Source organism: Crassostrea angulata, chromosome 1 (assembly GCF_025612915.1).
Source record: "Crassostrea angulata isolate pt1a10 chromosome 1, ASM2561291v2, whole genome shotgun sequence".
NCBI lineage: Eukaryota > Metazoa > Mollusca > Bivalvia > Ostreida > Ostreidae > Magallana > Magallana angulata.
The window spans coordinates 42,062,919-42,113,882 of record NC_069111.1 but is presented as its reverse complement, the minus strand read 5'-3'; the positions used below and the strand labels follow the sequence as shown (position 1 = coordinate 42,113,882).

The 50,964-nt window shown below is 32.8% G+C and overlaps 5 protein-coding genes across 5 annotated transcripts; 2 read left to right on the top strand and 3 right to left on the bottom strand.

Annotated features, from left to right (window-relative positions):
• Positions 1 to 3,973: 3,973 nt before the first annotated feature.
• Positions 3,974 to 15,715, top strand: LOC128190841 (ALX homeobox protein 1-like). Its single transcript, XM_052863057.1, has 4 exons — positions 3,974 to 4,701; positions 5,501 to 5,838; positions 14,708 to 14,842; positions 15,198 to 15,715. The coding sequence occupies exons 1-4, from the start codon at positions 4,503 to 4,505 to the stop codon at positions 15,486 to 15,488; spliced, it is 963 nt and encodes a 320-aa protein (XP_052719017.1). The 5' UTR covers positions 3,974 to 4,502; the 3' UTR covers positions 15,489 to 15,715.
• Positions 15,716 to 24,530: 8,815 nt separating this feature from the next.
• LOC128155149 (dolichyl-diphosphooligosaccharide--protein glycosyltransferase subunit STT3A) lies at positions 24,531 to 36,269 on the top strand. Its single transcript, XM_052816721.1, has 16 exons — positions 24,531 to 24,554; positions 24,974 to 25,111; positions 25,571 to 25,753; positions 25,917 to 26,062; positions 26,258 to 26,455; positions 26,579 to 26,689; positions 26,783 to 26,863; positions 32,680 to 32,836; positions 33,152 to 33,304; positions 33,520 to 33,602; positions 33,863 to 34,030; positions 34,382 to 34,570; positions 34,809 to 34,925; positions 35,138 to 35,240; positions 35,559 to 35,747; positions 35,862 to 36,269. Exons 2-16 carry the CDS (start codon positions 25,003 to 25,005, stop codon positions 36,005 to 36,007), a joined length of 2,133 nt encoding a protein of 710 aa, XP_052672681.1. The 5' UTR covers positions 24,531 to 24,554; positions 24,974 to 25,002; the 3' UTR covers positions 36,008 to 36,269.
• LOC128155154 (uncharacterized) lies at positions 28,257 to 31,237 on the bottom strand. The gene is made up of 2 exons (XM_052816734.1): positions 30,309 to 31,237; positions 28,257 to 29,827 (listed from the first exon to the last, which is right to left on the bottom strand). Exons 1-2 carry the CDS (start codon positions 31,055 to 31,057, stop codon positions 28,528 to 28,530), a joined length of 2,049 nt encoding a protein of 682 aa, XP_052672694.1. The 5' UTR covers positions 31,058 to 31,237; the 3' UTR covers positions 28,257 to 28,527.
• On the bottom strand, positions 36,040 to 39,445 carry LOC128155163 (mediator of RNA polymerase II transcription subunit 30-like). Its single transcript, XM_052816746.1, has 6 exons — positions 39,360 to 39,445; positions 38,927 to 39,154; positions 37,506 to 37,637; positions 36,896 to 37,048; positions 36,684 to 36,791; positions 36,040 to 36,571 (listed from the first exon to the last, which is right to left on the bottom strand). Exons 2-6 carry the CDS (start codon positions 39,131 to 39,133, stop codon positions 36,473 to 36,475), a joined length of 699 nt encoding a protein of 232 aa, XP_052672706.1. The 5' UTR covers positions 39,134 to 39,154; positions 39,360 to 39,445; the 3' UTR covers positions 36,040 to 36,472.
• Positions 39,446 to 41,714: 2,269 nt separating this feature from the next.
• On the bottom strand, positions 41,715 to 50,743 carry LOC128185380 (glycerol-3-phosphate dehydrogenase [NAD(+)], cytoplasmic-like). The gene is made up of 10 exons (XM_052854988.1): positions 50,597 to 50,743; positions 48,808 to 48,988; positions 47,702 to 47,842; positions 47,070 to 47,211; positions 46,761 to 46,873; positions 46,334 to 46,454; positions 45,789 to 45,898; positions 44,568 to 44,674; positions 43,977 to 44,069; positions 41,715 to 42,889 (listed from the first exon to the last, which is right to left on the bottom strand). Exons 1-10 carry the CDS (start codon positions 50,638 to 50,640, stop codon positions 42,868 to 42,870), a joined length of 1,074 nt encoding a protein of 357 aa, XP_052710948.1. The 5' UTR covers positions 50,641 to 50,743; the 3' UTR covers positions 41,715 to 42,867.
• Between the last annotated feature and the right edge of the window lie 221 nt (positions 50,744 to 50,964).

The window sequence follows — 50,964 nt, the reverse complement described above, 5'->3', positions numbered from 1 at the left end:
ACATACCAAGATACTTAAAAGTATTCACAACTTCTAGTTTTTGTTCATTGTATGACCAGCTTTCAAAATCTGATATTTTCCCACCATTTCTAAAAATGACAACCTTGGTTTTAGACACATTTACATTCAGATCCCATTCTATAGTATATTCCTTAAGTGTATTTAACATACTCTGTAACCCAGCAGGGGTTTCAGCAATCAATACCATGTCATCTGCAAACATTAGCAGGAAAATATTAATCATTTGTAGTTCAATGGATGGACAATTGTTTTTTATAAAGTTTATCTCAAAATCGTTAACATACAAAGCAAAAAGTAGTGGTGATAACACTTCACCTTGCATAAGACCCATGTCATTACTAAAGTAATCACTTAAAACACCACCATATTTGACACATGACTTCACATTATTATACAGTGATTGTATAACTTGTAATAATTTCCCTCGTATACCAACTTTATATATTTTATCCCATAACTTGCATCTGTTAATAGAGTCAAATGCCTTTTGAAAATCCACAAAACAACAATATAGACGTTTTTTGTTACATAGAGTTTTGTGAATAAGTGATTGTAAAACAAATATAGCATCTACTGTACTAAGTCCTGGTCGAAACCCAAACTGAGCATCAGTCAAGATATCGTATTTGTTATCCCATTCTAGGATTCTATTATTTAAAACACTTGTAAATAGTTTTCCAAAACAACTGACAATAGAGATACCCCTGTAGTTGTTTACATCATCAATGTCACCTTTTTTGTGTACTGGTACAATACAACTTTTTGTCCACAGATCAGGGAATAAACCTGACATTAGTATTTTGTTAAAAAGTTTATGTAACACAGGCATTAAAATATCATTACATCTTATAAATAACTCATTTACAATGTAGTCCTCACTACAACTTTTGTTACATTTTAGCTTTTTAATAGCCTTACTAATTTCATCATAGGTAATTTCTTTATCTAACTCTTCATATACGGCATTATAATTCACAAAGTCACAAGTACTTTCTGTGTCGTCAACGCTGTTATTTTCAATAAGACTTTTAAAATATGCTTGGAAGTCGTCATTCGTTAGGCTACATTTTCCAGACTTGCTTTTCCCCTTAGAGAATAAACTGTAAAAGTGTTTTGGGTTGTGTTTTCTCAAAAAATCAAACATGTCCCCCTCATATCGTTTGTAGTTATATTTTGATTTTTTCATGTATTTTTTGTATTTTTTCTTGGCGACTAAAAGTGTTTCTTTGTTTTCATATGATTTTTCATTATTGTATGTATGGAGTAGCCCTTTGAATTCTTTCAATAGTTTTTTACAAGTTTCGTCAAACCAGGGTTTGTCCTGTTTCATATTCCCACATGCGTTATTTCTATGTATGGTATGTTGTGCTTTAGATACTTTAACATCATTAGTAGTGTTATAATTATGCTACTAGTATTCTATTTAAATATTCGGAGAAATCAAATTTCACGTGAAAATGTATACGGTTATTATATGAATTTAGCCATCTTACAGAATAATCTATATAAGTTTTTGATAATAGTATCATAGATACTTTAAAGATAGGTACATTTACAGTAAATAGCCCAAAAAAAAGTTTAATTATATCATGGAATTGCATATTATCATGGAATAGTTGTGCGTTAAAAATGCCTGTAAACCAATATTAAGTTAATATTCTGCCTATTGTTATGCCAACTTGAGAAACATTTAGTTGCAAATGATAGGCTAACATTCAGTTTGTGAAAAATTAGCACGAGTCGATTTGGGTATAAATTCGTTTATAAACTGTCGAAAAAATTACCAGTTGCATGTATGGTACAAAAACTTTGCAAGAATATTTAACTTTTGTTTGAAAATTATTATACCTGGTATATATCTTTTGAATTTTAATTCTTACAATTTAAAGTTACTGCATATCCTTTAGTAAAGAACACATATTGAAATATCTACTGAACATTTTTTATTCCAATAACATTCTCATGAATGAGACGACTTCTAGAAACCTTTCTTTGAATTCCGAAATAATTCTGAAGCCTTTCCTGCGTTCTTCCCCTCATATGAATTTAATAAACAACAGTAGCAAAGCAAGTTTTTTTATTCACAATAACACATTTCGCTATCGAAACTTGCGTTGTATTCTTTTCATTCACAGAAATATTCCGTACTTTTGAACTTCTGGAATATTTCGGTCAAACCATTAAAGAAAACGGGAATTAAGATATTTGGTTGAAATTTATAACCATCTGAAATTGCATTAGACTGTCTCTCTGTATACCTACTTGTATATAACACACATTACGGAATATAAAACCCATAAAATGCAATATGGTTGGAACGTGTTACTCTGTGATCTCTGCTTTTATCGATTCACGCTAGTACAGAATACCCTTGCAAAACCACTCACACCTTGTAGCATAATCGCCTCGCATTAGAAGTTAGTTCACAGAATTAATGTTCATTTACATTTATTAAAAAAAGAAAGTTGATATGATGTGGAGTTATTATTGCGTTTCATACGCGGTTCCGATGTAATGTGCACATAACATGTTCGCTAGATTATGCAGTACCCTTTCCAGCCGCGCGCTCTCCACAAGAGCCAGTCAAAATTACTCCGCTTCGACGCTGGAGAGTTTTGATAAAAATGAAAATGCATATTAGATGTTGATTAAATTCAATTACTTTCACAGTTGGGTTTCGGGGTATAAGATTTGATACGGAATAGTTAGACTGTGTTTACTTCGAGTTTCAGGCCATGTGGTTTGTCGTTGCGAGCACTTTTCTTCTTTCTTTCTCAGTACTTCTGTTTTTGCTGTACTGTCTGGTATTTGGTGTTCCCTTTATTCTTTTGCTCGGAGAATGTAATGCATTTTAGTATACGACATGTCAAGCGCAAACTGTATAATGCTGTAGTCGGTGTCTCCGTGTTGATCATTGCATTATCTATGCCGAATATTTTGCTCAGAGAGAGAGAGAGAGAGAGAGAGAGAGAGAGAGAGAGAGAGAGAGAGAGAGAGAGAGAGTTTTTAAGTCCCTAAAACAAACTTATGTCATTATGCAATAAAATCAAATACTCACCTCACCCTTGACCCACCCCACCTCACGGAAAAAAATCATGCACACGACAGTTTAGTTGTCTGCGACATGTTGAACTCTATCCTATGAAATTTTGTTTCAACGTTTAATTTAATCACAGGTTGAAGAAAGATTTTAAATGAACTGTCTATCTTTTTCCAATGTAAGACGTTGTTCGCATTCATAACTAATGATGTTGTGAATATATATGCCAGTTGCAACCGATAATAAAAGAGAAATTTTCATTTTTGAAAATTACTTAATGTTTTGAAAGTTATTCGTTATAAACCAAACGGACAAATTTTGGTAACTATTAGTTTTATCATTTGTCATAAATTTATTTCCATTATTAAATAGCATTCTGTTTGATATCTGCTACTTGTACTTTAATATGCTGTAGAAAGAAATAATGAGATGGATTTAAAACAAGATCAAAAGTCTCTTAATAATGAGTTTGAATGTAAAAAAAAATATTACCATGAGAGCAAAGAACTAAAGTTTAATTCAGATTAATAAAATAAAAACTTTCGTAGATTTCAAAATAACATTATCAAAATCAACCATTTCCTTTAAACAGCGATCGCTCTGATGAGTCTTTGAATGAAAAAAAAATCTTGGCATCATTTCTTATCATTAAAGATTGAAAAATTCAATTACGTATATACTTTTCCAGCCATTGGCGTCGATTTGCTTTTAAGTGAATTGCATGGTGTCTTGCTTCTATCTGTGTATCATATAGATTAGATCATAAATAACGCAAGGTTAAAGTGGTTCCTCATTAGCACCTATAAGCATCTAATACAGTGACGGATTGCGCGAGAGTAAAGTGGCGTTTAGCCGAGGTTTAGGGTATGGTCAACGTGTAAAGCGCCTGGTTTCGCGGATTAGCCAATGTGGCATCGCAATATTGACATTACGTCACAAGCGCGCCAAAAAATTACCTTCTGCGGGGGAAGTATCAAGCAACTGCATTATATTTTATGCAAACATATTCACACATGTCGAAAGTGGTGGGTCGGTTTGTGGTCCTGACATAGCAGAATATCTTCGGGTAGGGATCTTTGCAGACGTGTCAAGGTTTTCATTCTGTTCTAGGCCCATACATAATTAAACAGAAGGGTGATATCCCGGGGAGCTAGCTTTGGAAGGCGCTCTTCGACTCCTCTCTGCTACATATATCTACTGTTGTACATTGCGACTGCCCCTCCTTACTCTGCTATATTTATACAACAGGCAACGATCCGAAAAATTTTGAGGTAAAGCTAACTCTGCGACTTGAAGACTGCAACTTTGAACTCATCTTGCTTGGATATCACCAACATAGAGAAGTGATTTGTCTGGAGTTAGATTCTTTGAAAATCCACACGGCTTATACCAAATTATTTTCTCTGCGAAATTCAGAAAATATAATTTTTTGTTTGCAAAAATGTCTATGTTTTCGGATTACGCGAGCATGACCGATGCCATGCGTGGTCCTGGGGGTTTGGACATGTTGGGAGGGACCATGCCCCGTCCCCCCGATCTTACCCTAGGACACAGGCCAGAATCCTACAACCAACACACAATAGAAGGAATTCTCGGAACCCGTGGTCGAGATGGCCTTTCGTTAGAGCGAATCAATAAAGGTTGGTTGATTAATTATTTGGTATACCATTTTATAGAAATAACCATTTATTTATTTCAGATTGTTTTGATCCACTATAATTTTCATGAGGAAAGATATTTGGAAAACTACTAGTTATTGAAATAATTTCTAATACAGATAAATATTAATATCCTCTTTGGAATAAGAATCCAAAAACTTTTAAATCACGCTAAAAAGTTGTTACATATTAATATGTTGAGCTGTGATATCTGGAAATGTCAGAATTGTGGTTTTCTTAACACCATCGTATTTCAAGTGTTCTTTATTTCAATGATCATAAATTATCTTTATCTTTGAAAGGTTAAGATGATCTTGTTAGTAAGCCATTCTATTCGCCACGATTGCCTGTTGATAGGAAATAATAAATTTGATTACTTTCAATCAAGATAAATTGCTATTTATTTATGTTAATAATCTTAGTAAGCCGCCATATAACTCAATTTTTTGATAACGATCAAAGTCTACTGCTCACGGATAACAACTATATTCACCACGGATGGTTTTTATTGAGTGTGAAATTTAGTAATTTCTTCTTTCTCCGAAGGAATTTCATTAGTTCCAAAGAGCTTCAAGCTGCAAAATTACTGCGAATTTGCAACGGATTTCTAAATATGAAATTGGAATTCTGATTGTTCTCCAAAAATGTCGCATGTAAATACTTAATTTATGGAATTTAAAAACACAGTATTGTTTTTCTACAAAGAGACCATATTTTTAATACAGTAATTTATTATTTTTAGTGTTTACTTTTATATTTTGTTTATTTTCTATTTCTTCAGACATGGAAAGAGAAATTAACAAATCTATCCACAATGGTTCGAACGAAAACGTTTCATCGAACATGGACAAGATGGATTCTCCTGGAAATAGCGGAAAGTCCGGACCAAACTCTCCCGAAAAATTTATCAAACAAGAATCAGAGGACAACGAAGGCGACGATGTCAAGAAAGATGACATGAGTGATGGAGACAAAAGCAAAAAGCGACGGAATCGAACGACGTTCACCAGTTTCCAGTTAGAAGAGATGGAGAGAGTTTTCCAGAAGACTCATTATCCGGATGTGTACGCCCGGGAACAACTGGCGCTCCGCTGTAACCTTACCGAGGCCAGAGTCCAGGTAAAGACGAACTACTTACTTTACATATAAAAAAATATATGTTACGCATAAAATATCGGTATACATCGATGATAGAGGTACAGTCATGTAGAACACATGCAGTAACGTATTGATATACATGTACTGCGTAATAGTGTGAGAATACATTTTATAACTTATTACTGTAGTTCGATGGTAGATGTCAAAAATTTACTGATATGATTATTTTAGTGGAGGAGATAGAATACCCGATGCATGCAAAAACTTGTTGGTATATTTGGATGGTTGAGGTAGAATTTTTTGGTGTATTTTGGTGACAGAGGTGAAACTTTGTGGCAGCATTGACGAAATGTCCCTAGAATTAATCTGAATTTCTTTATTATTAATAGTCCTTATGATTTTTCAGCAAAAATAATCTAGCTTTAATTTTCAAGCCTCACAATATTCACAAACTTTGAAAATACTTTTATGAAAATGGCTTATCTATCAATTATTTGAACCAACATTTTTAAAGAAGGGTTTTCACATTTCAGATTTTAAACTATTTTAATCAAAAGGTTATCACATTTAAGATTTTGAAATATTTCAAACGTATCAGATTTAAAATTTAAAAAGCACACAATCACCCTGTGAAACGGCTGACATATGCAGCCTGCACCCCACCCTCACCCCCCGCCGAAGAATTTTGTGGATTACTCGGCACGGGTGTTAGGGGTGTGGAAGACAAATACACGTGCCCGCATTATGCGGTGTATAATACCCGGATGTCGCGTGTGTCATGTAAACATGGGAGGGCGCTTAATTGTTTGTATTGACATCACCGCAAACATAAATTCGTATTTCACCGATTGGTTAATTACAATTTATGTTAATGAGGAATTGCAGTTATTTTGCTTAAGTCATGTATTGCATATTTTTTCTATTCGGTGGATTTTAAAAGAAGGTTTGAATATAATACAAAATTTAATATAAAAAAATCTCCATAATTCAAATAATTCTCCATTCTTATTTTTTAGCTATAAATGCATGTAATCTTGTGATAAGAGTGACAAATAAATCCTTTTTACGACTCTCAGAACATCTGAAGTGTGTGTGCGTGACCAGTGATACGATAATACGCACTGTTAAACGTTCTAATGCGTTTGTTTTTACCGAGATTGGTATGAAATATATGCTTTTCTGCAATCTAGTCATTTTATCAAAGAAATAAATCGAACAAAACAAGCAGTGAAATGCATGCAGGCTCTTTCATGCTCCACATGGGAACAATCGCAGTTACATGTAGCAAGAAATGTCTTATCTTTTTCCGATAATCATTTTTATGGGATTTTTGAGAGAACATTTTTAAATTGTTTACAATCAGGTTTGCAAATATAAAATCCGGGTGCTTTAAATTGTATTATATTGTTTATCATAGTACAACAACATTGTATTTTTTAAGCGTTTCTACTTTGATTTTCAATGAAAGTACAAGTGCATATTCATAATACAGTTAAAAACTTATCTTTTCAGTGGGGTGTATTTAATTTTTCTACCTAAAGTTTTCACTTGTTTTTGCATTGCCATAAATAAATATGTTGATAGAAATCTAATTACTTAAGTGAGAATTTCTCTATTTTCTAAAAAAGAAAAATCAGCACAAAAACTTCTACGAATTAAAATAACCCAAATAACTTACACAAAATTCAATGAATCAATGTTTTAGATCGTTTGATTTGCTTCTCAAAGTTAACAGTATTTCTATTGTTGCTTCAAAGATACAATTCTTATTTTCAATTCTAATTTAATTTGTTTAGTGTGTTCCGTTATAAACAAATGTTAATTTTTCTTAGCTTAAAAAAGGAAAAATGAATGAAAAAAAACATAGATTAAACAGTTTTAAAAAATGAGAAATCATTAGACTTTGGCGTTTGTTGACAACCCCCCTTTTCTTATTCTTTTCTTGATCAATAGAAATTATCAAATACATGTATATTTATTTGTAATACATAATATTAACTATCCACAATTTATTTTTTCAACGCGTTTTGTGGTGTAAAAATAAGAAATAGGGATGCTATTCTCCAAATTAAATATTCGTTGGAAAATTAATAAAAACACTTTGTACTAGTTCATCTACATGAAAAAAATTGTTAGACATATGTTTTTGCCTTCTTTAATTAAATTTATTTTCAAGAAAATTACATAAGAATATATTGCTTCTATATGATTAACTATTCATAATAAGAATCTTTATTAAATACGTACGAGTAAATATCCGTCCCTTAATAATCATTAAATATTTTTCATTAGAAATGCAAAATAAAATTCATGCTGTTTAATTTATGATTTACACTCCAACTTATATACGTATGATATAAATGTACTCGTTTCATCCCATGCTTTTCTTTTATTTACTTTTTATCTTTGTCGACAAACACATGAAACCATCAAATATAAACTGCCACTTGAAACAAGTGGTAAAGCTTCTTCGGGAGGCAAATTTTTTCAAGTACATTTTTAATTTGTTTTCTTTCTAAAAACATTATTCTCTCTTACCAAAAAATCTTGACTTTACTAAGTGTGAAATAGAGAGGACAAAATGTGGCATTATTTAAAAAACTCGATGGAAAGAAATTAATTTAATTCTCGGCAATCTTTTTTTCATCAGAAGAAATTTAATTTTCTACTTCATTCCAGAATTAACCAGAATCACCTTCAGTTAACGAAAATATAATTCTTTTTTACCGCAAGTGTCCGGGTGAATATGAAATATGGAATCTATTACTTCTTAGAAGACTTGTAGACAAAGTGAAAAAAGAGCCAAACTTGCACGTGGACAAATGTTATATACAACGATTAAAGAAGATATGAAAATTACAGATGCATTCGCCTGTCTTTCATCTTGACCCGCTAAAATGACCCACAGCACGTTAAAAACATTGGGGTTATGTCGAAAAAGTCGATGTTAGGGGAACATAAACACTCATCAACATAATCGTATTTATCTAAGAAGCGGGCATGAAAACGATCCAGCTGATGCAAATTATTATGAATCAGCGGGGGCCGCGATGCACGCGCTATCCCGGGGTGCAACGCACGAGTCCCCGCCCACAGAAATACAGCTTCCCTCACCCCGACAACAATCGATTTCAAACACTCAAAAGAAAAACCCAAGAAAGCGTTGAGACAAAAAGTCTGGTCGCGCGTGCATTTAGATTAGTTGAAATCTACTTTTAATTATAATGGAACTTAATAGTTCCTTTCACTACTTTTTTTCATTTTTTTTCTCTTTCAAATAAAAAAAACCCTTCTTCTTTCTCTTGTAAAGAAAAAGAAGACGAAAGCGACTAGCATGTCTATGGATAAATTAGCTTGAAGTTTATTTGTTAACCTGAACTCAATAGCCTTTTATCAATTATATATGTTTAAATATCTTTTTGAATTAAAGAAATGTAAAGGTTCTTTGTGCTATTTCGTCTTGGCCGTAAAATTAGGGAGCGAGCTATAAGAATTCGGACCGCAGACTCCATGACAACTCTCCTACCTCTCAAAAGATGTAAATATACCATCAGTGTCGCTTTTGATCGCTTGATGATAAAGAGGGGCCAAAGTAGATTCACTTATCTTGTTATAATAATTCAATTATTTGAATATGAAAATTGGTCTATCAATTACCAACTATAAGGCTGAAAGCTTCTCGTCGTAATCTACGCTACAGAGAAGATCTACACAAGTCTCGGTGGGGTCCATACTCTAGAATTCGTTTGTCGGAGGTTTTTGATTGACTCTTCTACGATCGATGTTTTTTCCTTATTTACACATGAATATTTAAATGTTACAAATGACTAATAACAACAAATGATTACTCATCTTCAAAACACTTGTTGGAATTATTTGTGAGTTTACGAGTCATTTTCAAATTCAATTAAACTCACGCCGAGAAGTAAATTTCATGTTATTCTTTAAAATCGCAATGTATCAGTTATAAACAAGCATGCATTTATATTTTTGGCATGGATTTTTAATTACCATTTGGCACAGTTCTCATCTTGTTGTCTTGAGAAAAAAATTTACCTTCTGTGTTAATCGACAAAAATATACTTTTAACATTCGATTGTTGTTTCAATAGAATTAACACATCAATTATTACAAACATTAACGCATAAAAATTATCATTAGATTTTGGGTTTACGTTTTCTTGTTTTTTTTAATATGAAATGGGTAAACGTAAAATTCTGGGGGGGGGGGGGGGGGGGTTTAATCAATATCTCAATCAAAATACTGAGAAATGTATGCGTGTATTTTGTCATTGATATAACGATATCAAATTATGAATAGATGATGTTTTGTTCTAGGTATCAAAAATAAAATATGTTAGTCAGTTCATTCCAATATCTGCCTAGCTGTTACACTACCTTGTAAGTTTAGAGGAATACCCACAAAATTTGATTTATAATATAAGTTGTAACGCCCAGTGCTCGCTTTGTTTATTACATTACGGATTTCTTTTATTCTATCCAAGCATTGTTTAAAATTCTTTAATTCATTTCATGTATAAGTCAGTTTTGGTATTTAAATTGCATAGTTTGACGAACCAAAAAGTACCAAAACAATTTTTTTTTTCAATAGAAGTCATCCAAATTGAAATTAAAAATGATTGAATTTTGCAAAGATATCAAATGTATTTGTGGTAAAAATGTTATCTTTTATTTCTTATTTTATTCACCTTTATTCAAACTTTTGATGATATATCTATGTTGATGGAAAGGATATCGAGATCCCATACAGCTGGCTACCTGTTTATAAAATTATGTATTTTCATTGGTTGGTATCTAAAGGACAAATGGAATCGCTGGTTGTTTTCCGATATTTGAATCGTGCGTTTTTCTGACTGTAAAGAAAGCTCTTTACAGCCCCGTCTCACCCCGATTTTTTTGTTTTCTAGTGACACGCGGAACTTCACACTTAGTTTATCTATGTTCATATATCGTTGTTATAGAAATTTGAAAACTGTTTGAAACCCTTGTAATAAAAACAAACATGAGAAAAAGAAAGATAAATAATAACTGTGGCCTTTTTTGTTAAATCTATTTGATCTATCGCCTAAAAGTCTACTTTTTATTACCGCTGAAATTATAAAAATCATCAAGACTTTTTATAGTTATTTTAATCTTTTCATATATACCATTCATTGATTCAAAGTTCAAAAAGAGCGCTTAAAATTGTACCATATTTTGATTACTTGGGAGTTTACGAGATGATTGTCAATAGTATTTTGATAATTACAAACACGGTGTTTAAAATAACGTGATTTCTTCATAGAATACATTATGATATGTTTCCGTTATTTTGTTATCAATTATCAATTAATAAGTTTTGTATCACATTTTGCAATTTTCATTAATCAGTTTATTGTTGTTCTAGACGAACAAAAAAATAATACCGGTATTTCAATCTAAGAACTGTGAATAATGAAGGATAAAGATCAATTCTGAATAATGAAAGATTGTTTAAAATGAAAGCGGAATGTCTAATGACACGATATTATTATTTTCAAAATATATCATTATCATTCAAATACGCGTTTGAATTATAAAACATTTCAAACAAGTTATTAGATTGTGATCGAACAAAATGAGTAAAATCAGTCTAAACTATCTTAATGGTTTTAATTTTTCACTTCGTTTCGTAACTTTTCGAGAATGTTAAGGTATCTTACGAACTCTTATCAGCCGTCATATATTGAATCATTTTAGCCGCTTTTTTAATTAAAAGTTACCTAACCTCAACATCTTCTATGATACAAATTGATAAATCTCGAAATCAAGTGCGAGTTATCTCCCTTTTACGAATTATTTGATACACTATCGAATGTAACACATGTTGATCAATGATGATGAAACGTCTGTCTCAAGAGAGAAGCTCTTATAAACTGATCAGTTTAATGGTGAGAAAATAGCGATTCAATCTGTGATGCACTCCGAGTGTTAGCTTACACATAATAAATGAAATTAGCACGATTCCGTTATTGCCGCTAACTGGAAATTAATCTCCTGTTATATTCTTGGATCAATTAAGAATCATGCAAGAAGAAAAAAATTGAATGATCGCTTGATGCTTTTAGATAGAATCCCCGAGAATTAGAACGTTTAATGAGGGTCATGCGGCTGGAAAACAGACAGTAATCTGGAAATACGTAACATTAAATCGACATCTGAAAACATTCCCGCTTACCAATCTCAGAACGGCGCTGTGATTTAATTAAAATTTTCTGTCCTACGAATTTTATTGCCGAATATATCATATCAATGCATGAGGGGCATTCTTTGAAGTCTATCAGTGTTTTTAGAGAATTCACCCACCCATCGGAGAATAGCTCACTACAATCTGTCCATGCTTTTATTCTCGTATTTTCGCAAAGAACGGAGGTTAGGATGCAAAAAGAAATAGTTGGATATCTCGAAACGTTGGAAAGACATATTTCAAGATACATCGCTAGATAGGTAATCACTGCTATAATTAAACTCAACAGGAAGTCCAAATTTTGTTGCTTAATCTGATTAATACATTATTCCGTTATTGTGGGTAATGACTATTTGCAGTGCCGCGCGCTCGTTGGGAGGCGAGTCGTGACGGCGTCATCGGCCTATTGCAGACAATGCCGGCGATAAAACTATTCACTTTTCAAATGTTTTCATCTCTTTTTTGTTAAATGGACCCGACGGCAATGGCAAAGAAATGATATTTATATCAGAAAAAGCGGCGTTTTACTTTCACTCATTAGCTCTTTGACGATGAGTTTTGTCTTTATTTTGAGACTTTTAGCATTTCGTATCGTGAAAATTTCAAATTAACTTGATTTTCTTTTTTGTGATTTACTTTTAACCGAGGCAACTCGAAATTAATTAAGATGTAAACTTAAAAACAACTGTCTGAGTTGGATGCGCCACGAGTTTTCTTTATCCAAGACAAATTCTTATGATTTTTCATTAGAACCTCATTCATAAAAGAAGAAACATATTAGCATTTGAGCTTTGTTTAGTAATTGAAGACACGCCCACTTTTCAAATGAGATAATAAACTTTTATGATATAAAGCTTAAAGGGTTTTATCAGAACAGATTCAATGAAAAAGCGTTCGTTAGGCGCGATTTTTATCGGTAATGTACACTTAGTCGACAGGGGCCGCATTCCTATCTACATGTATACTATGCACATACTTTGGCGAAAGATTATCATTTTTGTAAGGATTTGTTGAGTCAAGCAGAGAAAATACCAATTTTCAGACAAATCTCTCTCTCTCTCTCTCTCTCTCTCTCTCTCTCTCTCTCTCTCTCTCTCTCTCTCTCTCTCTCTCTCTCTCTTGCTTTCTATTCATTAACTGTTTCGAAATTTGATTTAAAAAAAATAGAAAATGTACATTTATAAGCTTTACAGTGAATTTCTGATAAGTCCTTTTTAACGCATGATATGCATTTATGTACAGTTATTTTCATTTTATCGAGTGACAAAGAAACTCAAGAAAATGAGTTTAAAAAAAATACCACATACCGTATCCGAGACATCTTTCGCTTTGTTGACCTTGCTTTGAAAATGTTGAGTACATACTGGGATTGTTAAAAATATTTCTTAATTATAGATGACATGCAGACAAATGAATATTTTAATTAAATGATAACTCCCATTGAGCTTAGTGCATCAAAGCTTCTACTAAAACCCTCAAACACCCCGTCTGTCGGACGCAGACTTCGAATGGCATCTGAAATAATATACATATATCTTAAAAGAAAAACGATGTTATTTCTGGTTTGGTTTTATCCCTTGTATTGCCAAACGAATAATTAAAACATAATTTGAGCATAAAGCTAAGGGAAAGCTGTAGTGACTCGTATTTCGGGGGTCTTTAAAGTGCATGGGTCGATACTCGACCAGGTATATGACTTTCAACTATCTGAACACCGCAGCCGCAGGGAGACATGTGGCGTTCATTAGCTACCGCCGAGAAGTCCATGTACTCTGCCAAATTCAATAAAGCTTAATTTGAACCATTTTCTGCCGATTTATTTACACACATGTCTGTTTGTGTAAAATTCGCTTTTCTTTAGATTAAAGTCCAGTTCGGACAAGTGAGTAGCACTTCAAATGCTACAAACTGGACGTTTGGTTTGTTTTTCTGCAAGACCAGCTGAAATATTTAAATGAGATCTTCTTACGTTTCATCTTGGGATTCAAATAAATGAAGATCTTAATTGATTTACTGCAACTTAATTGGTTAAATGCGAGTTCATGGATCGGACATCTGCAATACATAACGAGGACCAATCCACAACTTATAAAATTATCAATGAAATAATTAAACTTGAATGATTTGATCATATTACCGAATATGTGAGGTTTTGATTTAGCTTATGGTCGACTCTATGTCGTTAGCAGAATATTTGCCCCTAAATATATATTTTTTGTATTGTTTTCAATATAATATTACTATTTTGAGCATAATACATGTACATGTTTTACTATTTTTAGCATTCGTAGTCATTTTGTCTTCACTTTGCCTTCAAAGACATGACGATAACGTGTTGTAATTCTGTTTTCAACAAAATTAATATTTTGTATCTTTATGGATAACTGATATGGTGGTGCTCCGTTTGACACAATACAACTCAAGACATTGATTAAGTAATAAGAATGGTCATTTATTAAATAATATAATAAATGTTAAAGTACAAAATACAACATAAAGATGCCACAATGTAAACTACAAATAACACAATACTGTTAATCAAAGAAACAATCCTGCATATATAAAACATAGATAAATAACACAGTATTGTGACTAGAATAAACAGAGAACATAAGACAATAAAACATGGCAATTTCTATTTTTAATATTTTGTATTTTTTTTCAGGTTTGGTTTCAAAACCGGCGGGCCAAATGGAGGAAGAGGGAGAGGTTTGGTCAGCTGCAGGGGATGCGAGCGATGACCGGGGGTACTAATCCGTATGACTTCCAGCTTACTCCAAGACACGACGCCTACTCACAGGTAAGGGAAAAAAAAGCTTAGTTGAATTAAGTGATTAAGATATGTTTATAGCAAATTATTAATTTGTTAGTCAAAATTTCAAATGATGCTTGTACAACTACATGTACATGTATATGGATAAATTAAATTCTTCATTTAATGAATTCGTTTACCGGTTTATTTTTCATTGTAATAGAATAGACAAATTTGGTTTCAAATAAGATATAAGCAGTTTTGTAGACAATCGAAGTATTTTAGTAACTATGTCATTGTAGGAAAGATAAATTGCAAAGGACACAGCAATTTCATTTTCATTTTTAAAAAAAAAAATGCTGTTTTGCAATGTTTAACATTCTGTTCTTTACTTTATGTTTAGCTCCAGCACAACCCTTGGGCGACGACTCCTCAGATTCCTTACTCAATGCAAAACTCCACTTGCATGGCATCCCAATCAACTGTGCCAAATTTTATGGGACTAGCCCATCCAAGTCACCTGTCGTCATATCCGGTTAGTCATCAGCCAACGATGTCACTTCCGGTGTCACAGTCCCCACCTCTTGACCCCTGCGAAAATTCGGAAAGAAGAAGCACCAGTATTGCCGCTCTAAGACTGAAAGCCCATGAACATGGGGTAGCCATGGGAATATTCGGTGCTTACGGCAAATGAAATTAAATGTGAAAAATAAATGTAACGTTTTGCCTCCAAGAAATGGACACTGTACTTAATGTGACGTAAGTGTACATAGATGTTGTATGAAGTTTGGAAAAAGGTATCAGATTGACTCAAATTTATTTTACAAAATGTGCCACCAACTGACTTTATATGTGTTTGTAAGCTACAGCTGGGATACGGAAAGGATTATGTATTTTGTATATAAAAATCATTAACCTCTTTTTTCCTTCTCCATGTTCTGTTTTGCGTCGGGTCTTACATGGCTTAGTTTTTTGTTATCGGGTTCAATATCTACAAGCACATTTAGTGTTTGATGACGACGGAGCACAAATTCAAAAAAGATATTAGAGAGATACGCCCATTTTACCTTATTTCAAACCCATTAATGTTCTCACTACCGATACACGTTAGAATGATAAGAAATCACGTAATTCATAGTAATCACATTTTACTTAAAATCGGGTCACTGCACTATATATTATGCATAGTTTGTAAGAAATACGCAATTTTCAAAGTGTAGAAAAAAACAGTTCATAACCACACCGGTCAAAAATATTCAACGATTGATATTAAGGGGGCTCAATGGTCGTGGCCATTTTTAGACTTTATTTATCTCCTTGAAAAAATGAGCTCTGTATAAAGACATCGGAAAATATTCAAATTTTGAACAGGAAATACATGTATATGCCATTGAATTTTCCTATACCAAGTGATATAATTTATGTTTAAAAATAATATTTGAAATTCTAAGGTAGATCTGGTGAGTTATTTGTTGAGCATCCAGACCCTGAATTAACAGAGCTATAACAATGTGCAAAATAAAAATCTTTAAAAAAAAACCCAAAACAAAACATCAGAAGAGCAACTTGCTGTTCATTGACAACACACTAATGATAGTTACAAAACATCCAGCCATTTCTCTACAAGTTAATTCAGAATGCCACAAAAATAAGGGGTATTAGGTAAATTACATTATCGGGAAGAAAAAGAAACCTCGAGACAAAACATCAGAAAAATACAGATAAGAATGTGTTCTATGCAAATATAATTTTACTGCATAAACAAATATCATAATAAAGGCAAATGAGCGGCGATAGAAGAGGGCTTCTTTCTCAGCGTATCTTTATTTTCATCGGGAATTGAGTTACTAATGATAAATACCATAATAATGAAGTACAGTTAGAGAGCTCCCCCTCCGGAGGTAGAGAGATGCCTCTTATACTGAAGAGCCTCGTGATGACGTCCAATTGAAGCTGACAAGTGCTTGACAGACGTGTCGAGCTAAGCACACCATGTTTATGTAATGCGCTGGTCTTGCCGGAGTACAGACAACCCATTTTACACGTGTTTCGGGAGCCGTTTGGTCAGTCTAGGGTGATAATGTATGTACAGATTGATATACAACACATTCTAGTACATGTAAACTATCTTAATTATGTATAAAGCGTTGATAGCATTATCAATAGGCAGTGTGACATAAACGCTTGGCTGCTGACACATAACGGCCATTTCTTACCATCGGTTAAAAGGGAAATTTTCCATGGTCATTTAATAAGAATTAACTTATTAGTTATTAAAGGAAAATTAACCAAATTTAGTTCTTTGAGGAGGAATAAAAGCATAGTACATTTGAAAAAGAAATTTTTATAATAATGAATAAAGAGTATACGATAGATTTAATTTATATCACTGATATTTTGCAAAATAGGATTTGCAAATAATTCAGAAAAAGAGAAATAAATTTCCAAATCAGCGTAGCAAGAACTTACAAAGCATTGTATTACACAACGTACTTAAATGCAAAATCTATTGAATTAGCAATCTTTACATTTAAATTTATAATATAGTAAAATATAAAATTTATTTCCGCATTCAAACACAATATCTGAGAATAAAAAAATCCAATCAATTTTCAAGCCAAAAATCTTTAAAAATATACATTACAATATGCTATAAATTGAGATAGGATAATGTGAAATCCAAATAATTATGTCGCGACCAAGTATACTATATTATAATCACAAAATCTATTACAAAGAAGTTCGAAACTTTACTTGTGCAGTGTAGATTTGTTGAAATACTCCTTAGTTACGTCTTGTTTCCAAGTTTAAGAGGCTGTTTACTTTAGCTTTTATTTAAATCTGAATATGAAAAGATACAATTTCATACAAAGTAATATTTATTGCTCTGCAAAAAAGATCAGTATATCCAACAAGAAATGAGAAGATGTATCCTTACAATTTGTCAAAACTTCAAAGATGAAAGGATTCAGTACATGTATATTCATGTAGAATTTTTTGTATAAAATTCATATTGTTATGAAGGTCAATTACTCATTGTCGATCTACAGAGAGAGCAAAGATTCTTAATAATACAGTTTTAAAACAGATCAGTATAATTTTTTCAAAGTTTTAAATAAAACTGTTGTCTGATTTATTCAATTCTAGAGTTTAAACAATACAATGAATTGGTTTTATTCACTTTAAAGAAAATATTAAGGATCAGTTTTCGATAAAATTTATTATTTGATTCAAGAATATGATTTAACGAATGATATTCTCATAGAAAAATCTATAATTCTTGACATATTTCTCTTCAGGAATAAGTGAAAATTCTTTCTTTCGGAAAAATGTGAAAGAGCAAATACACACAATCGGGTTTTTTGGTCATTTTACATTTTCATCTTTGCAATTCATCAATATATATGAACAAAATTGACCAAAATTTTAGATTAGCCTATTTCTATGTATGTAACAATATCAATAAAAAAAAAAATTGCAATCCTTTTCCTGCATTTGATTTAAATTATCCAACAAGAATTTTATTACTTATTAAATTACCCAGAACATTTAACATTTTTTCTTCTGTTTGACAATGATTATACCGGAATTTCAGTTTATATTCTTTTTATTTTTCTGAAGAATGATACTTGCGGTGGAATTAATTATTATTAATTATTTATATGTTTTATAATTATTATTTGTTTAAAATATCTGGGTATTTTAAAACTTTGTTTTCATTTAAAATTAATGTATAAAATTATTATATAAATCATAAAATTGATATGTTAGTTAATTTTTTCCCTTTAATATCGGTATTCATATTGTCCTTTCCAATATATTTCATTTTATCATGACAACTTATGTTATATATTTTATTTGATAAAATGAAATATATCGGAAAGGACAATATGACCAACATAAAAGAAAACTTCCAAGCCACCACGCAACAAGTGAATAAGTTATCAGTTGTTATTACTGGACAGGTAGTATTCTGTCAATTTATTATGTATACACTGTATGAAATATAGTTCGTTTTCACGTGTATTCCATATGTATTCCTGTATTAACAATATCAGTCTAAGAAAAAGTATATACAATGTAATCAAAAATTTAAAAGACTAATCTTGGTTTTCTGCAAATAATTTATCCGGCTGGTCACATGTCGATAACATCTCCAATAATCGTGGAAACAGAAGAAGAAAAAAAATAACTTAACACTCTTTGAAGTAATATGAACTGTGGATTTAAAAAAGTCATTTGCTGCGAAAACGTGAAAATATTTTAACTCTTTATACATGTACCTATCTGTGCCAAATAAGTGAAAACAAGAATTTTATCTGAAGAATAATTCCAAGATAAAGCAAATTGATTTCATTTGACATTAGTCAGAGCTCTTGATTACATTTTCCTTAAAATATTATAATAGATGTTTATGAACCATATTTTTCTGTCATTTGAGTAGAAGATTATCATTGTACATTAAAAATTCCCAGCATGAGATTTTTAACTAACGTTGTTTTATTCATATTCATTCATTTACTAAGAACTAGATAATCAATAGTATACATGTAAAAAAAATATTGGTTTTTCTATAATAATTTTAACATAGGAAACGGTTTTTAAAACAAACAAAACAGACACAGTAAAACTTTAGCAAAACATGAAGCAGGGCACATTGTAAATATTTGTAAAGTTCAACTTCTGGGGGTGAATTCCGACATCCACTCTCTCGACCGGATTCACACGTTAACCACAAGCTAGCCACAGAGTACACTTGACCCAGAGACGATCTAGATGTATGTGGGAGGAGCAAAAACAATAGAAAAAACAGGGAGATGTTTCCGCTGGTTTGTTACCGCCAATGACCTGTAAGTATAAGATTGGGTACTGTAAGAAGGCAGCTTAATGTATTTCTATTCATTATCTTTAACTATTAATTCTGTTTACCATATAGTAAAGCAAATAATGTTGGTACATGTACCATTTGCTTGTTTAAAATATTTCATGATTTTTAAAGCCTGTATTAATGTCTATATATGTCTCCTTTTAATTCTTTATTTTAAAATCACAATAAAAAGCAAAGATGCAGATATCGTGTTTAAAATATTTTAAAACTTATTCAGGTTTAGAAAGATACATTTGATTTACAGTTGTACTAATACATGTAACAATAATATTTTCCCTATTTCATTGCTATTTCGACCATCATGGTTATGTGCCATCTTGTACAATTTATTTTTTAAATCTTTTTTAAAAACAGACTAAAATATTAGATCTTTTGAACAATATCAAATCGTAATTTACACAGAAATTAAGGCTGGAACATTTGAATGTTGGGCAAATTGAAACTGTTTCCTATCAACCGTCTTTCAAACCTTAAAGGTTTATTTTGTATCTTTTCTTCTTTGACATTGGATAAAACCCGAAACCTGTCACTATTATCAAACAATTACTTACTTACTTACTTGTTTTACATACATACCTGATATTATAGAATCCAACAATTGTTTGATTCTGAATTAAAACGTCTTTAATCAAAATACTCGGCTGTCTTTGAATTATATGAATTAATAAGTGAGTAATTGAAGTGTTGCATCCATTCACAGATCTGGAAATAAATGGTGGTTTTCTCAGTTCACATCTTTACTGCTATATACCATACCTTTCATTTAAATTAAGTGACTGGTATTTTTGTGTACTTGGTATTGTGTGTTGGAACAGATGAAGATGACAACTAAGAATCAGCTGATAGGTGATGTCCCTGTACACCAAAGAACCAGTTTCGACATGGGACTAATAACTTAAAAAACATGTTTAGTGATTCTTTTTACATTAGAAAAATTAGTTTTAATATTCCGGTATATCAAAGCATAAAAGTAAAATATACATAATTGTCATTGTATCTTCATAAAGAGTAAAGGATTTAAGGATATTTCCGTGACTGTGATTCATAGAAAGGCATATAGTATTAATCTTATACAAACAGAGAATCTGCACACATGTTGTGAAATAGATAGAGTTAATGGAGATTTGCAACGTGTAAAACATCAGACGGGACTTATGGCACATTGTGCATATTTTGCATGCTTTAAAAACCTATTCCAACATGGATGCACCTGGGCAGTGTTTAGCGCATCCTCCTTATCAACTTTCTTACACTGGGGACAAAAATAGGCCCCAACACCTGTGCGGTTTCGCTGTTTAAGATTTGAATGCATGTATTCAATTCTATTCTTTTTTATATTTATGCGTTTTCAAATCTTAATCTTCTATGTTTTAATCAATAAAATATTTACGTCTTTTTGTGTATTTTATTGTTTGACCCTGGTCCTTTTGGAGAACGGTGAATGTCTTCTTATCTGACAGAAAGAGATATCATCGGAATAAATCCATAAGGTGGGGTCTTATCTTATGAAGTACAAGTTATTGCTGATTTTGCATTTCAAATGTTTGCTATCATCTGTGTCTTTGGTTTATGTGTTGTTTCAGCAATGCACTCTTATTTTTTATTAAAATCATTTTTTTTTATCGATACATATTAAAAAAAACAAAAAATAATGAAAACGAGATGTGAAAAAAACCCAAACATTAAAACACAAAAAAAACCCAAGTTAATCCCGATGATATTTTCAAGGAAATATGACTTTCAAAACATTGAATATGTGATTTCAAAATGAATTTCAATAAAAAAAAAAAATTGTTGATGTTGCTGATTCAACGACGATGATGATGATTTATTCGATATATGTAAGTAATGGAATCTGCCTACCTTTTGCAAATAGGCTTTGCTTTGATTGGTTTTCTACAATCATTACTTGTATTCATGCATTTATAGAATATCAATGAACACAATTATAAAACCATGTTTACTGTATGTAATTATAAGCTTATAGCATTTACAAATATATTTCATTTATTTTTTAACCTACATGTATTACATTGCTTAATATTATAAAATAGTATTTATGTATTTAATCATAACGATACATATGAATATGTAGCGAATATACAGTTTTGAATTGCGACAAATTCATTAAAAGATAAATAGAGTAAAAATGCCATTTTTCGTGTTGTTTTGTATATCTCTGTCGCCGACTTACATGAAGACGTCGTTTATTTATTGAAACAAGCTTACTGGCAGGCAGTAATAAATAGTTTTCCCATTCATTCATATATTGTTTATGGTGTGTGTATCAAATCGTCTTGTAAAACTCGGGAACAACAGCCAAAAACAGACGAAAGTATACGTTGTTGTAAAATTGTGAAGAAATTACTTTAAACGTAAATTACACTACAATTTGCTATACTTGACAATAAATTGGCTCAATCGTGAAATACCTTGATAGATGTGCATTCTAACAATACATGTTCATTAGAAACATTATATGTTAACATCAGTGCTAGTTTTTTGTTATCACCTCTCGGAAGTGTGTATCCCCTTGCAAAAATTTAAAGTCTTACCAATATTTTAAAATCCGTATTGTAACGAAGTGCGATACCCGGGCTTCTTTAATACACTTTGTAAAAGGTTGATAGGTACATACAGGATCTCCCGCATACCTAAAATTTAATCGATCTTGAGCATATTCTACTTAACACGAACAAAGCTGCAGGTAATGCATGCACCCATTGTCTCGGCACAGGTAGCCATACATCAAAGACACGCCGTGGATCTTCATTGGTTCGGTTTGGTTGTACTGTACCAGAGGATGCTGAACATTGGCCTTGACTCTGATTTGTGAGGGAAAAACTGAATTAAACACGGGACTAAAAATACTATCATACACAGTCATCATTGTTGGAATTTTTGTTGGATCACCCTAAGACTTTTTTCCTCTTCCTGAATCCTCTCACCTGAAAAATATCTATTTCTTGACTGTGAAATATACTAAATTCCTGTGACAAATTGTAGCAACTGAAACCAGACTACGTATGCTGTGATGATGAATGTGCTAGAAAAAGGGTGTCTATAATTTAATGTTTGCAATGAAATCGGAACAACCCTTGCATTGACATGCCGCAGAAAGCACATGGGTCTACACTATGATGACTTCATGTTCATTCCATAAGATTTACGGTATTATATTGATTCATAGATGAAAATATGTCAAATATGTAAAGAATGCTGTTTAAATAAGATCTTTTTTTTTTAATTTTTCCTATCTTTTAATTTTATTTTGTACACTTTATAAAATTATATCATGGAATATATTGTAACTCTAACAACATAATACATAAACTTTATCAAAATAAAAATTCGCAGTTAAATTCCATTTCAAGCCGAAGTTAAGATTTAATTTCGAGTATATATTGTATTATTCATGAAAAGAGTGGTCAATTATTCAACATCCTGTCGTGTGTTGGAAAAAGGATATTTTTTGTCGACCCAGAGTTATACATTAGTTAATATAAGCTACTGTACATGTATACTAAATTCTGTCCCAAGTTATTGCTTCCATCACTTTTTGATGATTTTTAATAAAAATACACATACCTGTGAAAGAAATACAGTTGAAATCGATAAAATGGAATATATCTAAGATACCTTCATTGAACAATTATCATTTTTCACTCATAAAAGTTCACAGGAACGAAAACAAATTTCTTACGGAGATTTATAATGGAAAATTTTTACATTTTTTCTCCATTCGGAGGTACTCGGGATACCTCGCACAATATTTCAACGTTATCATCCGGGCTGATAATGGCTGATGCAATGCAAAATCCCCGTAGACTTTCTATTTTTGGATATGTGTATTGAAACCTGAAGCGGTAGAGGGGGCGTTTCAAAACAAATAATCTGGACATTTTTCATAATAGTGGATGGACGTGGTTTGAGCACAAAGGTATTTATGATTATCGAAATATCAAGCAAATAAAAAAAATCATCTTCTATTCAATGTGAAATTTACATATCTAAACATGCCATATGACTTAAATAATATATATAACTTATGTTGTAAAAATAATTGTCACAATGTTGAAGATGCATGGGTGGTTATCAAATTACCCATCAGATCTACTTAAAATTTTAAGAGATGCTTTCTTTTAGGAATAAGGAATCATTCTTTGACTATTACGAGGTGATAATTTCGGTCCAATAGATTTGACCACGCTCCGACCGAAATTATCACCTCATAATATTCAAAGAATGATTCTTTATTACTTATATTTATATCATTTCCAAAATTGTACACTTTAAAACAATATATTTTAAAATCACTATTTTCATGTAGCATATGCTATGTATTACTACGCGGCACAGCCAATACCGTTTTTCGGTAATGCTATAAGACACGCCCATTTTGTATCACTCATGTTTTATAAAGTTGTTTGGTTTTATGGTTCAAAATTTATTCGTAATGTTATCACCGACAGAGACAGTTGAAAATGTAAATATTTAGCCATAAAGTAGCTAAATTTTTCGTTACTTTTGGAAAAGAAAAATCTTTGACATTTTAACTGAAAGATTTGAATATTTTTTCAGAGACATGAATATTGTTGTTTACTCACAATATCTTTATTCAGAGCTACTGAAGAAGATTATTATAGACTAAAAATAGCCACGACAATCCAGCTATGTTGAAAATGGAAATGCAGTCGTAACTAATCGGCCATTTCCGCTGGCAAAAGTTATTTTGTGATTGGAATTGTTCGCGCAATTTCGGTTTCATTTTTGAAAATGCGGTAGCGCACTTTTTGTCCCCTGAATGCAAATGTTTTGGGTGACCAATGAAATCGTCCGTTACTTGATGCTCCTGGGTTGGTACACGTAGGTAAGTTTGTCAAGTCAGTCAGACTTGGAAAAAAGTTTTTTAACGAATATTCTGTAATGCCAGTTTTGCAAAAGGTTTTGCAAGATAATAAATGTCAATAATAATGTACGTTTAGCATGTTTTTATATAATTTTGAACAAATGTACTCTAAAATTTCTTTTAATCCAAGCCGGCTAGTGCTGATGTGGCAAGCATGGCGGATTTTGTTATTCAGAATTTCCTCTGCAGAGATATTAAAACGTTTGAAATAGTAAAAAATAGTTAGAAAATACTGACATTTCACTCGTTGTAAGATATCCCTGTTTTTAATAAGTTCGGAAAGTTTTGTTTTAGAATTTGGAATGTGATTATCATTTAGAATTTACATTCTCAATCTGAGATTCACTGTTGGACTATAGTTTACCTTTTATGCCTTTCAAGTGTTTTGCTAACCAATAGAACAGCATTGAAATGAAGTCCTCCTCAGCAGGATGGGGCCCACAGTGGCTCCTCAAAATGTCACCTGACAAACAGGACACCCTTCTGAAAATGTTGGTCCTGTCCATTGCAGCCATATTATGTAAGTTATTCAAGCTTGTATGCAGCAAAAGAATTTCCTCCCATAAACCCTCATTGTCAGTGGGTGAATTTGAAATTTAGGCCAAGCATTTCTTTAAAAACAAATTTGTCTGCTCAAATTTTAAACTGGACAAAATATTTTAAATGTGTGATTGAGCAAAATTTATGCTGTATACTGGCGTGCGACCAGTTCTCGCCGAGTACCATTTCTCGCCAGTACATTGTGACGTCATTTTTCGTATATAATTTTATGTGTTGATAAAATGACGTCACAATGTACTGGCGAGAAATAATACTCGGCGAGAACTGGTCGCACGCCAGTACAGTTTATTCCAAAAATTCTATTAAAATATGCAATTCATTGTAGATCTAATTTGCATACAGTGTCCAAGTGTTCAGCATTTAAAAATTGAAATCATGAAACATTTATAATCCCATTTTGAAAATATTTTTCTTTCAGCATTTTCAACAAGGCTGTTTTCAGTTTTACGATTTGAAAGTGTTATCCACGAGTTTGATCCCTACTTTAACTACCGCACCACTAGATACCTGACTGAGGAAGGATTTTATAGCTTCCACAACTGGTTTGATGATAGAGCATGGTATCCCCTGGGTCGTATCATTGGAGGAACAATCTACCCTGGTGAGAAATTAAATGATATCACATAATCATAACAATGATTGCTTTAAAATGTATTACACCTTCTTATTTAAAAAAAAAAGAATTATATTATTTATTTAAATATTCCTGGCACCTGGCTGCATCTCAGCCCACATATTAAAAATTATTTCTATTTTCCACTAAGGTTTAATGGTTACATCTGCTGTGTTTTACCATGCTTTGTGGTTCTTCAACATCACCATTGATATCAGAAATGTGTGTGTATTCCTGGCTCCAATGTTTTCAAGTTTCACTACACTTGTCACTTACTGGTTTACCAAGGAACTCAAGGTGAGAGCTTTTAAATTTTCCATTGTATCTGTGCTCATGTCCTGTACAAACTTTCATTATTATTCAGAGTAAAAGTCTGTAGCATGCCATGCTTTGATTTAAAACTGTGATATATTATTCATTAACCCGAATTACAAGACAGAAAAGTAAAATATGTTCATGAATTCAAATGATAAAATAAATTGATATTTTCAGGATGCTGGTGCTGGGCTTGTAGCTGCTGCTATGATCGCTATTGTACCTGGATACATCTCCCGTTCTGTGGCTGGGTCCTATGATAACGAAGGAATTGCCATCTTCTGCATGCTGCTGACATATGCTCTGTGGATCAAGTCCGTCAAAACTGGGTCACTCTTCTGGTCCTGTCTGTGTGCCCTGGCCTACTTTTACATGGTAATTCTATCCTGTAAATTTTTCAAAGGTCTAAATCTTTATGTACTACCATGTGCATTTATACTTAATACCTCTTACCTTCCCAGTGCCTTTGTATTTTGATACTATTTGTTGTCGTTGTAGGTTTCCTCATGGGGAGGTTATGTTTTCCTGATCAACTTGATTCCTCTACACGTCCTGGCCCTTATGTTGACCGGCAGATTCTCTCACAGGATATATGTGGCTTATTCTGCTGTAAGTAAACACATGTAGGTCATCTGGCCAACATACGTCAAATTTATTCACAAATCCTTCACGTTTTACAAAGATTACTTTTACTTTTGACAGGTGTACTGCATTGGAACCATCCTGTCCATGCAGATCTCCTTTGTTGGCTTCCAACCTGTTCAGTCCAGTGAACATATGGCTGTAAGTATGGAAAATCTAGGATATAAAAAAAATGCTTTAATGTGTGCACTGTTCTTGCCTTGTTAAAGCTGAGCATTACTCGTTTAAAGCATTGTCAGCCATAGTTCTCTTTCTTTCCCGCTTTCCCTACAGGCCTTATATATACATGTAAGCCACAGAGCTCTTAACAGTTCAAAGTATTTCGCTGTAGAGGTCTCACCTGTGTGGACATACATCTTTCGTTGCCATATTACTCGGTCCCATTGAAATTGTCAATTTTTAACCGGGTTTTCCAACGGAAAAATCCGGTTATTAAAATGGTGAAAATGGCGGGCGGGTGGGCGGGCGGGCGGGCGGGCGGCTGCCAAATGGGTACCCTCATTGTACGGATAAGTCCTCCTACAGTTTTTAAGGTAGGAAGTTGTTCTTTTGCAGATCAGTTGTACATATATCAGAGGTGTGCATATTGCTAGGATTTTGATTTCTGATAATTTATGAAAAAAATACCAGCTTTTGAACTTAGTCATTTTTTGGCAAAATATTGCATATAGGGTACCCTCATTGTACGGATAAGTCCTCCTACAGTTTTTAAGGTAGGAAGTTGTTCTTTTGCAGATCAGTTGTACATATATCAGAGGTGTGCATATTGCTAGGATTTTGATTTCTGATAATTTATGAAAAAAATACCAGCTTTTGAACTTAGTCATTTTTTGGCAAAATATTGCATATAGGGTACCCTCATTGTACGGATAACTCCTCCTACAGTTCTCAAGATAGGACGTTGTTCTTTTGCTGATCAATTGTACATATATCAGAGGTGTGCATATTGCTAGGATTTTGATTTCTGATAATTTATGAAAAAAATACCAGCTTTGGAACTTAGTCATTTTTTGGCAAAATATTGCATATAGGGTACCCTCATTGTACGGATAACTCCTCCTACAGTTTTTAAGATAGGAAGTTGTTCTTTTGCAGATCAATTGTACATATATCAGAGGTGTGCATATTGCTAGGATTTTGATTTCTGATAATTTATGAAAAAAATACCAGCTTTTGAACTTAGTCATTTTTTGGCAAAATATTGCATATAGGGTACCCTCATTGTACGGATAACTCCTCCTACAGTTCTCAAGATAGGACGTTGTTCTTTTGCAGATCAATTGTACATATATCAGAGGTGTGCATATTGCTAGGATTTTGATTTCTGATAATTTATGAAAAAAATACCAGCTTTTGAACTTAGTCATTTTTTGGCAAAATATTGCATATAGGGTACCCTCATTGTACGGATAACTCCTCCTACAGTTCTCAAGATAGGAAGTTGTTCTTTTGCAGATCAGTTGTACATATATCAGAGGTGTGCATATTGCTAGGATTTTGATTTCTGATAAGAGGTATAGCGTACTTTCCCATTTTTTCGCCCTTTCTCATTTTTAAATGGAAAGTACCTGCTTCTATAAATAGAATTATCTGACGCGTTGAAATTTAAGGTCAAGCTTTTGTAATACTTAGTTAAACAGTGGTATTCAACATATGGTATTCAACATCTTGCGATTAAATTCAAAGTGTGGTCATATGAATCTGCATTTTTCACTCTTAAATAGTAATGTGATACACATCCTTTTTATAAATGCAATTACACAATTTTAAAGTGGTAATTATTCATTTACTATAGCATACATAAGTTAGTCGAGAAGTTTGAGATCAATCTCTACTTCAGGAATTGCCGCTGCGTCTTGAACAGATGGTGTCAATATATCCAATTTTGGTTGATATTGCGAGTGTTTTCCATTTCCTAAATACCAAATGATTGTTGCTATATGTGCGCAACACCCAACTGTGCGGGCACCCGCTTTGCACTCGCAATACCAACCAACAATTGGGTCGTGTGGATCATCATGGTTTATCTTTATCCACAGAAAATATTTCTTTGATGACGTATGCCGAGACTGAATTTTCCCCCTTATGTATTCGTCGGATGCTTTATTAACTCTGATGTCTAAGTCACCATCACTTAAATGTTGGTCGGCATAATGCGGTGCCTGTGACAGTTGATACACCCCAAATGTTAGGGATCTTAGGTAGTCGTCACCTAACCGTGGGAATGTGAAATCAATGGATTCGATGCTCTGCCAATGACTTAAATGTTTCTTTAAATGTCCCTGAGATTCGACCTCCTGCTGGACAAGGTTTGCCATTTTTGTGCGTTCCACCATCTTACGGGCTATGTCGCAATCGTTGTCATGGGATTGCTGTAATGGGGCACGAAAACAATTGCAGATTGCTGCCACTATATTAATGTATTTTTTAAGATGGGGAATATCTTTGTTACATACTACTTTGTCCAAGAACTTCCATGTCTTCAACCTAGCGTTGACCGACTCAACAGCCCATCTAATCTTTGTTACGAGTCTTGTTTCATTCCCCTCCTTTGCACTGAATTGTTTTTCTTTGGGACCAAGAAATGCAGGGAATTTTGTACAAAACCCGATATCGTTTAAAAACTCTATGGAGTCACGAAAACCTCTGTTGAGAATAAGAATATCATCTTTTTTAAACCACTGTAATAAGTTCTCTTCATTTGATTTGACCATATATTTCAGAATTGAGGCGTCGTTGTTTCGACCATTGGGAAAAAATTGGCCCAGAATACTAATGATGTAGCCGTCAGTTGCTGTAACTACCATTGGTTTTACTAAGGGTCTGTGCTTGTGCATACTAAAACATTGACGTTGAAATGCGTAATTGTGACTTTTTTGAATGTATATGTACGTTCCATCCATGATAGATATTACAGAGTCTGACAAAAAGTTGCTAAATATTTGAGTTGCATAGTATGTTGTATGTTCTTCAATGATGGTATTTCTAGAAATGTGATGGAAGCCAAGATACGAGGGGACAAAATCCGAACAAAGGGCTTCTCTGGCTTGTTTGATATATCGGGAAATCTGTCTTTGCTTCTTACCAAAGAGTGTTCCAATAAATCTAAAATGGAAAAAAAGATATCAATGTTTGTCCTGAACATCTCAAAACGTTTTATTTAATGCTTATTAATAAAAAATTAGAATTTTAATGCATACAGAATATGTTTATTTACCTTCTCATGCACACATATTTACATTCATTTTTACTAATGCACAAATAACCATAATTTGTTTTATGATAGAACAATAGATTAAAATGACGACGTAAACCAACTTTTTATTTGTGTCGCTATTACAATTTGAATGACAAAGGTACCCATTATGTATTATATTTGGTTTATGCTCAGAGAACTGGTTGCAAACATTATGATTATATATATACATTTCAGCAATTTTTAAAGTAGATATGTAATAATGATTGGTATGTTTGTGTGTATGTGGGGTTGAGCGGGGTTGGGAGTTAAGCTGTTTTATACTAAAAAGTTGGTTTATTTGCACGTAGAACACCTCTGTTTGTATATAATTGTATAATAATTGTATACCCCTGAGAGAGCCCTGTTCTGAGTTTCACCAGCAGCACTCCAATAGCAAGTCTGGGCGACATTAACTTCGACTTCTTTAGGGTTGTAATCATTTCAACTAGCTCCTCAAACTGGTGCTTTTTCAGTCCTGTCAGGTTAAGAAGGTCGATGTCTGTGTAGTCCTCTAGGTCGTCAAAGCTGAGACGTCTGGCTGTGGATACAGAGGCTGACTTGCGAAGGTTTTCCAGTAGTTTTACTAGCTGAGAAGTCTGTATAGTAGTATGTTTTTTACGAAGCTTAGATTTGTCTATAATGGCATCTCGCTTAAGCTGTTTCCCGTTTAAATGATTTTTACAACACCTGACCCCTTCCTCCAGTAATACACCTTGATTAACGAATACACTTAAACGCACAGATTCTCCCATGCAGATAAGATTTTTGTTTTTAATTAAGCATATTGCACACACGCTATGCGACTTGCTGACAGATAAAGTTGGAATTGTGACTAACTCGTCTTTATCATCTTCGTCATTGCATGCATTCGGTTCTACATTGAGCGCAGCGACAGGGGTTGGCACGCATGTACTCTGTTTGATAATCGATCTATCGATGTTATAAACTTTCATCCTGCATGCATTGCAGACAGTACCATCTCTGTCAATTGTTCTATGGTTTTTATGGTTACGATAAAATTCCAATTGTTTCACAGATATTTTTCTGCCTTGGCCTAGTTTAACACTCTTACCGCATACAGTGCATTTAAGTCTCATTTTAAGCCTTGTGGTAGGAAAAACGCTTCTTGTTTACTCTTTCTCGGTGTCTTCTTTCCTTTTTCTTTAAATACCCGTGCAAAAGTGAATCGAGTGCGGTACTATTGTTTGTACACGTCTTTGTTTATTTTTTCTATACATTTTTATACATCTATACATATATATCTATACATTCTATACATTTTCTCTATCACATTTGTGATACTAACGCGATATACAGTTTCTTTAATGCTTTTAATTATTAAAAAAGGGATTTTTTAAATAAAAAAACCAATATTTCAACAAAACTAATTAAGACAAAAATATTTATGCAGTCATCGGGAATCGAACCCATGACCACTAAAGCAAAAAGGACAAGAAATCGATGCCTATAACCACTACGCCACGATATCATTGATAAAAATTTTTATCTTATAATTCTCCATGTAATACTATGAAAGAGTAATCACGAATGTAGGGTTGTTGATTTCATTCTTAAATTTTAAAATGAAGACCACCTTAAACCAAAAATATTTTTGCATTATAGTATTGTTTGATGTCAGCTGAAATTAAATTTAATTTATTTTTTCTGGTTTACGGTGGTTTAATGTTTGTTTTTGTTATTTGCCAATGCCCACATCACATATTCCCATATGGTCAATACAAAAACTGATTATTTTATCGGATTTTTATCGACACTAATATAACATTTTTTACCAAGTTTTTTTTTATTTGTATGCACGAACTGTAAAATAATGGAAACATTTGAAAAAAATCAATAAAAATTCATTTTTTAAAATGCGTTATATTGTATGCGATATTCCATTATAAGTGCGCTATTCTCCTTTATGAAAAAAATACCAGCTTTTGAACTTAGTCATTTTTTGGCAAAATATTGCATATAGGGTACCCTCATTGTACGGATAACTCCTCCTACAGTTCTCAAGATAGGACGTTGTTCTTTTGCAGATCAATTGTACATATATCAGAGGTGTGCATATTGCTAGGATTTTGATTTCTGATAATTTATGAAAAAAATACCAGCTTTTGAACTTAGTCATTTTTTGGCAAAATATTGCATATAGGGTACCCTCATTGTACGGATAACTCCTCCTACAGTTTTTAAGATAGGAAGTTGTTTTTTTGCAGATCAATTGTACATATATCAGAGGTGTGCATATTGCTAGGATTTTGATTTCTGATAATTTATGAAAAAAGTACTAGCTTTTGAACTTAGTCATTTTTTGGCAAAATGTTGCATATAGGGTACTCCATTTCACTGGATACGTGTTGATAGGATTATGGATACAGTTCACATAAAAGAAAACCCGGTTTGCTGTCACGTTGACAGCTTTTCTCTTGTTATGCACTTTTTCCAAGCCAGAAGAATGCTAACATCAAACATACAGATATTAATGCATTATCTACAAACAGAAAAATGCACATAAAACTTGAAATAAATTCACAAAATCTAATATCACAAAAGGAATATTACGTATCGGGTGTGCAATCAGGTGTAAAGAAATTGAAGTGTTTATATACTAGCAACTTTCTGATGGTGCCTACTTATGAGTAATGTTCAGCTTTAAAGTTGGAATTTTTGTTGAAATTAGTTATGGTAAATTGCTATTTTGCTTTTGCAGGCCCTGGGAGTTTTTGGACTTTGCCAGATGCATGCCTTCATTGATTATGTGAGATCCAAGCTGAGTGTTGAACAGTTCAATATCTTGTTCAGGAGCATTGTCCTGATGGGTGCTGTTGTCAGTCTGTCTGTGGCTGCTATTGGAACCGCCACTGGCAGTATCCTTTCTTTCAAAATGAAATCATTTTCATGCTGTAACGTGTAGGAATATGTTGTGTGGGTTTTATTTCGGGCAACAACTGTGATGTAATTGAAGATGAGATATAGGAAAAAGAATTACTTTTATTGCAAATTCTTAGAACTGTACAATGTTTTTAATAACAAATGGGGAAATAAAACTTTTGTGTGGGATAAATTAATTTCACGTACCAGGTAATGTACTATGCACAGCTGGTGCAGTACAGGTGCATGTGAAAGAGAAATATGTACCAGTACATGTAGAGTAAATGAAATAGATCCTTAACAGTGATAAGAAATCTCTCCCTGGACCGGGCGTTTCTACTCCCTGTTGGACCCCTCCTATGCCAAGAACAATATCCCCATTATTGCCTCGGTATCAGAACACCAGCCTACTACCTGGAGCTCCTTCTACTTTGACTTACAAATGCTTACCATCATGTTCCCAGGTCAGTTGCTGTTTGTGTATCTAGTTGTTAAAATTCTATTTTTTAAATTTAGCAAATTTTATTTAACAAAGAAGTAATACAGAGACAGAAATCAACATCAACTTTTGCTAAAATCTGAAGTTATAAAAGTAAAAAAAAATTATATAATTTTTTTAATTGCTCTACATAAATTTCAAAGGATCAATTAAAACATTATTTCATCGTCTTTATTTTAGCTGGACTGTATTTCTGCTTTAACCGCCTGACGGACGCTAACATCTTCATCATCATGTACGGTGTCACCAGCATCTACTTTGCTGTATGTACATATACAGGATTTTTTAAAATTTCAATTAAAAACAAATTATTATGTCACTTCTTACATCATACATGTCCATGTATCATTTAAATTTTTATTACCTGCATAAACTAGTTCTCAGAAAATTTGAATTGTCTGAACAACTTCGAGTGTATGCTTCTGGCATTACTGATAGCAAAGTGCAATTATTTCAAACTTTAGATAATCATAGAAGTCTATATTTTATAAAGCTGTAATTCAACAACTTTAATATTTTGCAGGGTGTCATGGTTCGTTTGATGTTGGTCCTGGCTCCAGTCATGTGTATCCTGTCTGGTATCGGAGTTTCCTCCACTCTGAACACTTACATGAAGAACCTTGATGTCTCCCGAAAGGACAAAAAGACATCCAAAAAGAATGTGGATCACACTTACCCCTTCAAGAATGAGGTTTGTTCTGCTTATGAAGTGAACACTTACTGTGAAGAAAACACTTTTTATATTAATTTAAATTTATCTGTGTGAATAGAAATCATAGTCATCATTATTATGCTGGGAATTCATGTCAGAATACATGTGCATGTTTAATTTATATGTGTATGTACATGTTCATCATACTTCTCATTGTAAGCAAATAGATTAATCATAGATTTCATGATGAATAAGAATGGGGTTGATGAATATCAAATTATCAATCACATCTTCCATGTTTTGAAAGAATTGTTAAAGTCCATAAATTGGAAAGATAACTCTCACCTTATTGAAACGGATGTATTCAACCTCCGTTTTGTGTTGCTGTAGGTAGCGACTGGTGTTGTGTTCTTGGTGACAGCCTTTCTGATCACCTACACCTTCCACTGTACCTGGGTCACCTCCGAGGCTTACTCCAGCCCCTCTATCGTTCTGTCCGCGCGGGCCGGGGACGGAGGCAGGATCATCTTTGACGACTTCAGAGAGGCTTACTATTGGCTCCGACACAACACTCCAGAGGTAGAGGACCATTTGGAAAACTCAAAACCCAGAGTAGAATTATACTGCTCAAAATATGTTAATTTGTATGAGAAAAGTTTAACATTATGAACTAGCTAAGCAATTTAAGACTAAAATTGAACAAAAATTATTTTTACACGTATGACTAGGAATAAACAGAGGAATCTTTACGCATATGATTAATGAATTGTATAAATATTGTTTGCTTGTATTCACTGTGCTTTTTGGAACTTTACAGGATGCAAAAGTGATGTCATGGTGGGATTATGGGTACCAAATAACAGCAATGGCAAATAGAACTATTTTAGTAGATAACAACACTTGGAATAATACACACATATCCCGAGTAGGACAGGTAATTGTACTGTATAGTCATTCATGTAATATCATGATATTTTGATTGACGTCTAAAGTTATCATACCATTATTATGCATTTTTTTCATCCTTTCACTAAAACATCTATGCATGTTAGTCAATTATACATACATATACATATGGATTATTAGTAACTAGACAAGATGTTCCTGTTATGCAGACTAAAATATAAGAAATTCTTTATATTTTAGGCTATGGCATCAACAGAAGACAAGGCCTATGAAATTATGAGAGAACTAGATGTCAATTATGTATTGGTTATATTTGGAGGACTTACTGGGTATTCCTCTGATGGTAAGATTATGGAGTTCAAAATTTTAAGGAATTCTATGATAAAATTACCAGTAAAGCATAAATACTATGTATAGGGTTTTCACTCAATGTCATTTTTCACCTCTCAGAATTGTTAAGTAAAAGGTTCCATGGAATTGATATTCATGAGGCTATTTTGGGAAAGTAAAATGGGAGTGTGAATTGTAATCAGTATGCATTTTATTCAGTAGCAATTTTAAATTACTTCAAAATGAATGTGCAGACTGAAATAATAATGATGTAGAAATCCCATTCAGAATTAGGGCTACTGTAATAAAAGACAGCATGGGTCTTTTTCAGATATTAATAAGTTTTTGTGGATGGTTCGTATTGGGGGCAGCACAGACCGAGGGGCACACATAAAAGAGGCCGATTACTACACCCCACAAGGAGAGTTTAGGATCGACAAAGAGGGGTCACCCACCCTCCTCAACTGTCTGATGTACAAGATGTGCTACTACAGATTCGGGGAAGTTTACACAGAGGGAGGTGAGTAAATAGTCATTGTCAGTCCCCCTTATTTGTCAACCATGGCATTTCTACCATAATCAAGAATTAATAATTGTTTATAATTTTATCAATGCATCTTTTGTTTCTCAACAGGAAAACCCACAGGATATGACAGAGTTAGAAATGCAGAAATAGGAAACAAAAATTTTGATCTGGATGTTTTAGAAGAAGCATACACCACAGAACATTGGCTTGTTCGTATTTATAAAGTTAAAGATTTAGATAACAGAGGGGCATAATTCTATATCAGAGACTTATCATTCATTTTAAAAAAAAAAAAATACATATTGTTGTTTGGATTTTTTACAAACATTGTCAACTTGTAATGTTTATACATTGTTATAGATATACTGAAAAAATATTTACAAAGAAAACTTGTCCATAGTTGTCAACCAGATTACATTTGTTTGCAAAAAGAAACAATACCACTTCAGCTGTTGTGATGTTTATTAATGATTCACAGCATGACAAGACAATAAATGACATACAAAACTTAAACAATTGTTGTTTCTATGTACATGTATCAGTCAGGGTATACCAGATCTAGATATCCATTATCAGTTGTAGTTCTCTCTGTTTGATGATCAGCACAAAAGTACCTGACTAAATGTTCTTGAAGCTGCACAACTGACATTTGAGTCGCTGCTAGATACAATTGCCAGGTCAGGAGTCAGATTTACATGTAGTTACTAGAATCTCTAGCATCAAGTTTTTCTCATCACAATCATTGTGTTGATTTCCCAGATAATGGTCCTCATCTGATCAATAATAGCCTTCAACTGCCGGTTCTTCAGTCTAAGTTGCTATGGGAATCAAAAAAAAGATTTATATTTCAAAATTCTGAATTATCATATCCAACAAAACAAAATCTTCCAGGTATAATTTCAATGAAATGAAAAAAAACCAACACCTTACTTCTACCATTTCTCTGTTTTCTTCTTTTCCAATTTTGTACTTAAAACATGAGTCAGGACTTGGTGTAAACTTTTCTTCAAATGGTTGCCCCATTACTGCCACCAAAACCTGAAATAATGTACGGTAGATAATGCTTCACTGAAAATACCATGTTTAGGATTTCATGTACTGGGTATTACTTTACACAGAGAAACATCTCTCCCTTTACTTACATCATCATCAGGGTCATCGGGACACATCTCGTTCACATTGTCATAAAACAGTCGGATTTTCTTGAACAGCATGGTGAGATGTTCAATCTGCTCCGCGACCTTTGCCCTCCTCTCCGTGGCCATCTGAACACTACAGTTGATGCCATTAGGTAGCTGGAAAATATATTCAGGAAGCTATCTTCAGATACTGTTCTGATAGGAGAGATAACTCATCAAGGTGAATAATGACATTTCTTTACAAATTACCATTGTCAAGAGTCAAGACAAAAATGTGACTAGTAAAATTTAGTAGTGAGAATTAAGATTTATTTTGAAAAAGATCTGGCAAATTTATGTGATCACAATTTTCTCTAATGTTGTTGCTTCATTTGCCTTAATATTTACAAAGAAATTCTTTAATAAGTGGAGATAATGGGTTTTGGATATTTTTAAACAAAGTAATGCAACTGAAAGGTGTCAAAAAAAACGTGTATTTATACAGAACATGTACCAATTTTATTAACCGAGGAATGATAATAAAACTGGGTCAAAACTCATGCCAAACATATACTGGGCATTGCTAACAGCAGTTTATGTACACTGACCTCCAGAGAACAGTTACACTAAATACCTGGTTTGCTTTTGTTGTCATGTATTTAAAAATGTCATGCATTTTCTGGAATAGCTCCTGTACATATTCCTGTCCTTTTTTGCACATGCTCACCCCGTTGATCTCTTTAGTAGGAGACATCATTGGTTGTACCTATAATCATCAAATCATTGTTTTATAATACAAAGCAAAAGCAATTTAATACATTTCTCTTGACCATTTGGCCCATTTGACTACCTATCTAATGAGTGCTTGTGGGAAAAAGATGAGCAGTGACCTTAAAACAAGTTTCTAGATCAAAAGAGAAGGTCATTGCTTGTTATCTGTGGACCATTATTTCTTTACCCTAAGACTTGGTTCCAAACTTGATCAGACATTACTAATAGACTGAAGGTAAAGGGTGTGCAGTTTCTGTACCTTTAACCAAGTTTCTATGTCAAAGGTAAAGGTCACAGCAGGTACTGGTTAAAAATCCTTCCCTAAAAATATTTTCTCTCTACTTAATCCAATCTTACTCAAACTTTACCAAACATCCCTCTCAAGTAAGGGTGCACAATGACCTTGAACTAAGTATGTAAGTCAAATGTCAAAGTTAAAGAAGATTTAAGAAAAATTGTTGTTCAGACGATACATATTTTCTTTCCTTAATCCTACCTGCCTCAAACTACTCCCATAGAGTGCTTGGTAGATAATTAAAAATATGTGAAATAATCTTGAACTATATTCCAAGTCAGAGGTAAAGATCAACTCAATGTCCTCCAAAATGCTTTTTGTTGTACTACTTTTATCAAATAGGGGCTCTTTGAAATGGTGAATATCTTAATAAATTTGTTCAAATATAGCATTAAAGTACCATACATTACCTCACTATAATCACATCAAAATTATCTCTTCCCCTTTCTAAAGACCAAATTATTGTAAGATGGTATATCTTATAATGGTGACAAGTTAGTTTTATGATTTTTAACGAGGCCGAGAACAGAACGAGTACGCACGCTTTCGCGAAGCGTTTTATTTCTATTGTGACGTCATCTTTCTGCTTAGTTGACGCCATGGCGTGATAGTTTTAACTGCAGATATTCAGCAAAATTTGTTAAAAATAGCTCGTTTGATGCATAAAATTGATATTATATTGTGGAATAAACATAAATTTCCTTCACTCAGTAAACCTCACACAATTTTTCACCGTTATCATCTGGGCTATTTCATGGCTGATGCAATGCAAAATCTCCGTAGACTTTCTATTTTGGGTTGTGTATTGAAGCCTGAAGCAGTAACGGGGGCGTTTCAAAACAGAAACCGGACTTTTTTCATAATAATGGATAAACATTACATAGGTTGAGCACAAAGGTATTTCTGATTATCGAAATATCAAGCAAAAAGTGGTGGCAGCAAAAACTCAGGACAGAGTAGATATTAGACACTAGTTTGGTTGTAACCACCTGCTGAGGTGCTGACGTCTGGGGCTGATGTCCCATCATGCCTTGTTGAGTTTGCTGGACTCCCATCATGCTGTGCTGATTGGTCATCATGCCTTGTTGCTGCTGTTGTTGCTGCTGCTGGCTTGCCATTGTGCTTGCTGGGTATTGTTGCCCCATGCTTGGCTGGGACATCATGGAATGACCATATTGATGCCCTGGGTTGGCCATTGGGTCAAAGGTTTGTGAATACTGTAAAGTTAAGATGCTAAATATAAAACCTTTGTTTTTAGGGTTTGGAATGATATATACCTGTGGTTAAAGCAATTTAACCATGCTCAGCTGTAATGAAATATGGAACTCTTAAGTCTAACGTTGCATAATTTACTTTGACATTTGAAGCAAATGTTGAAGATAAACATAAAGTTAACTTTTCATCAAAGCATATATACAGTACCTCAAAAGATACAATGTTTTTATCTAGTCTGCTGTCAATATCCCTTTACATTGTCATTGTTTTCAATTGATAGTCGCCGACCAAAACGAAAATACAAACTGCGCATGTGCGATTAGGACTAAACGCCGTAATGAGTGGGTCGAGCCTGTAAAATATCATAAACTTTTTTCCTAGATATAAAATTATTAATAATGATATCAAGGATTCATTTTCTACAATGTATACTATTAGTATAATTTACGGTTTTCCATTTGACAATTTGATGGTAAGTAAAAGAACAGGTTTTGTCATCTTGAAGTTACATGTACATGTATGTAGAATTCTACATACAAATAGTTTCGACATATAGACCTTCCTGGTGCTTCTTACAGATGATTTTTATTGGTCACTTGCACATCTTTCTATAAAATTGATGAAGTACATATAAATCATAAGCGATCTAGAGGGGGTCGAAGGGGGTAGTCCGGATCTGACTGTAGCTCCACGAGAAATGTGGGTTGACAGACCGTAAACCCCAATTTCCCGTGGAGCTACAGTTCCGCAGCTAGGCCGGACGCCTCTGAAAATTCAAAACTTTATTTAATTTTATAGTTTAAGTTTTGCCCCCCCCCCATTCCCCAGATAACACGTCACAGTTATATATCACTCGGACCCATCCTGATTTATTTTTCTAGATCCGCGCAAGCAATGAAGTCACCTCCTCCCCCCCCCCCCCCCCTCCCCCTCCCAATCTGAAAGTTGTATATATATGCTACTTTGGATATGACTATATAAATACGGATTTCTATTATTTTCCTATATCGTTCAATTGTTGGGACAAAATATGATATGTCCCTAATATGTTGATGTCAATGTTTTTATTAATTTCAATTAATTCGTTTTTCATTTTAGACCTTAAATAAAATAAAACATGGAGCACAGACCAACACAAAGGGCATTAATTTTAAAAGGTTAAAAAATACATCGGCTATTCTAAATTCTGGCATGTATACACCATTTCAATTCAGTATACTTAAAAGTATTGGACCTATTAATATTTTAAGTGTTACAAATCGATGCTTTCTTTAATGGCTTCGAATATGTAAGCAGCTAACTAGCTGCATGAAAAAAAAATGTAAGTAACTTACCTCTTTTTCTACTTGCATGTATTTTGCTTACATTTGTGCGTAGTTCTATATTCTTGATTATCCTTACGTTTATTAATTATATATGTAGTTTGTATTGTATGTGACATGTTATCTCCGAAAGGGGGGAATAAAGGTTGAATGAATGCGTCTGGAATGATATCCCGTAAAATATTTAATAAATTCATACCACCACACAGTGATACGGTTCCTTTATAATGTGTATGGATTTGCACGGACCATGCTTTGAATTGCTTGTACTATTCATATAATAATAAATTATGAGAATCTTCCTTTTTTAATCGTACAGTATATGCATTTGATTAAGATTGGTTTTTTTTTTTTTTTACAGCTGTACACTGTAAATGTAGATACTGATTGGACTACTAGGGTAGTCGCTGTAAAACGATCATATTTCATATATACAATAGAATATATTTACATCCACTGAGTATGATTCCCTCTACTTCTTAGAATTGATTGTAGATCTGTAGAAACTGACAAGATTGAAATCTACATGCCCCGTTGGTTGGTCGAAACTACCAGCAACCTAAGAAAAATCACGGACTGCATGAAATAATTGTCAGACTCAAATTTCTATAGGAGAAGATTTTGCCGTTTCTTTTATCTAACGAACTGATGTACATTAACAATAATTTGGTTGATTTTTCTTACTTTTTACGATCAATTTATTAAGTTGTCAAAAGAAAGATGTAAGTATAAACAATAAAATGCTTTTTTTGATGATTCATGTGGGTTATGAAGGTAGCGATCATTGAAGAAAAATTTACGTCTCGACAACTTCAAGTTTAGCAATTTTTGAATTTATGTTTTCGTCGATGGAGTTTTTCATCGATTCGTTTTTGAAAAAAATGTGTATAGCTTCTTTCATTTTATTTTCGTCCTCAAATGTTCTTTCTATAGAACGGAGTTCCTGTAGGTTATCATCGGATGTGGTGACAGCTGCAGTGCTTCCTGAGGTGTCAGGACAGGGTCTCTTTGCTGCGTTATTAGACTGGCTAAATTTTATTTTAAATGGTATGGAAATGTCTTTGTGATCTTTACACATATTTGGATGTAACTGAATTACCGCGATATATAAATTCAAATCAGTTGGAAGGTTCAACTCGAAATTATAAAACTTACTGATTTAGAGCTAGAAACCCAAGCTGGCCGGTTTTCTTATGATGTGTGCAAGGGTTAGTTTATTTAATGCAAGTGAATATGCATGTACGTTGAATTTTTATTAAATAATGCCACCACAGCTTATGATTATCATTCATCAGTTAACTAACATATAGATCACTGTTGTAATTAAATGGCATACATGTACAATATTCTAACAAGTTTCATACACACTAAATCAAATTCACAAAGACGTCTATCTAACAATGATAAAATATCATCCTAATATTATGAAAATATACAAGCCTACAACATGATTGAATACATAGCCCTTGAATATTACATTGAATAGGATGTAGTAATTGTTCTATACATTTTATTACACAATAAATACATGAACTATAAATATAGTAGTCATATGCCTCTGATAAATATTTTCACCTGTTTATAAATATCAACCACAGAATAAAAGCTACATGTTTTGTCTACACTTTAAAACCTAAAAAATAATCTGTTAGTGCAACAAAATTAATGTTTGTCAGTCACATCTCTCTAATGGTAAGTAAAGCATGTGTTAATTACGTCATTTGTAGATGCATTTCTAGTCAAAATAAATGTTATTGGACGCAAACGTTTGGTGGGTTGATTTTTAATGGAAGGGGGGGGGGGTGAAGAAAATTCTTTTTCTTTCTTCCTCTTTATTTGGATATTTGTTTACAATTTGTTTTTTTTTTAAATTTAATTAGAATTTAAAACACAAGATTAGGAAGGCAAGTCTTTTATCAAATACATGTACATGTATATAGGTTACATTATGACTGATTGATCACCTTGAAATGGATTTTTGTTCTAATGATTTTGAATTTTCAATGAAGCAAAGCTTGAAGCGCATAACATACAATTCAGCAAGTTCTAACTGGTGCTCAAATATGCATATATACTATACAGTGTAAATAAATTTATACATATCTTAAATATAAGACAACACAATGCTTAAAGCAACAAACAACTATGAAACTTAAAAGGACAGAAAAAAGAATAAATAAGCAATCTTAAAACAAATACATGCAAGCTTTTCACAACAGAAAGGTTGGATAAATGTGGAATAAATACAACAATTAAGCAAATTCAGCGAAACGTTCCATTGTACATTTTATTGCTGCTGCGTCTAAAAGGGTAGTATGAAGAAATTGCAAAAGCTAAAAGATGTTCCCAAAGTGTTTATATCATTACAGCCAAGGCAAAGGTTTTCAAGAGATCTAAAGGCGTGGATTAGGTGACCTAAAATCAAATGTATAAATTAATTAAATCAATAATCATCAATTTCTATCAGATGTTTATTACACTAGTGAATATAATGTTTACATAAGAACAGAACATACATTAGTACAGTAAAACACGGTTATAGCGAACACGCTTATAATGAATTGACGCTTACAGCGAAGTGAATTTCATTCCCCAAGTCTCTATTTCATGTTGTAAACTTAACGGATATAACGAATTACGCTTATAACGAAGTTAAATTGGTCGTCCCTGGGACTTCGTTATAAGCGTGTTTTACTGTAATTCAATGCTGAGACAAAACACGCTATAAACACATGCATTATTGATCACCCTCTTGTACATGATTACTACAATACCCTTTATATGTCACCAGAAGTATAAGTAAGACAAACATTGTTAAAAAGAAAATGTTAGAAAAAGATAAAGATGAATGTTAAGATACCCCTTATTGTCTCATTCATCAAAATAGAAAATTATGATAATTCAGACTCTTTGTTGGCACTGCAAAATACATTTATAAACAAAGACAATGATAAAAACATTATTATTACATGTTTCATTATAAAAAAAAATTATATGTTTATCATTAAACAAGCAGTTGAAATACATGTAGTGGAAAAATATTTAACCTCACTGAACAAATAAGTGCCATCAAATGCTTTAAATGATTCTGTATGTTAGTGTTATGGATGTTAAACAGAGAAATACATTTACTAAATGTTCATTTAATCAAAATGCTTGTTCTTTCAAAGATTGTCATGTTAATGAATTCATCACTGACACTATGTTAATGACACTCAAGTTTCACTGACAGAGACAAGGAAAGATTAGTTGAAATATAAGCTCTAGCTGGTTTTCAATCAAAACAATAGTCACTGCATAATATCTGTTCACAATTAAGTACTGGCACAAATACATATAGTGCTAATTTCAAAAATCATCTGCCTTTTCATAATCAACATAAAATCAATGGCAAAATTCAATAAAATTATACAATAGGAGAACAATGTTTATAGATACATGAACTACAGACAGGATGTGAAGATCACAACTAAATGCTGGCCCTGAATTTGTCATGTCTTACATGTGCTCTGGATGGTTTTTGAGACAGTCCATAAACTTTTGGACTTCCAAATTCCCTTTGCATATATTGTGTATGGCAGTAAATAATGGAAATCTGAAATACAGAACAAATATTGGTAAGTATTTTGGAGGTGAACTGTTTGTGTACAGTCAATCTAAAATAGAAATATACAGTTGCATAAAATCTTTGCAGATTTAATGGTTGGCATAGTTATATAACCTCACAAAAGAAACAAGACTACAATTATTCTAAAAGTAGGAACTACCAACCAGTGTATTATTGGAAAGATATGAACCTAAAATTTAACATTTTTCTGGTAGTAACCTTGACTCTCCAAAAGAGATTGGGTCAAGGTCATGACATTATGTAAGACATATATTATTAAGTAAATGATTCTTTGCTTTAAAAAAGTCAGGACAAAAAATCATAATTATGAAAACTATATGACAAAATTTTATGCAGGACATTTGCCATACTAATGTAATTGATTTACTGGAAGAAACTTTCTGCACAAATGCTAATTGTCATATATTAATGGAACAGCTATACAAAAATGCCTCTTTTTAAAGTACGTAATAAAGAATAAAATACCTATCCTCCATCTTTTTGTTTTTAAGCATGTAATTGACTTCATATGCAGTAGGAGGTCCTTGTAACTTCTGGCCATTCAACATCTCTGCTTCAAGTGCTTCAATTGACTGAAACAATTTGTTATTTCAATGCACATACCATATATTAAACAAATATCCATAACATGATAAATGTACATATACATATATAAATTTTATTGAGAAAATTGAATTATACAAAGGGCTGTTCAAAGTTTATTGTATGTTTAATGTCATCTGAGAGCATTATATAAATAGTGCCTGTTTGGGAAGGTAACAGTTGAAATTGACACCCCGAGAAAACCATTGTCAACCGACGCGAAGCAGAGGTTGACAATGGTTTTTCGAGGGGTGTCAATTTCAACTGTTACCCTCCCAAACAGGCACAATTTATTTTGTTATACTGAATGTCTTATTTTTTACGAAAATTTTACTGCTTTTATATAGGAATAACGTGAATTCTACAGCGAACCGTATGCGCATAATTTTCGCGCATGTAACAAGTTTTAATGTTACCCGTTGCTAAGTGCGTTGCTAACGCTGAGGGTAATAAAACGGATTATGAACTGCATCTTAACCAATCAGGTTTCAGTATTTAGCATGAAAGTATAACAATATAGGTTAAGAAGAAATTGTCATTTAAAAAAAAACAACAACCCCATTTTTCATTTTGTTTTCAATCTGATTGACCTTTTTGCAACTAAATGCTGCAGTCTGTAGAAATACAAAATGCTTAAGGCATATTATTGACTATACATCAGATACGCAATGGGATCATCTTTAAAATTGACAGGAAAGTTCACTAAACAGCTAATCTCTATGCAGCTTGAAAACTCACTGTATTTGTATAAACATAAATTAATAAAATCACTTAAACTGTTTGAATGTTTTTTTTTTTTAATTTTATTGCCCTCCCTTGTAGGTCTGGTATTTTAAAGGTGATGTTAAACATATCATTAACTTTGGGCAGCCTAACTACCAGTATTAGCTGTGGTATGTAAAATGTATAATGGTATATATTTGTACATATTCAAACTACAATTCATAAATCCCATGAACCACCTCTCTCCTGAGTTATTTCTGTGGCACTGTTGACTTCATAGACAATTTTGTTTTATATCTTGAAAATATACATACATTAAAATGTAAAAAAAAAATAATTAAAAACACATATATATATGTATCAGTATTTCTTGGACTGTACCTTCCCAGTCTTGACAAAAGCCTCCGCTACTTTCCTGTTTCGACCACCATAACAAGTGGTGACAAGGTCAGCAACACCACAACTCTCTAGAAACGTGGACTGATTGGATTCTACAACAAAACAATTACTGTACATCTACTTGTATATCATTTTACTTTATAAATTGTTTTTGTGGTGTAATTCAACAATTTTGATCCTCCAGGAGAGCTATACCCTTTCGTTACTCAAAATTAAGTAGACACATGTACGAGAAAGTGGTGAAACTAAGCCCTATTCCTCAGAAACAACCAATGGGAAAAAACTCACCTTTTACCTGTATTCATAAGATTAGATTTTATATTGACATTGACTTTCACTAAACCATGTAATGCAATGTAAGATTATATGAACAAGGTCAAGGTTGTAACTAGGGGAATGAATAGACAGACCATCCTAAAGAGAGACCATCCCCCATACTAAATCCAAGGAGCAAATAAAATGTGACCCAACTGTTTAAAATGTAACACTCGACATTTGCTGCGCATGTGTTTTTCTGTGGACATTACCTGGATAGAAGACTTCACAGAATTTGATCATCTCCATCAGGCCCAGCCTGATCACTGCTGCCTTAGTGTTGTCTCCATAACCAAGTCCATCCGCAAAACCAGCCCCCACTGCCACTATGTTCTTGGAAAATAAATTTAATCATAAATTCAAAATGAGGGTTTTGGATTTCTCTATGAAAGAGTAAACACTTACTAACACTCTTTATATAAAAATGTACATTTTACAACATTCCTTTTTACTCTTTTGACCCAAAAATTCAATCTTTATGGAACTTGTATGCAAAAAAATATTAATAAATTTTGTAAAAGCACTTAAGTATAAGGTTAGATTTTGAATTAAATCATAAAACTCTACATATCAAAATGAGCATTATTTGTGTCACTACTGCCCTTACTGGTTTACAAAGAGCAGATTTTGGGGTCATACCTTTAGAGCACCACACACTTCTACTGTGGTTTCATCATCGCAGACAACGATTCTGAAATAATCTGTCTGGAACAGGTCCTTCAGAAGGGGACCATGCTCTTTGACTTTTATACCTGTAAGGCAGTTTGATATTTTTTTCAAAATTCTTACATACTATTACTAGTACAGTACACAAAGTTAACATAAATATGTGAAGGTATTTACAAGCTATCATTGATATACCTGTTATATTCAAAACCTGAATAGTCTTAAAATATTAAGATCTTAATTTTACAAACATAAATTAGTAATGTAGATGTTAGATATTACCTATTGTGGCCTCACAGTAGTTTTCTTTGGCTACTTCATTGGCTATATTAGCACCCATCAATGCTGCGCAGGGGATCTTTAACATTTCTCGTATTACGTCTGATATTAAAAGTATTCCCCCACCATCTGCTACATCAAAACCCTGAAAAATTAAAACAAGACATACGTATGAAAAAAGTCAGTTTTACAAGAATAATAAAAATTACAGGAAAAACACCTGATTTAAAATATAAATAGGGATATTAACTAATGTCTTCTTAAAAAAAATTATTTTTTTCTGAGTCATTATTATTAATTGTATTGTTTTCATCATCTGATCATCTGCAAGAAAAAAGCCCAGGTTATCAAGCTGTTATATACTGTAAATTTCTTCTTTTACACCAGTACATAATTTTGCTATTCTGTGGTTCTGTATCAAATTGTGAATATATTAAATCATGAGCACCAATTTTTTGATATACCAGTAATTTCATATAGACATTAAAATCTGTCTGAAAATGAAAAGCATGATTTTAAAACATGCGAGGTTTGCTTATCACAGTTTTACATGGATATCAATTTCTCATGTTTAATAAAAATCTACAGTATCAGCCTGATTCAGTTGAAGAAATTGAAAGATGATAACACTGTACTTTAATAAGTGACACAGCAATGGCTCCAGGATTGACTTTCCCATCAAGCTGCTTACAGACGCCCCGAACAAACTGATGGGGGAGGACAAAAATCAAAATGTCAGCGTTCTCTGCTGCATCCTTTACATCTGGAATGGCTACCTGAAATCATAAAAACAGCTTCAACTTTAGTCAGAGTTGCATGAACCAATGTAGTTTTAAAGAGTGACTCAAATGACCTAAAAATATATCCCTATGTGTACATGTATTTGATTACCATATATCATTTTAGGACCCATTCATACACAAACTGTCAGACATAATGCTGTAACACATGCTCAAAATATACTATGTTGATATCATACTTGACAGTTTCCTGAAACTATTTGATGTTGATATTTGAATTATTGGCCTGAAATTGCAAACATATGCAAATTTGGCAAACTTAGGTACAGATCATTAAATAAATTTTCCCAGCTTATTTTAAAATATTGGTACATATAATTAAACTACATGTGACCACTGATTCTACGTTTATATTATGATACAAAAATTTTTCATCATATCAATATTCTGTTTTCTACACGCATCCCCCTTCCTTGTTATTGCTTTTTGCCTACCGGTAGCTGGTAGATAAGGTGGTATGGGACATCTCTCGATATTAATGTGGATTAAAGTACATAAGAATTAGAATACTTTTACTGGTTTAGAATTTTAAAATTTTACAATATTTAACCAAAAAATATGTATTAAAAATTTTTGGAAAGGTAAAAATTTTAAAATCCCAAGTTGGATTCAAACTCATTACTAACAGATTTGTAGTGAACCCTCTTACCCATTGCGTTTCGCTGTTAAATGACAATTTTGGGAAAGAAACAATTTGTACAATTACACTTGATTTTATTGATTATTTCGATAAATAATATGTCACAACATGAAGATGTTGCCAACTTAAAAGAATCATATTCCAAATATATATTTCTAAAGCCACAAATTATTCACTCCAAAAACTGGACTCTTAAAAAATATTTCATTTTAATTAATGTATGAAATTTTAAAAATAAAAGTTGTATGTTCCTTCCACTCTGACAACAAGTTGTATGTGCCATACATTCTGAGACACTGACCACATTTTTGGGGAGCTGGATTCCTGGCAAGTATTTGACATTCACATGATCATTGTTGATGATCTCTGTAAGCTTTCGTCCCTCCACTGTCTCCTCAAACACCCACATCCTAACCTCTGTGTCAAACTGATCAGTCTGGGCCAACACATTGTTTCCCACAATTTTGGCAATTGCAGAACCCCTGCAACAAGAAAAGTTGTTATGGTTTGTTTGAAACATATATTTTCAATATTAGATTCCCTCTCTCTCTCTCTCTCTCTCTCTCTCTCTCTCTCTCTCTCTGAGAAAATAACCCATAGTGTGAGAAATTAAAATCATTTTTAAAATTTCTCTTTGCACTGCATGCATATAACTCAAATCCTGCAGACTGCAATTATCATTTTGGGATAAAATCATCATTAACTTGTCAAAATCTGCAATTCAGTTTGTCAAGGTCTATTTAACAAAATGAGTGTCGTGCTTATTAAATTTCGAATTAGATTATAAAACACAGTTTTAAAACCCTTCAAATTCTCCAACAAAAATATGTGTGTTATCATGCAGTTAATGAATGACTCAATAATACATTTACAAAATTCCTTGTTCCATATTTTTTTAAATGCCAAAATCTCTAGTCTACCAAAGCTGTGGTTCATTTTTAACCTACCCAGTATATTACACTGGAATGAAATCATCTTATCAAAGGAAATGGAGACCTGATATTTGACATACTAGCAACAAATCACCTTCGATAGGTGACGGTATTATAATCTGGGGAAGATAAGATAAACCACTTCAACATGCTTACTCTACCAGATTTAACCATGCACTAATAGTCTTTTACAAGCTAACATAGTATACTGTGGGTTCTTCTTTGTTTGTTGAGCATAAATTTTCATGGATTTCAAAGTTGAATCAACCATAATTGATGGAATGAAATGTTCATTGAAGTAAAACTGAAGACAAAGATAAAGAATATTTTTATTCTAATATTATGTACATTTTGTACAACTGTATTAATGTCAGGGAAGGTTGATACATGTATAATTGCAATTTCAAATTGCTATGCACAAGAATTTACCAGCATACATTTATATGCATAGTAAAACATAGTTCTTAATCATTTAAAATAGATAATCATATCAATGAATTCATTGCTGATACAGCTGCTTTAAATTAACCAGTTAGTACAACAGTACAAGGAATTCATTGCAATTGATATGATAAACTATCCTTTTTTTTTTTGAAGCATTTGAAGTCCAACAGAGACTTATTAGTTGCAAAATGCATGCTATACATTCATGTAAACTTCTGTAATTTAATATGAGTTGTGTTACCTTGATACTGTATAACACATTTTATGTTGTCAATTGTAAAAAAAAAAAAAGCACATTTTTTTTCTTTTTCTTAAAGTGCCTTCGAAGAAGTTGTAATATAATTTTAAAAAGCATATCTTCTTTTCAAGTCAAGTTAAACATGTTAAATCTGGTTTAATCCCACCACCCCCCCCCCCCCCCCCCATCAAATTCGTCGGCACAATATGAAATGTACCCCTCCGACGCCCCTGATATGACTTTCAACTTTAATATTAAAAAAAGATTTCATTTATCAGACAAAAAAACTTGAAAGTCAGTTTAATCATGCAGATAAATGAGAAAACCAATGCAATGCTCACTAAATATGGACTTTGAACTTATAATTGTAGTAAATTCGAGCTAATCATGAGAAAATTCGAACTGATCTTCGGTTCAATTTTTACAATCACATTTCCAGTCATTTTTCAGCGAAGTGTAAAAAATATTGTACGAACCAGTTTCCTGATCCTACGACACACACTTTCTTCTTTGATGCCATTACGAATTCTCTGTTTATAAATTCAATGCACACGCTGCATGTAGTTACCCTCACCGGAGGTATGTCAGTGTCGTCCGATTTGATTGGCTGTTGACAACAATAGAGGCGGAGCCAGTTTTACTTGGCGGTAGTTTCGAAATACAGAAAACATATATAATACAATTTCAATTTACTTATGTAGTGTCATTCATATATCTGTATATAAATAACACTTATTCAACATCTAGTCATTTAAACTAAGATTTTAATATGGAGTGCCATATCATATTGGTATACACAATATTTAATTTAGACTTTAAGGATGACGTTTACTCAGAATGAAAA

Bases quoted from the DNA above. Each gene is read 5' to 3' on its own strand.
- LOC128190841 (XM_052863057.1), top strand. From the start codon at position 4,503: ATGTCTATGTTTTCGGATTACGCGAGCATGACCGATGCCATGCGTGGT. The intron at 4,702-5,500 runs GTTGGTTGATTA...CTATTTCTTCAG, and splicing joins GTTAGAGCGAATCAATAAAG to ACATGGAAAGAGAAATTAAC. The intron at 5,839-14,707 runs GTAAAGACGAAC...ATTTTTTTTCAG, and splicing joins TTACCGAGGCCAGAGTCCAG to GTTTGGTTTCAAAACCGGCG.
- LOC128155149 (XM_052816721.1), top strand. From the start codon at position 25,003: ATGAAGTCCTCCTCAGCAGGATGGGGCCCACAGTGGCTCCTCAAAATG. The intron at 26,690-26,782 runs GTAAGTAAACAC...TACTTTTGACAG, and splicing joins TATATGTGGCTTATTCTGCT to GTGTACTGCATTGGAACCAT. The intron at 34,571-34,808 runs GTAGAGGACCAT...GGAACTTTACAG, and splicing joins TCCGACACAACACTCCAGAG to GATGCAAAAGTGATGTCATG.
- LOC128155154 (XM_052816734.1), bottom strand. From the start codon at position 31,057: ATGAGACTTAAATGCACTGTATGCGGTAAGAGTGTTAAACTAGGCCAA. The intron at 29,828-30,308 runs GTATACAATTAT...TTTCCATTTTAG, and splicing joins AGAACAGGGCTCTCTCAGGG to ATTTATTGGAACACTCTTTG.
- LOC128155163 (XM_052816746.1), bottom strand. From the start codon at position 39,133: ATGGCCAACCCAGGGCATCAATATGGTCATTCCATGATGTCCCAGCCA. The intron at 36,792-36,895 runs GTAAGTAAAGGG...ACATTATTTCAG, and splicing joins CCGATGACCCTGATGATGAT to GTTTTGGTGGCAGTAATGGG. The intron at 36,572-36,683 runs GTAAGGTGTTGG...TGATTCCCATAG, and splicing joins AAAACAGAGAAATGGTAGAA to CAACTTAGACTGAAGAACCG.
- LOC128185380 (XM_052854988.1), bottom strand. From the start codon at position 50,640: ATGGCATCAAAGAAGAAAGTGTGTGTCGTAGGATCAGGAAACTG. The intron at 47,843-48,807 runs GTCAGTGTCTCA...TTATGATTTCAG, and splicing joins TCCAGCTCCCCAAAAATGTG to GTAGCCATTCCAGATGTAAA. The intron at 46,455-46,760 runs GTATGACCCCAA...TTATTTTCCAAG, and splicing joins AAGTGTGTGGTGCTCTAAAG to AACATAGTGGCAGTGGGGGC.